Below are 72,089 nucleotides of genomic sequence, written 5' to 3' on the forward strand. Positions count from 1 at the left end.
GAAAGGCGGGGCGGGGGAGGAGCAGGGTGGGGGATGCTATAAACCGGAGTATGGATAATTGGAGGTAAGTAAACAATTTAATTAATAAAAAAAAATTCGTAGCGCGCCCTGCATCGCAAAATGCGATGCAGCCCGCGCTACGAAATTCTATAGTTTGGGATGCCAGGATTACTCTTCATTATTAATTAATATATATATACAGTCAAGGGAATGCCCTAAAATGTAATCTTTTTAAGATCCACCTTGGCATCATGAGTGATGTCAAAGCAGCGATCAACTGAGATCTTCATTCCTTTAGAATACTTTTTGTCAGCTCTCTTCTTTTCCCCCGATTCACCCATTAATTCCCTTCTTCCTTACCCTCCCCCTTTCCTCTTTCTACCTTGCCTCAAATTTCTCTTCCCTCCTTAACTGAAAACATTTGTTCTAGAAGTGTTTTGTTTTGTACACATATATTTTTTTATTCGGATTATTTAGTTTGGGAGACAGGATTAATTAGCCCAGTGCTTAGGTTTCAGATCACCAGTAACCCAACCGGTGTTGTGTCCATATGGAAATGAAATTTACATGATCTGGGAAAAAGAACTCCTCCTTTGAAAGCGATCAGTCCACTCTATTTAATGGACGAATCTGTATTCCACTTTGTTGGTTCCAAAGTGTGGTTGTAATATCGTTCATCCAAAGGGTATTTTATAACTGACACAACCAGCACGTGTTTCCCAACACTGTCGCTTCTTCAGGGGGTGTTTAATAAAAACACCACAGATCTTTAAACATATCATCATTATGTAAAGTGAATCGTCACAAAAAAAAGACAATCTCCTATTTAAAATAACTAAAGTTGGGCTTCCCATTGGTGAGTCCATGATCTGAAACTACCACCAGTCAATATGCATATTATCATTAGGTGAGATAAACAACCCCAACAATCACAGGAGCATATTATCAAGCACGGCGTTAACATTATCGCCGCTTTAGCGGCAGAAAACTGCAGCTAAAGCGGCGATAATGGGCTTGATAATACGCCATAGAGAATTCCCACAGAAGCCCATGTTCACAACATAACTTGGGCTTCTATGGGAATTCACAAGGGCGTATTATAAAGCCCATTATCGTCGCCTTAGTGGCAGTTTTCTGCCGCTAAAGCAGCGATAATGTTAATGCTGTTTCTTGATAATATGCCACACAGTCCCTTTCACAACCAACGATAATTAGTATCTACAATAGAAAATCTAGAATGGGAAAAGGTTAAACACGAATTGCCAAAAGGTTGGTGGCCAAAGCAGACCTATTGGCTTTGCCATTGCTTGTTGGAGTTGATAACCTTTTTTTCCAATTCCTAAAATGGTTTTAGAAATAGATAAGAAATCACTATTTGGAAAGGTATCCCTTCCAAATAGGGATTCCCATCCATTAATATCTATGGTTTAGGAGCTAAATACAGTTTAAACCATTGAAAAGTTACTGCCCCCTGGTATAGATGGTAACCGCTTTGCAAAATAGAAAGGGTCCACTTTGGTCCCCTTTCACTTTCTGAATGTTATAAAACGTGTGGGAGTAGGCAGCGGTGTACAGGACCACTGTCAACTCTCAAACATTTTTTTAAAACTTTTTTTCAATCTAGGTCCCATTTATTTTCTTTAAGGAACAGGGCTACTTTAAAAAAATCGTTTTTTGAAAATCAGCCACAATCATAGACATGGTAGCTTGTTGAACCCTGCAGGCTACCATCCCCGTGATTGGTGTCCTTTGGATTACGTGACAATTTGCAAATTACATATTAAATATTAATGAGGTAGTTTGGATTTTCACTCAATCTGTATGTTTTTTATGAATAAAACTAGTGGTACGTAAGTAGGTTCATAAAAATATTTAATTGTTGCAAATTGCAACTAGTGGTTTTTTTACAGTAAACTTTACATCTGGCTCAAGTTGTTGAGCATTAATGCAAATTATGAATTTATAGGAGCTCTGCGACTTCTATTGGATGATGTTTATGTTTAAGTAGTATTTTATTTGTTGATTAATTAAAATCGTTACAAACAAAGATAGATAAAAGCAACCAACATAAACAATCATGTACTAAGCACAAAGTTATTATCATCTTAAAATGATTATCTAAAAATGCATTAATACAGTCAATTCCATAATAATATTAAAATGTTTACACAGTGATTAAAATACAGGTATTAACTAAAGTACAATATATTAGCAGCAATCACTATTATAGCAGCATTTAACTAAAGTGACAGGAGTTAGCAGTAGGAAATTCAAGTATAAATACATTCTTTTGCTGTTTTCCATTTGCAAACTATAATAAAGTGCAGTGTGCGTAACTATAGTAAATTATACTAATAGACCCTTCAACTGGCATACATTTTGATTCAAACAATTCTTAAAATAAGTTTCTTTAACCGCTTCCGTGCGGCGCCGATTCCGCCCCTGTGCTGGACATTCAAGAACAGGGTGCGGTCGTGACGGAACCGTTCCGTCATCAGCACAGCTCAGCCATGACTGATGACGGAACGGTTCCGTCACAAGCATCGAAGGGGTTAAGTATTTTATATCACGAAAAATGATTATTTACTTGTTCTTCGTCTTTGAGTTTCTTCTCAGCAATAATGATGAACTTAACAAAGTGATAAACAAGTTTTATATTCGCCCCACTCAAACAGGTAATAATCGCTTGCCTGCATGTTGTAATTCCTAATTCGTTAAAAATTGGTTTTAGGATCAACTTCCGAGCCTCTGCCAAAGCTGGGCATAAGGTTACTATGTGTGTTAATATTTCCTCCCTTTGACTACAAAGCCTGCAAATGCTCGATGACCATTGATTTTCCCATTTTGGTATAACATCCTTTGTCAGATATCTTCCCAGCCTTAAATACATAAATTTATTCTTAAGCCTAGGTTTTAAATGATAAAACAAGTAAGATTGAGGTGACAGCCTACCGAAAGAGTTAGCAACTGTCCAGAAATGACTTATTTTCCTTAATTCCTCCTTGTCCGCTATAGTCGTTAATAATGCGGCCATTTGATTCATTTCTTTTTTTAAAACTATCCTGCTCCTCATTTCATCAGTCAAATTAGAGCAGTCAAAGTTATTTATGCATTCATTAAAATACAGCTGCCAATTTTTTTAATATTCCCCTTCTGAGATTTCAAGTCAGCATAACTTTGCCAATGATCCTTCCTCCGAACGCACTAATGTTAAAAGAGTCTTCAAGAATGTAGATGGACGCACCAGAGATTGGTTTTTCAAACCAAATTCCAGTCTTATGTTTGCTCGACTAATATATTTGGGGATTTTAAAAACAGTTTTATATATTCTAATTTCTATATCGTCGAGCACTTTCGCGTCTTTGCCCCTAAAGATAATTGAGAAATATTCCAAAGATGGCATTAATTTTGCTCGCATCACCTTTATCAGATGGTCATAGTTGGGGCATAATAGTTTGTCTCTTAATTTTCTAAAAGCAAATGCAAGTGAGCAACCCCTGGCTTCAAGATTGTTAAAAGGTTGTCTAGAAATCAGACCGTCGTCAAACGTGATTCCAAGGTATTTGTATAATTTCACATTTTCAATCACCGTACCGTTAATATTCCACGCTTTACTCCTAGGCTTCCCTTTTCCCATAGTCATTATCTTTGTCTTTTTTATATTAATTGTCAGACCATTTTGTGTAACATAACCGTTAAAAGAGTTAATTAACCTTTTTAATCCTATTTCTATTTGGCTCATTAAAATCGTTTCATCTGCATATTGCATATATTTGATTTCCTGACCATGAATAAAAGGCGAATGCAAATTTATATTTTTAAAATGGGCTGGTAAATCAGCCATAAAAAGATTAAAAAGGCAAGGAGCCAAAACACAGCCTTGTTTTAGTCCCACATTCGTAGCTAAACGTTGGGTCATATGTTTACCATCGCCTATTTTGATTTGCACCCAGGTGTTGGAGTATAACAATATAATCATTTTTAATAGAGACTCTGAAATACCCCGATTCCGTAGCTTCCCCCAAAGAATATTTCGTGGCACAGAATCAAAAGCGGCTTTTAAGTCAATAAAACAAACATATAATCTTTGCTTCCTAGTTTTGGCTCTCTCACCTAATAACGTTAATAAAATCAAATTAGTATGGGTTGATTCGCCCCTTCTAAACCCAGTTTGAAATTTAGCAATCAGCTCCTCCTGTGAGGCCCAAGTCTCTAACTCATCCAGCAAGCAACTAGCAAATATTATTGCCTCTACATCAGTGAGAGTAATTAAACGGTAATTAGCCGGATTATCCTGCGGGCAACTTTTCTAAATCGGCTGTATGATACTCCCGTGCCAAGATAACGGAAGAAAACCTGATTTAAGAATTTCATTAAATAAAAGCATTAATAACTCCGGCCAATTACTCAATTCAGCCTTAAATATAGCATTCGGGGTAGCCTGTTATTGTTCCTGTGAAGTAATCTTATTTCTTTATTAAGTTTTCTTTTTTGATATACTAGGTGGAAAGAGTACCATCCTGGTCTCCTGGGATTTAGTGTTATACCCTTACAGGACTCGTCTCTAGCAAATTTAGCTACTAATTTATCACACAGATGGGACCAAAGCTCAACCATAGACTGCCCTTCAGCATAAGCAGAATGCGTATCCTGAATTAAACAGCCAAGAAAGCCCAAGATTTTATCCTCAGTTTTTCCATTCCATGTTAACCTTTTAAGATTAAAGGAGTTGGAGCTTTTATCAGAGTCCTAGTTTCTGGCAGATACTCCGGATCAATGCCAATGATAATGACTTGTGGATTGTGATCGCTTTCGATCCTTGGGACAATCTCGTAATTTTTTACTAAATTATATCATTTCTCAGACAGTATAGTATAGTCTATTACAGAAGAACAGTCAGCTTTGATAAATGTAGGAATATTATCCGAATCCTGCAAAATCTTTAGGTTATATTTTTTTAACTCATTTTCTGTCCATTTAGCTAACCGTTTTAAGTCAAGAGTCTGCCTAATAAAAGGAACAAAGTGCATATTAAAATCACATGAAATAATAAATACTGAATCCAAATGCTCATAATATAAAGCTTTTACCATTCCCCATAGCAGGATTATTTGAGAGGATCTAACTTTCTTTTTACAACTTAAATACACATTAAATATGATAATTGAATGACTGGCTATTAGTTTGACACACTGGAGCCATTTTACATGGAGGTCAATTTCAAAGTGAGATGCTTTAAGATTTGTAGAAATATATATAGAAAGACCACCACATGGTCGACCTGAATTGGCTTCATGTGTTGCATTATTACAGTATTCAATATAGCCGATAAAGGGTTCATTAGACGTCGACCAGGTTTCCTGCAACATTATTATACTGGAAGCTTTCAGGAAATCCATTACCCCTTGATCTTTAATTAGCAATTTTAAGCCATTGACGTTCCAGGAACAAAGAGTCAGAGGATTTGAACAGCATCAATCCTTCTTTTCAAGATTTTGCTTAGTTAATATTCCTGGGAGCCAACTCCAATCGTCTTGTAACTCTGGGACTTTCTTCAATGCTTCACAGGTTCGCAAACCAGACTGGCTACTCCTTATCTTGATGCCGTATGCTATGTTTAATTCCTTTGATGCGCCTGATGCATTTTTTAAAACTCTAACCTGTTCTATTCTGGCTGTTTTTCTATCATCTCGTTTTTGACTAGCCATACATATTTTATTATCATCACTTTTTTGCTGCATTATATCAAGGGGCTCGTTTGAAATCAACACCATTGGATAACAAGATGCTTGTGTTAGCCAAACTTTAATACCCCATTTCTCAAATACGCTAACATTCGCCATTATTTTGTCAGCAATGTTCCTGTTTAGCCAAGTTGTAATTGTTATCTCCTTATCGGGGTATTCATCTTCTTTCTTAAATTCCATTACATCCAGATCCGTAGTTACCACATCTTTAAGATCTGTAATAACACGTAGTAATTTCAAGATATTACCACGGTTTAAAATATCGTGCGGGCCTCTAGATATATATTGGGGGCTGAAGGCTACTTTCCTTGTTTCGGGCGACAGATTTAAATACTCAATATTCTCTTTCTCCATAGTAACAGGGGGGCATGTATTTTCCATAACTGGCGACCCATCTCTTTCCATCAGCAAATTCCCTTCTTCGCCTTCCTTAATTAATCGCTCTTGTGTCCCTAAATGGGCCCCCTGAATGGTTCTATTATCACCTTGCTGGTCAGTGTGATTTGCTAGTATCTGATTAACAATGTTGTTTTGAGCTCCTTGGTCGACCACTAGTTCATTACTTGATATCCAACTTAATTCAATCCCTAGTTCATTACTCAAGCTTGTTAAATGACTGTTAGACTTAGCTGGATTCTTAATTTGCCCAGATTGCAAATTATGGACTTCTGCCCTTACACTTATCATTTGATCGGATACTTTTTCATTTGTTATTATTGGCACTTCCCCTATGGGGACAGAACCGGATGTGCCCTCTACCTCCCCTGGTTTTTTTGTACAACACTCCAATAATTGGTTTACATTTACTATTAGTCCTGATTTCTTATTGGGGCCAAAGATCGAAAAGTATGAATTTATTTCAGATCCCTTTACTTTCAATGAATTAGGATCTACACTCACTTCTTTACTAAGAGTTTGTAGTTCATATGCTTTTTTATTGTGAGTATTACTTAACCTTTTCCTAGCCCTTTTTGATAGATTTGTCATTTTTGGTGAAACCCTTATTTCTTTGCTTTGTTTCGAACATGCCTTTTCCAAATTACTTGAGTTATTGATTCCACCAGAAACATCACTGCTCCCCCTTCTATTGCCAAGCTATCTTCTAAAGAATTTAAATGAGGGACTTCAGTGTGAGCTTGTGTATTGCTTGCATCTTTTACAGATTGAGGTTTTATATCATCACTCCGTCTGCCTAAAATATTAGATGGTGCAGTCATTTCATCCCTACCTTGCCCATTTCTACCCGACAACGATTTTACTTCTTGCACCATGGAACTTACTACTGAAGGCAGATCCGAGATCTTATCAATCAACTGTGCACAGGTGCAGGTTATATATGAAGTATCCTTATCCGCTTGAACTTTCATAATGAGATTGGTTAGATGCAAGAGTTGTGTGTCAATACCCGCCACATGGGTTGCTAGAGTGTTTAATATATCCACCTGAACATCCAATTTGTCTGAGTGGAAATTTAACTCATTAGTGATTGAGCCCCTGGTATGTATTAGACAATCCCATAAACCCTGCTCTGTGCTAACCTCACTCTTTTTTTGGTTGACCTCAGCTTTAGATGATGACGGTATATTCTCTTTAAGGTCTGAGCTGCATTGATGGTTTGTACTAAAAGTCTTCTCAGAGCTACCAACATCTTGATCGAACAATGATTTATTAGTAGTGAGGCTATTAAAGCTATTCTCCATTAATATACTTGATTGATCCAGATTAATCAGGCTAACATTACCATCTTTAATTGAACAACTATTTGAGACAGGCTGTAAGTCCTCTGTAACTAGAATTGATTCGCTGGATCCATCTTTGAAAGCTGGAATTCCAACTTCAACTCCATCTCCAGCTTCAGCTGCTTGTACATACGTATTATCAAACACACTATCATATTTATTTTCATTCAATGCCTTCAGCGGAGACAAATCACTCCCTACATCCAGCCCCTCAAAACCCAACTCTTGACTGGCAATTTGAGAATCGTTAGCCGGCCGAGGCCCCCCCTGCGCTGTAGAGTCACAGAGGTGAATTTGCGCCTGAGCTTGTAACCGCCCTGCTACAATTAAGGGATGGAATGAGGGTGCGAGTGAGGGTGTCAGCGCTTTATCTGTCACAACCTCTTCAACTAAAATCTTCCTGTCCTGCTTAACCGATACAACATCCACTTTTACAGGCAGCTTAGTTTGGGTCAGATCATTAGCAGGGCAACTTTCTTTTTCTTTTTTACACACTGGGGAGGACAGAGAGAAGACAATATGCACTCACTAAACCCCCCGCTAGGTTCGTCCCTCTCAGAGAACTTTCTTTTATGATTTTCTTTGTGAATATCTTTATCTGACTGTATTTGATGGTACTTAAAGAAGTAGTTCTTTATAGACGACTGCTCCACACATGGAGACTTCATATGAACATAGTCTTTACTTAGAAAGGTGGATAAAGCCCTTTCCTCAGCTGGGATAAACAGACTTCCCTCTGAACAGGCGCTTCTTCCGTTAATTACCACGTCTCCCTCCTGTTCTCTATTTCCCTTATCCCAGCTAGGTCCGGCTGGGTCTTTTCCAATCTCTTTTCCAATCTCTACCATCACTTCTGATTTCACCTCAATCGACTGAATTCGTTTAGATTTTTGCGGGGCTCCACGCTGGAGACCAGACCTCATCATGAAATGCACAAGATCACTCAAGGACCACTCTGTTCAGCACCACCTCTTCTCTTTTGAGATCTTTTGAGTTTGTGAGCTTGCGTAGGGTTTTGCAGTTCTCTTGCGTACTCTCACTAACAACCTGGTGATTCCTAGTTTCTGTAAGCGCAACACCTCAACACCTCCACTCTATTCCCACTCCGCCTCCCAAGCCTGTCTGCCCCCTTTGGGTTGGAGCAGCAGCCGTCAGGGAGGAACAGCGTGGTTGTTGCGTATGTGGCGACTACTCACTCTGGCGTTGAAAAGCGCTTGTTTTTTTTCTTTTTTTAAAAATTATGCTAGGAATTTAATGGAGTTTAATGGAGTTCTAACCCAATGGTGTGAGCCTGTTTAACACACTGCTGACAGATTTCTTGGCTTGTATATCGATATTGATGTATCAATTGGCTCGGCTACTGTCGGCTACTGTCTTGCTCCTGCTGCTAAGGATGACCAAGGCACCCGTGGTGCGGGTTGTTGTTCCTGATTCAATTAATTCTTACTCCGGTGTCACTTACTGCAATGCACTGCCCTACTGGTGAAGTGCCGGTTAAATGTCAGTGTTGTGGGGGGATAGCGGGGATGGCGGTGTTCACTTTCCGATTCTCAGTCAGTATACACTATGCACCATGCCTACCTCAAACTTCCTCCAGCCTCCTACCCCCTCCTGCACTGCCAGTGATGCGGGTGGGGAGGGTGGGGTGACAGATCCAATCCAAAGGCACACCTCTCCTGATACCCCCCTGATGCCAATGCCTACAGACGCGTGCCCCTCCCGAGGCACCGTATCCGGCCCCAGCAACGCACAGCAGAGCACAGACCTGTTTGGCGTGGCGTAGCTCGGCTGATAAAAGGCAGAAAGGTGCTTAGTAGATGAAGCAGGCGGGGAAAATTTGCACACTACCGCTGCGTTTGAGGGCTAGATGTTCATCCGCTATCCGTCAGCTTGCAGGGGTTTCCGTGGGCCCCGTGGACTTCCGTAGGCTTCGAAGGGGCTTCAAGGGGCCTCCTCAGGGGCAGCACAGATTCGGCACGGATTCGGCAGATTCGGCAGCGCTCACACCTGCCAGCCGTGCTGCACCTTGATCCTTGCTCTTGTCTCGTGGTTTTGCAGGGGTTTCCAGAGGTAGTGGCGGTGGTGGAGGCGGTGGCGGTGTTGTAGGCTCAGCGCCAGAAGCGGCGCACACACCTGCTCTCGCCTACCTGCCTGCCTGCTGCAGCCCGCTACAGCCTGCTCTTACCCCCAGCTCACCGTGTCACCGTATCGCCGTGTCGGGCAAGCAGTTGGGCCAGCAGACGCAGTGAGAGCGGCGGCAGCGGCAACCTGCTGCAACCTGCTGCTGCCCGCTATTTCGTGCCCCTCGTGCTTGGCGCTGCGTGCTCCGTGGCTCCTTAGGCTCCTTAACGGAGGCAGTTGCAGGGGACGGGAGCGGCAGTCTCCGTGTCCGTCATGATGCGGTGAAGATGGCGTTTCTGGCGTTTCTGGCGTTTCTGGCGTTCAAACGCAACTCGCGGGCCCCCTCCAGTGGTCACTGTGCGACAAGATACGAGTGCTCCAAAAAATTGGATGAATAGCCATCCTAATAATTTTAGTTGAAAAAGGTATTTTTCAAGACAGTTGCTTTAAGTATTGGTGTTTGGAGGTTGAGTGGACTAATATATCCATTGCAGAAAACAGTATTTGACCTTTGGTCACAGGTTCTAATCCCAATTGGTCCATGCAATCTTCCATCTTTGTTATGTTAACTTTATGTTAGCTTGCCAGGTTCATGAAAACTGAGATTAGGTTCTCAAGAACAACAACAACATTTGTTGTACTACAAGATTAAACTTATGCAAGTTCATTGTCTTCCAGTTTGTCAATGCACAGAAGAACATCCTCAGGCTCTCAGCAGAATACGTTTAATCTTCTTCGGAACTGGGTAGGTTGTCATCAGGATACATGATGAAGGCAAAAGATTATTCTAGATCTTCTCAGCGAACAAATCAAAGCAAGGTCCCGTTGTGTAAAAAACGACAAAAAATGATTGAAACCCCCCATTTAGACGCAAACCAAAAAGTGGTCCATTGTTTTAAAATTATATTTACCTCTCTTAGAAGTTGAGCACTTAATGGTTTGTAAATGGGTTATTCCTAGACAAGTGCTTAATTTGTGACAATCATTTCAAGTGGTGTGGTAGCCACCACAGCTCATTTTCTGGGATCAGGACCTTGATGCAGATATACAAGCCCCTAATGACACTTTTGCACCACTGTAGCGTCACGATTGTGATGCAGCAGCAGCGTAAACAATGCCGCCAATTTCCAAAGTGAAGCATCTAGGGAAATGCGTCATGCTGTAAAGCGTCACATTGTACCTGCGCCAGATATAATGTAAGCAGAATGGGCGTTCCCACATAGGAAAGCCACGTAGGAGTGATGCAGTGAAATCTACAAGATTTCACTGCGCCACTTCTAGGATGCCACTGCGTCAAAACCATACGCCTGCTTGAAGCAGACATAGGGAGTGATGCAGTACAATAAGTTTAGGCCTCAACATGCATTGCTGGAGTTCCTTCATGCTTGCGACACGACTCCAGCAATGTATAACTTTTGGGCCAATAGATGTGTCAGAATTTCTGGCGCATCTGTCAATCCTAGTACCACGATGCGCTGGTGCATCCATGGTGGCACAAGGGTATTGCTGGCGCAAGGAAACTGACGCATCTCTACAGATGCGGCAGTTTCTTGCAAATCTGCCCCTTAGTTTTCATGATCAAACTTTGAGCAAGAGAAAGGCCGAAAGAGAAGAGCGAAAAGGGAAAAAGAAATATAGAAAGCAGTGACATAAGGGAGAAAGCAAGGATGACAACCAGCAAAAGTGAGACAAAAAGCTAGGCAGTAGGGTGATGTGGGTTGAATCAAAACAAGGTACCTCTGGCATTCAGCAACCTCGGCGTCTGTCAAACCATGCATTTAGCAGTGTCTTTGGCAGGCTCTTAGGAAAAAGAAGGCACCCCTGCACTTATTTCTTAATTTACAAATTAACCACGCTGTGGAGCTTCATAAACATTTAGTTATTTATTGTTACAGATTTATATAGCGCAAACTCGACCCGAAGGTATTGGAGCGCTTTACGTGAGCACCAGTGACGTTACACAAGGACACATTCATTAAGTGATTTGCCCAGGATCACAGGATGTTCAGCGTCCCTGCGGAGACTCAAACCCAGTTCCGAGGCCGGCAGCTCTAGCCGTAAGGCCATATGGTCGGGTACTCCCTATGGCCCCTCTCAATACTTTAAAAGACCCCTGGCACAAGGTTAGTCCCGCCCCGGTCTTCCCTCGCTTTGCCCCAGGGATTGGACAACCAGACTAAGAATCTGAAATTTATTTGGATTAGGGGGGAGTGACCCCCCCCGGCCGTATTTATTAACAGTACAAACAAATATTTCAAACCATTTGTTACAGAAAAAATTAAAACGCAGAAAGTACAGTTTACATTGATAGACACATGTTGTTGAAAGAGCTAACCTTAACACATGCTAATACAGAAGGCACTCCTACCATAAATCTAACAATGGACGATAAGACTTTCTGCGTGTCCCTTTGAGCCTGACGGCAAAGTCAACGTCTGGCAAGCTTCTCTCCCCTCCCTCCTTCAGTCCTAAGGGTACTGCCACTAATACTCCTGGAGCAAGGTTGCGCAGGGGGTCCAGCTTATCGGACGGATCTTTTTCCCACGGGCCCCCCCTACGCCCGGTCCTTGAACTCCATAAAAGGGGTGCAGACTGCTGCGCATGCATGTACGGGGGTGGCCCCAGGCCCACTAGGAAGATTACTCCCCCGGCCCCCATACCCCGACAGCCTACTTACCGGCTGTCACTACCCCCGGAGTTACATGGTACTGACCGCTAAGACCGCAGACTATGCTTACCAGTGTTGACCTTACCGCCACAGGCCAGCATAGTTGACCGACTATCTGGCCCCCCTCCCGCAACTAGGAAGGTCCTGAACTCTGTCTCAACTCCCCAAGCCAGGCTATGATGTCATCCATAAATGCATGATTCCCTTTCTGCGAAAGATGCACCCCGTCCTGAAGAAAAAACTGTTCTCCCTTGATGTATCTGTGTGATATTGTTCTTAACCTAGGGGTCCTAAACAACTTGTCAAATTTGTTGTTGAGCCGCTTTACCGCTCTGACTGATTCGCCACCCCGCCACTGGAACCTCGGTATCATGTGCGACCACGCTATTATGGACTGAGGACACTGCTTCGCTAGCCACCCCACTTCCTTGAGTAACTCTTCAATCAATTGCCTCCTACCTATTCTAGCCAAATCATTGCCCCCCAAGTGCAGGATCCAGATAGCAGGTGGTCCCGAGCTTGCGCATAAAGCATGGTTCACCAGTTCTCTGAATTGACCCACGCACAAACCCCCCTTTCCAAAAAATGACATTTTTGACCCTAGTCTTGCCACCTTATCTTTGATGGATCCTGTGAAGAAAGACTTCAGACGTCGAACATACGAATGTCCTATCACCCAGATTTCTGGGTTCTTCTGGTGCGAAGAGTAAACTTGCGTCACCTCTTTGATTGCTTCGCCGAGGATGGCCACCGGTTGTAAAGACGCATGTTTCCCTCCTGAGTCACAGGATGAAGAAACTGCAAGTAACATAGAAGAGAGAAAATAGGGGTGTCAATGCAGTGCCATGGTGGCCTGTCATGCAAGTACACAACGCAACATACAGTGCGAAACAAAACTGCCCCACTGCTTGAGTCACAAGAATAGGGTATGTGGCGGTGCGCCTAATTGAAAGTTGCTACCCTGATCCTACAGTAAGTGCAGCCGCACATATCTTTTATAGCAGTTGGACGTCCACCTGTCGATCTTCTTAACACGCTCCTGTCCCAGGCCTTTTGCTGTTGCCTCTGAGGCTGCACCTATCCTGAAGGAGTGTGTCCCAAAATTGGCGGGATCCAAACCTGCCTCCTCAAGTGCTTAAATCATCACTCTCCTGAACTGGAAAACTGTGAGGGGGTCTTATCCCTGTGTATGAATAGCGGTCCGTCTAACATTGGCGCCCTTTGGGCCATGAACGCCTCTAACCTGGTGACTGGGCAGCATGCCGTGTTCCCTGCCCTGTGCAAGACTACCGAGTCCCCCCTACCCTCCTGATCGGTTTTGGATTTTGGTATGGAAATCAAAACAGCATCTTCTACCAATTTGACGTGCCCCGCTTGGATCCTTCCCAGCCAATCCCACTTATTCCTTGCGACTAGCTCACCTACCCTGAAAGCTCCGTAGAATGCTAAGCAAAAAGCTGCCTGAAACAGGACTGCCTCGCTAAGTGTAGTACAGACCCGTGGTAAAGCCATTACCAACTTTCCTAGTATGTCCAGGCCCACTGGTCTCCTTACATCAGGTTCCGCCCTCCGCAGGCGTTGCCACCCTTTCAAGACCTGCTGTACCACAAAGCGTTTCGTGGGGTCACCCTCTCCGCGCAACTTCGCAAAATAAGCAATTGCTGCAATGTGTCTCTTTGCGGCTGCTACTGTGCGTCCCTGCTCCCACATGAAAGCAAGATACGCTACCACTGAGTCATGATCTAGCCATTTGGCGCCCCACTGATCCCCCAGGAAAAGGCAAAATTCACCAAACGCCCCTTCGTATGCGCTCCTTGTCTAGGTGCTAGGCCTGCAGCCACGAGGTGCGGTACTCTGGGGCACCAAGTTGCCAGAGTCGATCTGGGAAAGGTGTCGGGTGGGGCGCTGCCTCTGGGATGTGTGCCCTGTAAGCCTGCATTTTAAAACGAGACAATGCGTCAGCTGCATGATTCAGAACCCCTGGGACGTGTTTTGCTCGGAAGATAACATTTAACCTCATGCACTGCAACACTATTTCCTTCAGTAGGCGTAGCAACATTCCACATTTCGCTGACTGACTGTTTATGCATTCTACCACTCCCATGTTGTCAGACCAAAATATGACCGACTGGTCTCTCAATGCGTCCGCCCAAACAACCAACGCTACCAGGATCGGGAAGAGTTCTAGGAAAGTGATGTTACTGGTGAGCCCCGAATGTTTCCACCAAATCGGCCAATGTTCTGCTACCCACTCGTGCCCTAGAGTGGCTCCAAACCCCTCGCTGCCTGCCGCGTCTGTCATAAGACCCAGTTCGGGGCTGGACATGGGCGGGCTAGGCCACACCACTTTGCCATTAAAATCCTGCAGGAAAGACTTCCATATCTGCATGTCCTGCCTGACCTCTTTGGTTAACCTAGTGTGGTGGTGTTTCTCTTTGAGACCAGACATGGCGTGAGCAATAGTACGAGAGAACGGACGCGCCATGGGAATGATGCGTAAAGCAAAATTCAGCTGGCCCACCACTTGCTGCAATTGGTGTAGCGTGACCTTCTCTCTGCCAAAGCAGCACACCAAGGCGCGTCCAAACTCCTTAACCTTGGCACGTGGCAACCTGGACACCCCCTCCACAGAGTCTAACTCGATCCCGAGAAATTCAATGAGGGTTGTTGGGCCCACCGTTTTATCGGGTGCCAATGGGACGCCAAAATCCTGCATGAGATCGCAAAATTGCTGCAAGGCTGACCTGCATTCCCCTGAGCCTGGTGCCCCAGGAAAAGAAAATCATCCAGGTAATGGAGGACCCATTGATGTCCGGACTTGTCCCTGAATGACCATTCTAAGAAGGAACTGAATTTTTCAAAATAGGCGCAGGACACTGAGCATCCCATTGGCATGCACTTGTCCACATAGTACTTGCCCTCAAACTGAAATCCTAGAAGTTGACAATCAGCGGGGTGAACCGGGAGCAAGCGAAAAGCGGACTCAGTGTCAGACTTTGCAAGTAGGGCCCCCTTACCTAAGGTTCTCAACATGGCCACTGCCTGATCAAAGGACGCGTACTTGACACTACATAGTGCATCAGCAATGGCATCATTCACAGAGCTGCCCCTAGGTGCGGATAAGTTGTGGATCAATCTGAATTCGCCCGGCGCCTTTTTTGGTACCACCCCTAGGGGTGATCACATAAAACCTGCCATCGGGACGTCCTCAAAAGGCCCAGCCACCCTTCCGAGGTTCAACTCCTTGAGAATTTTTGCCCTTGCTACACTCATGTTGGATCTAACAGAGACTTGGTTCTTACAATGAATGAATGAATGAATGAATGTGGGTTTTATAAAGCTCGTAGTAACCCGGAAGCATCCCAGCGCTAAAACCAAAACAGCAGAGTCTGAGGGGGGGGGGGGGGGGGGAGCGGGAAGAAGGGGGGTTTAGGGGAAGAGAAGTGTTTTCAGGAGTTTCCGGAAACGGAGATGACAAGGTTCGCTCCTGAGTTTGAGGGGAAGGGCGTTCCACAGTGTGGCTGTGTTGACCGCAAATCGACGACCTCCTGTACGTGCCTTTTTTACTCTGGGCACTGTGAGAAGATGTTCATGGTCTGAGCGGAGGGGTCTGTTCGCTTTGAAGGGTGCGACTACGTTTCTGAGGCTGGGGGGGCCTTTGTCCTGAAGAAGTTTGTGTGCCATACAAAGGGACTTAAACTTTATCCTCTCTCTAATGGGGAGCCAGTGCAGCAGTTTTAGCGCAGGTTTGGCAGAAGTTCTGGCCGGGGTGTCCGTGAGGAGCTGAGCTGCGGCGTTCTGAATTTGTTGCAGTTTGTTGAGGGTAGATTCCGGTGCTCCAAGGAAGATGGCGTTGCTGTGATCCAATCTAGACAGGATCAGTCCTTGAATGAGCAACTTACGGGAGGATTGAGGGAGGAGGGGCAGGACTTTCCGGGCTGATCTGAGGAGGCCAAAGCAGGTTCCAGCTGTTTTTTTGGCTTGTGTTTTAAAGGATAAGTCCTTTTCCATCCATACTCCTAAACTTTTGATCTCCCCTTTAGGAGAGGGAGGCTCTCCCAGGCAGGTGGGCCAGATGTTAGGGGGAGGGTGGATCCTTTATGTCCAAGTAACATGATCTCTGTCTTGGATCCGTTAAGTTTTAGGGATGATTCGCCCATCCAAGTGAAGATTTTTGATAGGCAGGTGTGGAGAGTGGGCAGTCCTTGGTTAGGTTGGGAAAGGGAGATGACCAGTTGGGTGTCGTCAGCATAGCTCACGATTTTAACTCAGAACGGGGCGACCACCTCCTCCAGTGGGGACATGTAAACATTGAATAGGGTAGAGCTGAGGGAAGAGCCCTGAGGTACTCCACACTGGAGGGGAATCGTCGCTGATCGGGTGTTATTCTCCCAGACCTGGAAGGTGCGATTGCTAAGAAATGACGTGAGCAATGCAAGAGCAGTTCCCACCACCCCTATGTCGGTAAGTCGCTGTATGAGGACTTGGTGGTTGACAGTGTCGAAGGCCGCACTGAGGTCCAGGAGGATCACTGCCACTGATCCTCCTGAGTCCAGAATGCATCTGGCCTCCTCGACCACTTCCAGGAGGGCGGTGTCTGTGCCCTGACCTGGACGGAAACCAGTCTGCTACTTCCGGAGGAGGTTGTTGGACTCCAAGAATTGGGAGAGTTTTTTGTTGACTAGTTTTTCCGTGACCTTGCTGATTCCGGGGAGAAGGGAGATTGGCCTGTAATTGGCCAGGTCCAAGGGGTCTAGGAGTGGCTTCTTTAGAAGGGCTTTAACGATAGCTCCCTTCCAACTGGGGGGTACCGTTCCCTGAAGCAGAGAGGAGTTAATGAGGTCAGTGACGGGTGCAGCAATTATGGATGCAACCATCTTGAGGATGCGCATGGGAGCCGGGTCGCTCGGAGAACCGCTTTTTATAACGGCCAGCATTTTGAGAACTTCATCTCCTGTTACGGGACCAAAAGTATCCAAGTAGATAGCTGGTTTGGCCAGCTGGGTATTCAAGTCTGTTCTTAGGTTGGCTTGGCAATTAGTGTCAGCTCTTAGGTTGACTTGGGGCAAAGTGGCAAGGATATTTTGAATTTTTTCGTCAAAATATTTCGCCAATTTGTTGCATTTGTCCTCGGAGGTGTCAGGAGCTGGGGGAGGGTCAGGCACTTTGAGCAGTTCTTTCATAATGAGGAAGGTTTCTCTAGAGGAGTTGGAGGATTTTATAATTCTTTCATTAAAGGGCTGTTTTGTAAGTTCTCATGGCGATGCGATATTCGTCTCTTCTGGATTTTATTCCGTCTTTCCTCCAGGAGCGCTCCAGTTTTTTGCATATTTTTCGAAGTAGTCTTAGCTCGGGTGTGTACCAAGGGGCGGGATTGATCCTCTTTTCCATTTTCGGGGTGTATATTTTTGGAAGAATGGAATCAAGTGAGCGAGTGAGCCAGTTTTCGAATTGCGTATCTGCAGTTATTGGGTCAAGTGCGGGGGGGATAGGACTGTTTAAGGATGGAGGACCACTCTTCAATCGGAAGTTTGGACCAAATTCTATCCCTAACTCGCGTCTTGAGGGGTTGAGGAGGCGGGGCACTGATTTGCCAGGATAGTGGGACCAAGAAGTGGTCTGTCCACGGGAGTGGGAGAGGGGGAGTAGTCCTCAGCTCGTGGATGTTGGTGAAAATAGGGTCAAGTAGGTGCCCTTTGTTGTGTGTCGCCTCTGAGTTGATTAATTTCAAATCGTATGAAGTGAGGTCGAGGACAAGATCGGACGCTGCAAAGTCCTGGGGGTCCCCGAAGTGGCGATTAAGATCTCCCAGGATCATGAAGTTCGGGGTAGAGGCTGCCAGTGTCGTAACGGTTTCTATGAGGGCACTGGAGAGCCGAGTCGGGACTCCGGGTGGGCGGTATACAAGTAGGTCGGAGAGGGAGACTGTGGGTGAAATTTGTAAAGTGAAGTGGCAGCTCTCACAGTCTTCAATGCCGCCGTTTTTTGCTCTACAGACAAATTTTTGCCTATATATTATGGCGATGCCACCTCCTCTACCGAGGGGTCTGTTCTGGAAGTAAATTAAAAAACCTTGAGGGAGGGCGCTGGCGATGTCGGCTTCCGAGTTGGGTGTTAGCCACGTTTCCGTGAGGAACAGTATGTCTGTCTTGTGATCCTGCATGAGGAGGTTTATCTCTAGGGAATGTTTCGGGAGGGACCTACAGTTCAGAAGGCCCAGATGCAGGGCGTGGTGTCCCATCTTGGAGTGGACTTGACTGCAGGGATCGCAATTAATGAAGGTTTTCTCCCCTTTGTAAATATAGTGACAGTTAACGTTATTAGTGGGTCTGAGGGATAGGTCTCCTTGAGTATAGCTAAGGCGATTACCGGTGGAGTTGGACATGGATTAGGGACCTAGGGCCGGCTGGGCCCGGACGGGCACAGACGGGCTTTCTTTGGTGCGCCTTCGGCGCACTGGCGGCGCGCCCGCAGCGCGCGTCCGGCCAGTGCACATCCTTATGAGGGAGGTGAGGGGGGGCGTGGCCTCGGGCGGTGGGCGTGGCCTCACTTTCCTTGCAGGTGTCGGTAATAGAGTGTCAGGCCCGCGGCAGCGTTCAGGTCGGCTGCGCGGTGACTGCGAGCAACTCGAGGAGGGGGGGTGCTCCAAGGTGCAAGTGCGATGAACAGGTATTTAAAAACAACAAGTTAAACAATGTTTAAAAAGCGATCAAATCCTCCCGGCTTCCGCCTCAGGAGTTCTGTGTGATGACAATATGTCACCCCGCTGTGGCCCTAAGCAGGTATCCTGAAACCCTCCTCAAAACCTTCCCTGATTACCCTCGCCGAAGCAGTGCAGGTGTATCGTTCCAGCCAAGGGATCATCGCGCCAACGTTCACCGGGGTTCTAGCCTTTGTTAGACAGGGTTCACTATTCTTGTTTCTTGCCCCCTCTCTCCCTAGCCTTCTTGCTGCACTTGGACTTGGGGTGGGAGGTGTTACCACAATATCCACAGGCGTGCCTAAACTTACATGTGCCTGCGGCCCTGGAACAGGTACGTTTGTTAAAATCGAAACAAACCCCTTTCTTGCCACCACCCCCTGCTCTTGCCGTAGTACCCCCGCGTTCCCAGCGGGGCTTGCCTTAAAGGGCGGGAAACGGCCTGTGTCTGGGACCGCCACCCTCACGGTATCCTGTGCAGCCACCACCAGGTATTTCAAATGGAGGAACATGTCGGTCTGATCCCACCTCAGAGAAGGATCCTCTGCCTTTGCCCGCCTAAAAGCCTTACAATAATCTTTCCACCCGTCACCTCCTTTCTCTGCATGAGCGAGGGTGATCCTGTTCTGGTAAATTGCCATCTCTGACCCTACTTCCGGGTAGCGCTCTAGCATTACCGATATGTATGTGGAGAAACCCTGTATCCAATTTGCCAAATTCTCTTCCACCCTGTACTTCAATAGAATGGTAGACCATTCTCTAGGGTGAGTCCATTCCTTGTTTTTTCTAGCTTCTTCCCTATCTGCTTCATCAATTAAAAGGAAAAACATGTTCACGTATTCTCCGCTCCATATTTTCTCCTTCATCTCTTTAGACAGATGCCGACCCAAACGCTCTCTTTCAGAGCGCATTTCCCCTACTCCCAGAGGTGAGATATGCTTAATACCTGCTGGTGCTGCTGCATCAGCTTTCTTTGGTGGCTCCGTCTCCTTCCCGCAGTTGCTTGTTCCCGGCAAACTACTTTTACGGGAGCCTGGCACCTGTTCCCGCGACCCCACGGTTGCCTCATCTGGGATTGGGCCAGTCGCCACCTGCCGTGGGCTCCCTGCCGGTAATGCCGGCCCCTCCTTTGGTTTTGCAACTCCGAGTTCTGAGAGCAACTTTCTTGCTTGCTCCATTGCGTGACTCCCACCAGCTGACGCCCCCGCGGCATGTGACCAGTTTCCTATTGAATCCAGCCATGGCAGAACCGCCGCCAAACTGGCTGTCATATCGGGCTGCCCAGGTATTTCTATGACCGCTCCTACCGCATTATCATGGGTCCCTGTCGCGTCCAACTGTACCTCGTGTGCCCCTGTACCCCCCTCTCCCACAGGGGGCTCAGGTTCTGGCGCTGCCACCGGACTAACGAGATCCCTTGAGCCCTCCCCTCTCTTTTTTCCACCCTGGGTGGTCCTCTTTCGCTTCGGAGGAGGGGGGAGTAATTTCTTGGGGGCATGATAGGCCGCTTAGGCCTTCCCCCCACTACTGCGTCCGGGCCCTCCACCTTGTCCTGCAGTCTATTGAGAGTCTGACCCATGGCTTGTACTTGCTGAACCAATGCTTCCAGCATGACCTCCGTGTGGGAACGCTTCTCCGGCCGCCGTGCCTTAGGGGCCATGGCGATAACGCGCCCTTCCTACGTGTGACCGCCCGAGGGAACCTACACCCCGTGATAGTTCCCTACCAGGAGACCGTGACCCTTCTTACCGTATGTTGTAGCGACACCAGCCAACCTGTGCAGTCACGCAACCAGAGCCAAGACTTACTGGCTAACCCAGTAAGCTCAGGCGAGCCGCCCGCTCTAGCCTTCTATGGCTCCCAGAAGCGATGTACTGCTGGTCAGCTGATGCCGCTTCTTCTTCCTCCAATGCTCGCCAAACCGACTGTCACCCCACCACCGTGTGACGTCCTCCTGTTATGCGAGCTGATACTGTGATAAAATTGAAGAAATGCGATTTTCGCCGCGCTGCGCCTGCTAAGAACTGCTCACTGAGCTCCCCTAGGTGCAGCTCCCCCGCTTCAACTTAATCCTTCCCAAAACTGGGAGTGTAACACAGAAGCCCCGCCAATGAGGTCCCAAATGCTTATCCCCGCTGGTAGCTAAAAAAAACCTAGGGCTCCAGCCTTCACTATGCCAGTCCACTCTGGTCCTGTTCCCAACCCACTGATTGCAGGCTTAAAAAACGTTATAAACTGTGACACTTAGCCAATAGTGACTCTAACTATTGTCTCAAAAAACCCTGCCTCAGGTGGTGAAATGGGCCAAGGAGAAACGACCCCACAAAGAGTTCACCGTGGTGCCCAAGAGCGCGCTGCCGGACAGGCCCCCTTTTCGCCTCCCTCCTTTAAAAATAACCAAACAAGGGCGCCTGCCTCCTTTAAATAGCACCGCCCACCGAGCCCCGCTGCAAATGCCCCCCGGAGTCAAACGCGCTGCGGCTCTCTGCCCCGCGATGCTCCGATCGAGCCCCAGCTGCCAATGCCCCCCGTTACCCCACCGGCCTCCCGACAGTCCATCCGGCCGCCGGAGTGGAAAAGGTTCTGCAGCTCCTCTGTCCCGCGATGCTCCGGTTCCTCGCACGCCGCGTCACCGCTCCCGATGCCGAACCTATAAAAAGAAAAGCAAACGATTACTCGGACATGGAGCGCGCGCGCGCAGATGCTAACAGGGAGGCAGCCACGAAACAAAGAGGCTGTCTCCCTCGCAGGCTCCCCCCTTTAAGGGTAGGCGAGCCAGGGGTACTTCCGGGGAGATCCCTTGAACCGAAAGCATTGAAATGCTTCCGGTTCGCTGGTGTGGTGCGGGGGCGCGATTGGCTACGAAAAAGGAGAGGGGGGCTCGAGGGCAGCGTCACTGATGACGCGTTTCGTCACCTCCTCCCCCCCTGTGACTCGGGGCTAGGGGGACTGCCATAATGACGGCCCGTCCCATTCTGGCCCTGGCTCCTGCAACATCCTCTCCCCACATTGTGGTGCAAAGGAGGATCCTGGCGAAATAAGGATGGTTTCAACATCTCACAGTTTTCAAAGCACAAAGAGCACACCAAAACAGGAAGGCTAACACTAGAGCAGATGTGTCTCGTGAGGGAAAGTTCAGCGCTAATCTGGCTCGAATAAAACGTTCTCAATCTGTTTACCGTTCATTTGGCGTTCATCTCGTGAAATAATATCGTTTTTGTATCCTTCTCCAGACTATTACTGACGTGTTCACAGAGTATTATATAAAACGCATGTCCTCATTAAGTCCATTGCTTTTATTAGGAATTAATATTTCGTACGCTGCTACTTTAGAAATGGTGTGGTGAATATTCCACTGCGCTGTAACTTGGGTGGCGTTCTGAGCTTGCATCACACAGAAAAGGGAAGTTACAGGGGGTAGATTTACTAAAATGCAGGCAGTGCTGTATGAAAATCAGCTGCACTGTACGAACCAGTAATTTAGCTCTACTCATACTTACCACTTGTAGTGCAGGGATAAGGACGTCACTGACGCAAATGCTAATAAGGTGGCCAGCGTATGCAAAACAGGAGCAATCAGGGTCGGACTGGCTGTAGCGGGCACCGGGCAATCCCCCGGTGTGCATTGCAGAACGGGTGGGGGCTGTTTTTGTTACAGGGCCGTTTTTGCAGTAAAACCGGCCCTTGCAAAGAGCTCGGCGGCACCCCCAACCCCCGCGGGGGAGGGGCCGGGGGCCGAGCACTTTGCCAGGGCCGGTTTTGGTTCCCAGTCGGGCCCTGGGAGTAATCGTTGCTCAACAGAAGCCAAGGTTATGCTGCAGCGTCCTGTCATCACGTTTGTATTCTAGGTGTAACCTCATGCACAATTACTCATGTGCAATTAGCTTCTCACTGAAAACTGTCCAACGACACATTGTATAACTCAATAGAGACATTAACACCATTTCCTGGCCCCTCCGAATGTTAAAATACTAAGAAATGTCTAGCAATGCTCTAATTAAGGTAGTAACTGTACAAGTGAAAAATATACAGCACTACTAGGGTGTACTAGAAGCAACTTTTCTCATTTAGTAGTTCCTTAACAATATGAACAAACGTGGCCTCACTAGTGGCATGACACTACAGTGGGTCGTCACAAAGGGATGAGGGATCTGGGATTTTCAGTAATCGAGCTACAAAATGTATTTGTACAGCACTAACGCATGCCTGAGCTGTTTTTGTGATATAATCATGATGAGGCAGGTAACTGCACTAACTACTATGTGGCGGCATATTTTGAAGCTGTCTTGAAATGTGTCCCCCGACATTGTGTGTTCAATAAGGTGTTCGTGCTGCTGTTAAATCAGAGTGGAGGTGCTAAAAGTGAAAAGAAAAGGGACTGTGTGTTTTGCTGTTCTCTAGAAACTTGACGGTTGTCATTTTTCTATTGTATACACTCTAGGCTGATCCGTTAATTCCCTCATAGAAAATATAAATTCTGAGATCTTTGTAATCCCTCATCTTCCCTCACCTAATTTGCATTTGTCCGTTCATCCTTTCCAACCTAACTCTTGGTATAACCCCCCATATGTGTCTCTATGGTTTTGTCCTTAGAACGTTGTGCACGTCACAGCTGATTAAAGGAGGGCAGGGAGTGGTGGAATGGAGCTTTGAGAAAGTGTGCTAACAGGGCTTGAGATGGCATAATTGATAGACTAGACTGTGTGGCCTATTCACAAACTCCCCTTTGTAGTACATTTAGTGGTACTACCATAATACAACATATATGGTATCAAATGCTGTTCACAAACCTCGGCAGAGGTGTCTGCGGCCTTGTCTCTAGTCTTTTGTATGCTGAGGCAGTGGCCGCTTGCACAGGTAACACTGTGGGGCAGTGAGGCGGGGCAGGGCAGTGAGGCGGGGTGGGGCAGTGAGGCGGGTGGGGCAGTGGCGGACGGGTGGTAGTGGAGTTTGACATACGACAGGAAAGTTGCGATCGTCGCATTGCTGAGTTGACGATGCGGCGAGCTCGAGCGCAAGGTAAGTTGTTTTATTTACTTTATCGTTCACCTTTCCCTTTGTATGTCAATCTCCTATTACCCCCACCTCACCTCTCCACCCCACAGCATTAACTGTGCGAGCCACCACTGTGTTGAGGCCTTCTCCCTCAGTGCAATGATATCTACGTTTTTGTAGTAAATGTGGGGAAAGAGGGGGGAGTTACTGGAAAATAGGGAATATATACTACAAAATGGGAGGGGTTTAAGGATGGGTAATGAGGGGATAAGGGAGGGACAAAGATCCACCCACAAACAAGTAAGACCATTGCTATTCACAAACTGCACTTCTTAAAGTTGATACTGCCAAAAATGATTCAAACAGTACTAAATATACTCCACCTCAGCCTTGGAGTAAGTCCTGCACCACAGCTTGCCAACAAATTATTCTGCAACACACACTCATAGATAATAATGGATCCAACAAATAACTAAAGAAATATATTGCAAAATATTTTTGGGGGGGCTTTTTGAAGACCCTAACTAGTGAAACTTCGTATGAAATCTCAGTAATATAGTTCTTTTCATCATCCAGTCTTTAGTACAAGGCTAATTTATTAATTTTTACGTTATGTTATGTTATGTTATGTTATATGATATTTATTAAGCGCACTGTCACCGTGAGTTTCCTGGCGCTCCAAGGATCCTAAAACTATAACAGAGGAATTTAATGACAATGGAAAAAGAGCAGGGTTTTTAAAGATTTCCTAAAGGCAAGAAGTTATTTTCTGTTCAAAGTAAATGTTGTTGAATTATGTAGCATGGCTTATAAAACTTTCAAAACATCTGTTAAGGAGTGCATATTGTGAACTCCACCACCAATCTCCAGCTGAAGCACAGTTTAACTCCAACTAATAACAGACAGGATGACCACACAAGAAAAGAAGTCACACCCAGCAAGGCTTTCTGCCATATCTATTTTAGTAAACATGTAGTTGGTTTGCCTTCACTTTGGGGATTGATTATTTGAGGACGACAAGGGAGGGTGTACATGCAAAGGACCAACATCTTTCAGATATCCATGGAAGCTGTTATTGCCAGATAGTGCTTCTTGTCTGGTGTGATTCTTGACCTGGTTGCAGACTAGGAGCTGGAGCTTGATTCACTATCGTCCTCTCCCAGGCTATCCCTGCCTATGTCAACATATTGGCTACACTCAATTTCATGCCAACTGTTCTTTCCAGGCAGGCCAGTCCTGATACTTGCATCAGGTACTGAGGTGTATCAACAGAAGAATGCACTAGTTTATCGCCACACCACAGTCCCTTGGGGCAGGGCCAGCCTGGCCTTAGCGGGCATTGGGAGTTTCCCCTGTGGGCTGGAAGGATTGGAGTCAGTTTTGGACTGGTGGGGGGCGTTTGTTGCTACTGGTCGGCCGATTTTGCAGTAGTGCTGCAATATCGGCCCTCAGTAGCAAAAGCAGTAGTGCTAGGGGCTGATTTATTGAACGAGCGGTGCTTCACACTAGCCCCCACAGGTTCGATTGAGTGGAGCAGCAGTGCTTCACACTAGCCCCCCCCTTTTCTGTCCGGTCCTGTTGCATTGCGAGGGCTGCTTTCTGTTCTCACTCTGGCCCTGACTTGGGGAATGGAATAGGGTGGCAATGGAATTCTGCTCCTTTGGCCATTTTCCTCGCATGCTAGGTGCCATTGACTTGCACCCATGTGGAACTTTAGCCACCTCACCACACAGCACAACCTTTCCACAACAGACACCACGGCACTCCATCAATATGCAAGCTGTCTGTGATGCCAGATTCTGCTTCAGTGATGTGTACGCTGCCTTTCCTGGATTCACACATGGCAGCTACATTTTCTCACAGTCACCAGTTTCATGTTGCTTGTTTTACGGTTACATGGCTACTAGATTAGTAACAACACTTTTTACTGGGGCTACATGTGCATCTGAGGGTGGCATCGCTGACATACTCGATAATCAGTACAACACTGTACACACATGTTACACTCACTATAATCTGTTCTCCATTATCTCTCCTACACCTTGCAGCAGGGTTGGCTGCTGCAATGGTTTTTGTTGTAGAATGGAGTGGAAGGGGATTTCTCGAGAGGCAATATTGTTTTTACTTGGACAATCCATATCAAACAACAACGAAAGAGTGACTATTTAAAAATACACAATGAAAGAAGCACTCATATGTTATTAAAAGGACCCTCACTCACCAACCTGGTTGGTGACATGCTTCATCATTGGGTCCCCACCGGATCAGCCGAATGCCGTTCTCGGAGCAGGACGTGCACTGCTAGGCACCCGGTGAGATCCCGTTTCTTTGGAAAACTTCCAGACGGGCCCCCGGTCTCTGCTCCATGAAGTAATTCCTTTTCTGACTCAAGTTGCCACGGGTCTAAGAACTACCTACATGGTAAAACCGTGGGTTTTTTAAACATATGACCATAGGTTTGGGTACGCCTTAGCGCGCGTATACCGCCATGGTCCCACTTTTCACAAAGGTCCTGATGAATGCTTAGCAGAACTTGCTAATACAAGCAGAAACATGTTCATGTCGACCAATTTTTACATTCCATCGGATCTCCTAGCTCCATTGCTCAGTTAGTATTGATCCGTCACTTGTTTTTATTTAGTACCCAAATCACCTAAAAATAAAGTCTTTCAGGGAGTATTTGGATACTTTTTAACCTGCACTAATTCACTTGCACTACATCACAACCCGCTCCGCTGCAATTGCAGGCGTCATAGCACACCGGAACGGCATTCGGCTGATCCGGTGGGGACCCAATGATGAAGCATGTCACCAACCAGGTTGGTGAGTGAGGGTCCTTTTAATAACATATGAGTGCTTCTTTCATTGTGTATTTTTAAATAGTCACTCTTTCGTTGTTGTTAGATATATTCCCCTGGGGGACTGAGAGTGTCTTTCCCTCACTCTCTTTTTGCTTGGAGCAATCCATATCAAGCCAATCATTTAGCAGGTTAGGACGATGCAGAGTTCAGGAGGCTCCGCTGTTAGAAGCAATGTTCAGCCAATCCTATGACAATGTCATAGACAAAAAAAAAAAAAACACTGTGCAGCTGTTCCACCACGCCATTTCCCCTATCTCACTGAAAAGTCCCCTGCATATTCTTTTTGACAGCAGTTTGAGAGCTCATAATACCCAGAGACTCCCTTTTGGTGAATACTGTGAGAGGAGACAGTAAATGTGTCTTCTCACACTCTAGTCTTGTGGCAATTAAAGCCTGCTTCCCCACCTCCTGCAGGACCCCTTTCTGATGGAAGCCTATTCCTGTATTTGGGGTGTACAGTTGCACCAGGAGCGTTGCCTTCTGGATTCACGATTCTTTGCTAAAATATAAATGTTTTGCAGAATGCATCATGTTGAGAAAGGTATCTTTTTTTCTTCTCACGCTAAACTCTATTCAGCCTGCTGTAAAGAGATGTGTCTTATATTCTGCCATAAAGTGAATATGGAAATATGGGGCATATTAGCAAGAACCTCGTTAAAATTATCGTCGTTTTAGCGGCAGGAAAACTGCTGCTAAAACGGCAATAATGGGCTTGCTAATATGCGTTACAGAATTCTAATAGAAACCCAGGCTAGATGTGCAGGACATCTAACCTGGGCTTCTATTGGAATTCTTTAACGCATATTAGCAAGCCCATTATCGCATTTTAGCGGCAATTTCCTGCCACTAAAACGGCGATAATTTTATCGAGGTTCTTGCTAATATGCCCCTATGTTCTTTTGCTCAAACATAGCAGATTTACACATCTTTTTCTTTTTATAACAGGGTACTTTTGTTTTCGTGGCAGAGGAATGCTGCTTTAAAACCACCTTAGGTGAATCAAAAGCTGGAAAAATGAGCTCCATTCAGATGCTCAATATAATGCTACATTTCCGAACAGTAAATTGTACATGGTGTTAGAAATCCTGCTTTTACTCCTGTTTAAATAATGCTTTTAGGCTATATAATGACCATTCAGCAGCGAGCCTGCCAGGGTCGCATCAGTATGGGCTTTTCATGTACTAATTCACAATGCACTGTCATTTTCTTTCTCCACAATAAAACCCTGTCTTACCACCATTATGTTACCCCCAATTTGTAAATGTCAAACAGTAGAGCTCCTAAAATCCACAGTACTGTATTGGTTAGTTCCAAATATGTCCATCACTTAGTATGCTATAGCAGCAGTTTTAACTTCTGAAACACTCTGGACCTCAGCAATAATGGCAGAGAAGAGTCATGCTAAATGGAGGGTTGAAATGAGATATTGTCAATATAAGAAATATCCTGACAATGAGGTGCCCAAGGAAGCACAAGTAGCAGGTGAATATTCATTAGCACTGTTGTTCGGCTCATTCGATGTAGAGTTCAAGAGGCCAGCCTGTTTGAATGGTGGTTGGTGACCAACAAAAATGGTGGGGTATCATAAATACATTAAATAAAAACATACAAATAAACATAAACATTTAAAAAAAGTTTCACTTACCTTAGTCTGTAGCACGTCCTTAGTGTTCTCCAGTACCGGGCTCCAGACTCTGACCACAAGGTCCCAAAGCTCCCACAGGTCCTTATCCAATCCTGACACTGTTCTCGTGCTGTTAAGCAGCAAGAGCAAAGCGTCTGGATTGGCTGGAGCAGGCTACCTCAGTGCTCCAAAAGTCACAGGAGGCCTGTGCCTGCTTTCCAACCCAGACAGCTGGGTTAGAGCATTTACATTTGAGCACGTTGGTTTGGCTGTAGCAAGGTAGCCGGCCAAACTGACATGCGCAATTCATAATGATTGGGCCACTGGTCATTGCTGCTGATTGGCAGCAATGACGCAAAGGCCCTGCCCTGCCCTCTCCATTTGGCATAAATCTGGAAAATTCTTTTTATTACCATTTTATTTGTCCAGCAGTGTGTGGGGGGAATGGGGCGGCCACTGGCCTGTTCACAGCAAGATGAAAAGAACACCCCCCAGCACTGTTCCATCCCACTATGTCTCCTTTCTCCTTTAAAGGTCCCTGCATTTTTTTGGGGTCTCGCTTAGCGAACGCAGCCCATGCATTGTATCGCCTTGGCAAGACTCTATTGTCGTCACTTTGGAGCATGAAGGGAGACAAACCATGTGCGCCTGGACAGGCAATGTGCGTGCGCATGGCAACGCCTCACACACTCCCATCGCACGCTTTGCAATAGCGCACCCTCCTCGTAGCCTTGTCGAGTGTGCACCAATCGCCGGACGCTGCTTTCTGACGGCGCCCGCTCCTTGCAGGGATCTTGCAGGCTTGTTTTTTTTAGCTTTGTATAGCGCACACTGGACCCGAAGGTGTCAGAGCGTTTATTGTTATGCACAGGGAGATTCAATGTTTTGCCCAGAATCCTAGGTGCTTTTAGCCAAACTTCAAGGAGGCCAGCCTTCCTTCCATCCCTTTGGTGGATGCTCTGCTTTGCAACAGGCTGCTGAAGCCTGCGGTCCTTGTGATAAACAGAGCTTCCTCCCGCCTGTCTGACAGAAGCACCCAGAACAGAGACGTCGGAAGCTGGTCGTGCCTGCTGGGGTTGGATCCGGGCCACGGTACTTCAGTCACCTCTTGGGAAGAGAGCCCTCAGATCTGCGAGTGACAGTGCCCGGACAAGCATGGCTGCTGCCACTGGGAGGTCCTCGCCTTTCCGTCCGTTCCTTCTCTGCTTCATACAGGCCCGCATAACCCTCACCCTAAATCTAGCTGTGGAACATGCCCAGGTATACTCCGGGCGTCAGGGCAGCTGCTTCGGCTTCTACCGTGCCAGCGGCGGGAGGTAAGGTACAATGGGGCCCTCGGCATTACTCAACACCAGGGGAGAGGCCAGTTCAGCAGCCAGGGGTCTAGTTCTTCAGGGTGAATCCTGGATCTTTGCTCGCCCACTATGTTTTTTTTTAGGGTTTGACGGAGTACAGCCTGCCATATTTAGAGAGCTCTGCATGCCTGGCTGATATCTCTGTTCCCTTCAGAGAAGGCACAGTGGCTCTGCTAAAGGCCATGTACATCTCTGCTGGTTAGCTGCCATATTTCATGTGTTCCCTAGCTATTATTTATTTTAACAAACTCTCAAAACGGAGGTTATTTAAAAAAACAATAATCTAATAGCTCCACCAATCTGAGATTTGACACCCTGGCCATTTTCTCTTAGGGTGCGTAGTTTTGTCTGTTTGGGACCACCTGGCTTTTCCCTGTGTCCCTGAATGGGGAAAAAGTAATTAGAATGTTCACCCTTAATAGGGAGCAGTTGGGTCATAGGTCTAGGGGTTCTGCCGAGCCAGCGGGAGCACAGCTGGCAGAAACATGCCACTGTACCTGACTTTATATAAAGCATGTGGAATGTCAGTTTGCAGGATGGCACTTCGCCACACTGTCTGCCACCCCTTAAAGAACCATCTATGTACTTGTCCAGTCACCTCTTTTACCTGACTGAATTTAACCAGCTTCAATGCTACACCCATCCGGCTCCATGCTCTCAAGGGCGATGTGGCGTCAACTCCACCTCGTCCTTTTCCTTGCACGTGCACTGTGGAATTGGACAGCATGGTCACTCATATAGACTCCATTGCACCAAAGCACACAAGTACAGTGGTTTGTACTCTGAAAGCCCCTGCCTGGGACACTGGAGCCAACAGGTGACCCTGTTTATGGATCAGTGTCTCCTGCCAAGGTGTACCTTTTTTTTTTGTAACAGAAGCGTGAAGGTGAAAGGGTAATTGGTGGCAGAGGACTAAGATGAATAGCCGCATAATGGATGATGAGCATAGTAACTGATGCATAAAAAGCAACACTTTTCAGCATAAAAGTGTTGTAGAGCAGAAGCTGGGAGGAGCTGAATACTGATGTCAATTGAAGGTAGTGCTGCTGTTTCAGAGGAAGTTTGAGACACAAGTGGCCTCTGGCTTTATCTGTTCTCCAAAGCAACGAGGGATGTAATTACATCTTGCCTAGCCCTAAACTGCTCACTGGGGAACCTCTACTGCTGACTTCTGTCCTGACCGCATTATGTGATCCTGGGCAAATCCCTCTACCTCTTCGTACTACCATGGCCTGCTCTGCCAGCGCTAGGAGTGATGGTCAGCATGGTGTCCTCAAGTATCAATTACTACATAACTCGCATTTACAAGTCATTTAAAACAAGATTTTGGCACAGACAGGGCAGAGACACTTAATCAAAACAATATTAAATTGACCACCTAGCCCAGCCAGGCCAGTTGTGTTGCTTATTCCTTAGTTAGAATATTTATAAGCAGGCTACTGCCACTGATAGGCTGTAGGATTTGGTGCAGAGTCAGTGGAAAGACGTGCTCTGCCTGGGGATTCGAAGGTCATGTCTCCTCCACCTGTAGATATTCTGCTAATAGACAGTTTAATTGAGGCGTTACTGTCACTCTGAATCCATCTGCTAAACTAAAGTTATCATCGTCAACAACTTGAAATGTAGTGGTCTCGATAACATCAGTGTTTCATGAGCAGATGAATCTACCCTGCCACAGTTTTTTATCCACTGTGGGCCCTTCTTTTCTATTATTTATTCCCTTCCACTTGCCTAGTTTTCTTTCCCCTTCCCATAGTGTTCTTTCCTTAGTATGGGTTCTCTCCTCGTCCTTAGTTTTTTTCCTTCCTTATAGTTTTCTTGCAATTTTGTTGTCATTTCCACTCCTCTGTTTATCTCTCCCTTATGCAAATTATCTTCCTACTTTTATCAATGTCTTCCAGCTACTGCTTATTAAGTTTGGCATTATCCAAAACCTTTTTATTTGTCTTTCTGGCATTAGCCAAAACCTTTTGATTTTACTTAGATAATAGGTGTAATATTTGTATGTATTAGGGCATCCAGTCAGCACTGTTTGTCTACTGGTCTGTTATTACGTCAATCGCATTCTTCTCCTACCCACTGCAGCATGTAGCATGGGGCAGTGGGTCAGCCTACTTCAGCCATTGGCTACCTTCACTGTGAGTGATGGCATTCTACCCTGCCACAGAGCACATCCACAAAGCAAACCCCTTAAGTACCATGGACTACAATGGCATTGTGTGCTTTTTGAAACCCTCAAAAATATTTTTGCTTTTAGTGAATGTGTTTTTTAGATCGACAAGGACAAGCTGCCATAGCTTCCCCAAACTAAGTTTTGTAATAATCATGACAAAACGAAATCAATGACAAAGTCAGAAGGATGGTGATCTACACTAGGCCTATTGGCTTTGCGAATACTTGTTTTGTTGTCCTATTATATAACTATCAACTCCTATTTACGTATTGAATCCTGTTACTTTCCCATCCCCATTTTTTCTTTCCTATGCCTGTTTTCTCTTTCCTATCCCCATTTTCTCTATTCTTCCCTTGTTTTGTTCATGCCTCCGCTGATTTCCCTCTAGCCGATCTTACCCTTTAATTCTCATTTTCTCATTGCTCAGTCTTTCTTTTTTTAGATCGAGCCTGGGCAGCGCATGCGCTGCTGCGAGGAGAGCAGTATTGGAGTGGGGCTTTGAAGCCTCGCCCACTCTCTGCCCATATTTTTAATTGGCTTGTGTCATTGTCCTTTGTTAACGCTGGTTTCTGATTGGTTATTATGCTTGTTTGTCCCACCTTGGTAACGCCTTGTCTGCATTTGTTACCTCCCATAACGATTGGACCTTTTTCTGGTGTTGTTACATGGTCTGCTTTAAAGGTCGGTGAGCATTATTTTATTTAATGTTCTTCCCCTATTCCACCCACTGCCTCACAGCAGCTGCACACTTTCATTCAAATTTTAACTAATGGTGGTCCGCTTTAACTATAACGGCCGCGTTTTTTAACTTATTTATTTTAGTAGCGCAGTCGGCACTTCTCCTCCCTTTTCTGCTCCTTTCCTGCCTCTTTCTGTACCTCTCTTGCCTCTTTGACCACCTGTCCTACCTTTTTCTGCATCCCTCTTGCCTCTTTTGTCCCCTCTGTTGGTTCTTTCTGCACTGCTCTTGCTTCTTTCTGCACCTCATTTGCCTCTTTCTGTACTTCTCTTGCTTCTTTCTACACCTCTCTTGCCTCTTTCTGCTCCTCTCTTGCGTCTATGCATTTCTCCTGCCTGTTTCTGCACTTCCCTTGCCTCTTTCTGTATCTCTCTTACCTCTGTCTACACCTCACTTGCCTCTTTCTGCACCTCACTCTCTGCCTTCTGCACTTCTCTTGCCTCATTCTGGCCTTCTCATGCCTCTTTCTGCACTTCTCTTGCCTCTTTCTACACTTATCTTGCCTCTTTCTATACCTCTCTTCCTTCTTTCTGCACCTCACTTGCCACTCTCTCCTCTTCTCTTGCCTCTTTCTGAAACTCACTTTCTTCTTTCTTTACCTTGCTTGCCTCTTTCTGCACCTAGCTTGCTTCTTTCTGCATCTCTCTTACCTCTTTCTGCACCTCTATTGCCTCTTTCTGCAACTCTATTGCTTCTTTATTTACTTTTCTTGCCTCTTTCTGTACCCTTCTTGGCCCTTTCAGCACCCCTGTTGCTTCTTTTTGCACTTCTCTTCCTTCTTTCTGTACCACTCTTGCCTATTCCTGCACCCCTCTAGAACTCTTTCTGCACCTCTGTTGGCTGTTTATGCACCTTTTTTTAAATTTTATATAGCGCTGGCTAGACCCGGAGTGCTTTACATGAATATCAGATCATAGTTACAGGTTACATCATTACAAAGGTTACACAGTTATTAGAGCATGGCAACATAGTTACTTGTAAGGTTGAGATAAACAATAAGCACAAATACGTGAGGGGAAAAGCAGGCAAGGGGAGAGATTCAGGGGAGGGGGTAGGAGCAGGGGAAGTAGACAGATAATGAAGGCGGGAAAGAGGAGAGGAGGGTGAGAGACAACGCATGGATAGAGGAGGGGAAGAGCGACGGGGACACAAACCGATAGACGAGTCAAAGCAACGTCCAAAGTCTAGTAAGCTGTGATCCCAGGGGAAGTGGTATCACTTCCCTATCTTTGTTGTGAGAGGCTCCCTTTATGCAGTGGACTCTGTCAGAGGGGTCTCTGAGACTCCAAGGCCTACATACTGGATCCTTCCCCAAAAAGGGGAGAGGGAGTACTTTGGCAAGGGGTGCCATACCATACCTCAGCTGTGAGTGGCTCCCTTGGCGCAGTGGACTCACTCAGCGGGTTCGCTGAGACTCCAGAGTATAAATATTGGCTCTTTCCCCAACAAGGGGAGAAGGAGTGCTTAGTCAAAGGGCACAAAGGACAGGGGGTTAGACAGAGTGGCTGGCAAGGGGAGAGATTCAGGGGAGAGGGGATAGGAGCTAGGGAAGTAGACAAAGAGAGAAAGCGTACTAAATGGGAAAATATTTAATTAATGAGTTATTATATAGCACTGGCTAGACCCGAAGGAATCAGAGTGCTTAACATGAGGAACAATAATGTTGCAATTAACATCAGTTAAGTGTTACCTAAGTATCAAGAAAAGCATTTAAAGAACATAGGGTTCAAGGGAAATGGAGCAAGGAGAGGTAAGGAGATAGGGTAAAGGGATAGGAGGAATATATGACGTAGAGACGAGGGGAAAATCTGCCCAAGGTCCGGCTGGGTAGGTGATGGCGGGAGTCCATAACCCACCTCCTCTTTAGCTATCTGGTAGTTCCACCTGGCATCAGCACATAGGTGAGTCGCTGGCGTTTCTCCCACTGTTTCTCGCTGCTTACATTCACTGGCTTTGAACCCCTGTTCCCTCTTTCTGCACCTTTCCTGCCTGTTTCTTCATCTCTCTGGCCTCTTTCTGCATCTATGTTGCTTCTTTCTGTACTTCTTTTGCCTCTTTCTGTACCCCTCTTGCCTCTTTCAGCACCCCTGTTGCTTTTTCTGCACTTCTCTTGCCTCATTCTGTACCTCTTTTGTTTCTTTACACACTTTTCTTGCCTCTTTCTGTATCCCTCTTGCCTCTTTCTGCACCCTTGTTCCCTCTTTCTGTACCCTTCCTTCCTGTTCCTGCACGTCTCTTGACTCTTTCTGTACCTCTGTTGCTTATTTTTGTCCTTCTCTTGCTCTTTCTGCACCCTTAACGCCTCTTTCAGCACCTCTGTTGCTACTTTCTGCACTTTTCTTCCTTCTTTCTGCACCCCTCCAGCCTCTTTTTGTGCCTCTTTGTGCACCTCTCCTACCTCTTTGTGCACCCTTTTTGCCTCTTTCCGCAACTCTGTTAGTTCTTTCTGCTCTTTCTTCTTTCTGTACCTCTCTTGAAAATTTCTGTATCCCTCTTACCTCTTCCTGTACCCCTGTTCCCTCTTTCTTCACCTTTTCTCCCTGGTTCTGCACCTGTTGCCTCTTTCTGCACCTCTCTTGCAAATTTATGTATCCCTCCTAGCCCTTTCTGTGCCCCTCTTGCCTCTTTCAGCACATCTGCTGCTTCTTTCTGTACTTCTCCCCCTTCTTTCTGCACCCCTCCTGCCTCTTTCTATATCTCTCTTGCCTCTGAGTGCACCTCTCCTACCTCTTTCTGTATCCCTCTTGCCTCTTTTTGCACCACTGTTGGTTCTTTCTGCACTGCTCTTGTTTCTTTCTGCACCTCTTTTGCAAATATCTGTATCCTCTTGTCTCTTTCTGCACCCTTGTTCTTTATTTCTGTACCTTTCCTGCCTGTTTCTGTACCTCTCTTGCCTCTTTCTGCACCTCTGTTGCTTCTCTCTGCACTTCTCTTGCTTCTTTCTGCACCCCTCTTGCCTCTTTGAGCACCTCTGTTGCTTCATTTTGCACCCCTCTCGCCTCTTTCTGTACCTCTCTTGCCTCTTTATGCAGCTCCCCTTCCTCTTTCACCACCTCTCTTGCTTTTTTCTGCAGTTCTCTTGCCTCTTTATGCACCTCTTTTGCTTATTTCTGCACTTCTCTTGCCTCTTTCTGTACCCCTCTTGCCGTCTTCTGAACCTCTGTTGATTCTTTCTGCACAGCTCTTGTTTCTTTCTGCACCTCTTTTGCAAATTGTTGTATCCCTCTTGCCTCTTTCTGTACCCCTGTTTCTTCCTTCTACACATTCCCTGCCTTTTCTGGTACCTCTCGTGCTTTTTTCTCTACATCTGTTGCTTCTTTCTATACTTCTCCTGGTCTTTCTGTACCCTTCACGCCTCCTTCAGCACCTCTGTTGCTTCTCTCTGCACTGCTCTTGGTTGTTTCTGCACTGCACTTTCCTATTTCTGCACTTCTCTTACTTCTTTCTACACCTCTGTCGCTTCTTTCAGCAATTCTCTTGTCTCTTTCTACACTTCTCTTTCTTCTTTCAGCAGCCCTCCTGCCTCTTTCTGGACCTCTCTTGCCTCTTTGTGCACTTGTCCTACCTCTTTCTACACCCCTCTTGCCTGTTTTTGCACCTCTGTTGGTTCTTTCTGCACTGCCCTTGCTTCTTTCTGCACTACCCTTGCTTCTTTCTGCATCTCAATTGCCTCTTTCAGCACTTCTCTTGCTTTTTTCTATACCTCTGTTGCTTCTTTCAGCAATTCTCTTGCCTATTTCTGCTCTTCCCTTGTTTGTTTCTGCACCTCTCTTGCGTCTTTCTGCACCTCTGTTGCCTCTTTCTGTACCTCACTTGCTTCTTTCTGTACTCCTCTTGCCTCTTTCTGCATCCCTCTCCCCTCTTTCTGCACCTCTCTTGCTTCTTTCTGTATTTCACTTGCTTCTTTCTGCACCTCTCTTGATATTTTCTGTACCCCTCTTCCCTTTTTCTCCACCTCTCTTGCTTCTTCCTGCACTTCTCTTGTTTCTTTCTGCACCCCTCTTTCTCCTTTCTGTACCCCTTTTGCGACTTTGTGCACCTCTCTTGCCTCTCTCTGTACCTCTTTTGCTTCTTTCTGCACTAATATTGCCTCTTTCTGTACCTCTGTTGGTTCTTTCTGCACTGCTCTTGCTTCTTTCTGTACCTATGACTTAGAGGTAGTTTTAACCCCCCTGCCCTATTATGTACTAGGGCCTTACAGGGGAGGTCATGCCAATCACAGGGGTACCCCAACCCATAGTGTACCCTAGTGTATGTAGGTTTTTCCCTGTAGTCTAAGTGTCTTTCAGCATAGCACTGGCTCAGGGCCTGGTTAGTCAGAGTCAATTACCACCAGTACCAGTCAGAAAAAAGTTGGGGGCACAGGATGACTTTGCAACAAGGCCTCTTTCTGTACCTCTGTTGGTTCTTTCTGCATATCTCTTGCTTCTTTCTGCACCTTTCTTCGTCTTTCTGGACTTCTATTGCCTCTTTCTGAATTTATCTTGCTTCTTTCTGTGCCTTTCTTCCTCTTTTTGCACATCCCTACCTATCTGGCATAGTTAGAAATTAGCATTTAAAAAACCTTAGAAATTCACTGAAAAAACCATATGTTCAGGGTCGTTATAGATAGAAATTAGCATTTAAAAAACCTTTGAAATTTACTGAAAAAAACATAGGTTTCAGGGATGTTATAGTTAGAAATTAGCATTTAAAAAACCTTAGAAATTTACTGGAAAAAACACAGGTTTCAGGGACGTTATAGTTGGACATTTCAGTCGTACAAAACCAGGAAATTCTGGCATTATAGTTAGTTGAGGTAACTTTAACTCACGGCCCGCAATGCACTGCTGATGACGTCACATATTACATCCCTCATGACATGGTCAATGACATCACTCATGACATCACTGATGACATCTCAAATGACATCACTGATGACATCATCCCCGCGATAATCGAATGCACCTCCTTACACTCTAATATAACCTTTGGTACACCCACTCTAAAATACAGACTACCATTTTTGAAACCAAAGACATTCCAATACCAATTACTACATATCCACTCACTGATTCCTAGGCCTACACACACATCTACTCATTCACCCATACAGTCACTCATACATACAGTAACTCATCAATACAGCACTATCATATGCACTCATACACCTATACAGATACTCACACATGGCCACTCACCCATAGAGGTACTCACACACAGTCAGTCATGCAAAGAATCAATCACACTCCTATTTACTCGCCTACACAATTATTCACACACCACCTCACTTATTCATACAGATACTAACACATACTTACTCTCCTATACAATCACTGATGAGCCACTCTCACAATCACTCACTTCAACATATAGTCATTTATATAGTCCAACACTCACATATACTGCCTTTCACATATGTAGTTATTCACACATGTACCACTGAGACATTTAAACACTCACCAACACACCCATACACACACTCACCCATTCATACAGCCCTCCACAGATGTACTCTTGAACCCATACACCCAGTAAATCACCCACTCACAAATATTTGCACAAAGTCACACACCTCCCATCCACCCACACAGATACTCAGACAATCAATCAATAACCCATATAGACACTCATGTAGTTACTCACCAAAACATGCAGCCGCTTACACACCAACTGACTGATACAGACATTCACACAGTTCAGTCACTAACTCATGCATTCAGTAAGACACCTTTCATCACTCACTTATACAGTTGGTCAAGCACCTACTAAATCATCCATACAGACACGTATACACCCACTCATTCTTCAATACACCTTGGCCTATATATATTACCTACTGGTAGTCGCCAGTTGGTAGTTATAGTTAGGACCTATTTTCCTTAGGAAATCCGCAACATTCTATTTGGAATAACTTTGGTGCCGGTTGACGAACCTTTGCGATACTTTCAAAACTTACGGTCAACTCTGGTCCGCTCCTATCCTGAAAGTTTCACGGTGATTCGTCAAGCGGGGCCGAGAAAAAGGGGGTCCCAAAACGCGTTTTCCCCATGCAATTTCCCATAGGACCTTTAGCCACAGCTACAGCCCGAACTGCTGAACGTAATTATGCCAAATTTGGCAAAGAGGTAGTACTCAGTTCAGACTCGTGCCTTTTGCTATGGTATCAATCTGTTCAGTAGTTACTGTGAAAATTACATTTAAAAGCATTTATATAGATATGACCGCGGTGGATCCGTGCACCCTGCACGCATCATGAGCGCACCATGAGCGCTCCCAAAGCGCACCCTTCCAATCACGCACTGAATGCTAATTGGCTGTCAAGTGGTTGTCAACATTCGAAACCAGGAACTGTTGGCAGCTATTTTGTGCCTCAGTAGAAGCGAGGCTGAAGAAGTCAGGAATATGTGTGCAAAACGTAGAAAGGGGGCAGGGTAGAAATACTTTTACCCTCTAGATCTGCTTGGGGGTCCCAGAAGGACCTCCAGGGCCCACAAAATGTTATTTTGTTTTTTTAAAAGACCCAGCTTGTGCGTGTAGAGGGCGCGGACTCTGCCGTAAAAAAGATAAAACTGAGATTTTTTATAATTAGCCCCCGGGGGGCTAAATACCGGGGACAAAATTATGAAATTACCCCCTGGGGCTATAAAGAAAAAGGTGGGAGAGGGGTCCAAGGTCCCCAAAGCAGCGGGGACCACCACCCCCTGGGGCTTTATGTATTGTGGGAGGGGGACTACATGGCCTCCCTCTTGGAGCACTCGAGGGCACCGTCACCCCGGGGCTACAAAAGAAATGGTTGGGGGAAGCTGCAAGGTCTCCAAAGCCCCGGAACCACCACTCCCCGGGGCTTTATGTATTGTGGGAGGGCCGGCTCCTGCAGTGTCCCGGGATGTCCATCCCGCCCTCCCATAGCAAGGAACTCTGTTCTCTCTTTCAAAATCTAAATCAGATTGCTTTTCCACATGGGGAGCTGCATGTTAGTAGCTCCCCATGTGGAAAAGCAATGCCGGCTCCCACACGCGTAGAAGTTGTGCACCAAAGGCGCTGGAGTCGTGCACCCTACAGATTATGAGTGGTGCATCCAGTGCGTGCACATCAGGGGGCCGCACTGAGCGCTGCGCTGGGTGCGCGACTTCTAATTTTACCGTAAAAAAATAACCCCATCAGTAATTTCTAATATCCCAGGGGACCCTATCCCCCGGGTCTTATAAAAAATGTTGGGTACCGTGGGGGGAGCCACAATGCCCCCATGGTCCTGTCGGCTCCCAGGGTCCTTCGGGAGCCGACATTGCTTTTCCACATGGGGAGATGCTAACTTGCTTGTGGAAAAGTAATCTGGTTTGGATTTTGAAAGTGAAAACAGATTTCACTGATCTGTCTTTCAAAATCCAAACCAAGTTTGCTATGGGAGGGCGGGAGCCGCTAGACTCCCGCCCTCTCATAGCAAACAGCAGAGTCCCGGGGGTAGGCACCCCGGGACACTACAGGAGCTGGCCCTGGGGTATGGCGGTCCCGAGGGCCCTCGAGGGCTCCAGGCGGAGGGCCACGCAGCCTGCCTCCCACAATACACAAATCCCCGGGGGTGGTGGTTCCTGGGGCTTGAGGGGGGTCGTTGAGGCCCACACACTTCTACTTTTGCAGGTGGGGCCTTGGAGCCCCCCAACCATTTATTTTATAGCCCCGGGGGGTGGCTCTCACTCTTGCATAGGAAACAGCATTGTTGAGAAAATCTTCCAGTAAGATAACAAAGGATTTTGAAGTCCATTTTCGGCATTTTTGTTGTAGTTTGCAGCCGTTAAAGCGACGACAATTTTAACTACGTCTTTGTAAATATGCCACTAAGTTTTGTAATGTCGACAATCTCCTCTTCCATTTAAATAGGCACAAAGTATTTATTGAAGTTCATTGTGAATCGTGAAGCAACACTGTCTAATTGTGATCGATAAAGAATTGAATGAGTTGTGTACTTGTTTTGCTCTTAATGTGCATAGGGGCAGATTTACAAGTTCATTGCGTTACTATTGCATCACTTTTAAGAAGGGAAAAGTGACGCGAAAGTGGTGCAAGGGGGTTGTAAATCTGGTACACAGTGTTCGGTTTTACTTTGCTTTCCTTTCTGTCATGTAGAGGATCCTGGGTAAATATAAAGGTTTCTGTACAGCCAGTACTTTACAACCCTACCCCCAAATGGCTTACTGCCTGTTACCATAGTAACAGTTCATGGAACACTTAAGTGAGCACAGAGGTTAGAAGTTCACCACACTATGTTGCTAATCGAAACAGTTACTGTGCTGGAGTTTTAAAAGTTTTCCAAAGGTACCGTTAGTCGTAGCTATAGACTCTGGTAAAGAGCTGGTAAAGAGTTAGCCTCAGTATTATACTTCAAGTTATAAATATAATTTCTAATTTTAAATGTTTTCTAACTTTATTATTATCACACTAAATAATAGTGAAATGTTGTCAGAAAAAGAAGACGTATATACTTTTTAAAAATTAACTTTTATTAAAACAATAATAAATAAATGGAAATGTAACTAAAAGATAACAATATAATAAATAACTAGAAACATAACTTTAGAAAAACAATTAAACAAAATGTGATATGGACTCCAATAGAAGTAGGGTAGGTAATCTGCCAAACAAAAATTAAAATAAGTGTTCAAAATTAGATCGATAGGACTAAATGAGGTCAATCATTACAAGTTAAGGTAATACTTGGCAATCATTTTTAATTTGCACGTTTGCAGTGTGCCTGATACATTCCACCTATCTTATAGGCCTGCATTCAAGAGGTGTCTGTACGGAAGTGCCTACTGCATCAGATTTACAGTATGGACCAACAGGTCTTTAAAATGATTCAGAGATGTGACAGAATTAGGTGAGAGATCAAGTCATTATGCAGGACAATATTCTTTAGGGCTTATTTACAAGCCCCTTGCGCCACTTTTGCATTACTTTTCCCATGTTAAAAGTGACGCAAAAGTGGCGCAAAGGGCTTGTAAAAAGCTCTTTTATTTCTAATGCATTGAATCGGAGGCATTGTATATCTATGCCGCTCTGCTTACCTTGTGTAAACACTGTGACCAACAGACTTCACAACTTGAACTTAGCTTTGGTTGTACACGGCAGAGTGCGTAACTCTAAACGAGAAAGAGAAACAATGTGAGAGAGAGTGAGAGAGAGAAAGAGAGAAAAAACGACATTAAAACTGCGGGAGAGAGAAAGTTATAGATGGAGCAGTTAATACTGGAGAAAATACGCGTAGCTCACCTTTTGCCTCTGTTGTGTGTCCAAGCATGTGCTGGTTCATAGTGCACCCTCCAGTTTAGTGATCTGAAAGATAGTATATAGAGTTATTAATAGCATAGTACATACAACTGCACACTCAGGATAATGTATTTCATCAACTTCCATTGTAAGGAGGTGTCTGAGCACTGTTTTTCTTTCAAAGTAGTATATCCCATGCACTCCCACTGCATAGCGGTGAGTTCTCAATATTGCGTACCTAGACTGTTGTACTCATTGACTCACAGAGTTCAGAGGTGAGTGTTTTTCAAGGGGAGTCAGAGGCAGATTTACAAGCTCCTTGCGCCACTTTTCCCATGTTAGAAGTGAAACAAAAGTGGCGCAAAGGGCTTGTAGATCTGCCCCTCAGACTGTTGTAACCTATCCTCACTGTTCGGAGCCAATTTTACATTCCTGCGCAGTGAAGCTGCTGCACACTACCCACTATCTCCTTTCACAGATGACTTGTCGTTGTTTCGGACCAAGCTTATTTGCTCACCTTGTGCCATTGGCGTGATTCAAAGAGGGTGCACCACGCGTCGAAGCAGCCTTCTCAGATGTTGTTACGATGTCAACGCATCATCGCAGAATCCACGAACGTAGAGCTTTGTAGCTGTTTTGGGGGGATGACGCCAATTTGTGAAACACAACCTGTAAGATAAAAAGGAAGGTAACATTGTGTGTCATTTCTTTATCAAAGGAGAGAGGAAATGAGAGAGTGACTGAAAAGAATATTCGGAGCTCACCTTTCTGTCACCGGTGTGTTTTTCACCACGTGCCGGGACAGAATGCACCCTAAAGCTCTACATATAAAAGATAGTAAAAGAAAGATGTTATGATTGGTATTAGTTACTGTCTTAATCTGGAGTTGAAAACATCGCCCTTTCACATACCTTCCCTCTCGCATTTAAAATCAACTATTTGTATAGTTTATATTCTGGACGTTTGACCGATTATAAAAACGTTCCTGCTATTGGAAAAAAATATATATATACATGCAATAAGATACGGTTTATAAAACTGTGTACGCCTAGATCGCTGCGTCGCTTTTTTGTATCCAGTCTGCTGCACCCCGTCGGCTCCCTCCAAAGCGCACCTAGGCCTCATTTCTCACATTTTTGTGGACAGGACTCCTTCTACATCATGCAGTCCCGCTCTGCCACCAAGAAATCTGACATATGGTGCCGAGTCTTGATATCGGTATGGGTAACGACATACTCGTGCTCCTATCATCATCGCAGGTTTCTCACCCGCTCAGTCCTTCCGATACCACTAACTCAGTGACCAAAAAGGCCACGCACGTAGTGGTGTTCCCTTGTACTCGGTTGTTCGGGCCTACATGAGGCGTTCGAAGCACTAGGACTGACCATCACAGCGCTTGCGATGGGAGCAACTCTAAAATGGTGTAGAGCACGTGCACCTGTCTTTTTTATTGTTAGAGTCACGTGTATAGTGACCCATGTGCTGGATGGGTCTGGTGTGGATGTATACCAGAGTGTGTGTGTGCCGCTCTGACAACTAGACCTGGAACTAAGAAATTACTACAATGGAAATCTGGGCCATATGGCGTTTTTGTTTTTCTTGGAAGCGTAAGCGAAGTGGGCTGGACTGACGTATGGCAGTGCTGCGCGAGGCTCTGAACCATGATTACAGAGATATTTGCGTGGTCCCGCCGTTAGCTATATGAAAAATCAAGTGATTCGGGTGTCCGTTTTGTAGTGCTGACGTCACCCGGGTCTTAAACGCAAATGTGTCATTATGTCTGTAAATTTGCACAACATAGCCAATATGAAAGGTACGGGGTATCACTGACTCTATAATCATTAATAGTTGCACACATAAAAGATGGTGGACATGACGCATTTCTGTGATTATGAATGTTTGTTGTACATTTAGTGGAGTGTTGTAGCTGTAGTAATACAGGGCTGTGAAAGGTTTATGTTGCAGTTTTTGGCACATGAAGGGCAGCTAATATATATACGTATGTGGTCATTCAGGTATACTGAAGAAATTGGGGCTGGAAATCAGTGTTTGAGGTTTGGAATTGCGTCCATATCCTGTTATTGTAGACCAATGACGTAATCTACGCGTTCCTGAAAATGTACTGTAAATACGGTGCTCATGTAAATTGCTGATATAGTTTTGGGTTGATTTTGCGCTATATAAATATGCTAAAAAAAAATGAAATAAAAAAAGGAGGAATAGTCCACACTTACTGTCAGAGGTAAGATGGTTGCATACGCTATTTATAGCACAATATAATGTGGTAGAGGGTAGAAGCAGCATTTTAGAAACATAATAAATACATAGACACAGATAGATAGTTGAAGTGGGTGCGGGCACATGCGCTCAACTCCATTTTATTACGTTGCTGTTGGTAACAAGTAGAATAGCAATCATGATATCATACACAGATATTCAATCATAAACAGTTTATGATTTCTGCTGTACTAAGGTAGGAGCACTATATGTGAAATAATACACAGAAGATTCTATCGTAAAGTGTTCATGAGCTGTGGTACACTGAGGTAGGGGCGGTTTATGTAGAGCCTGCGATGATGCGTGGTTCAAGCAGAACGCACTGGTAAGAATGTCTTTTGGCAACTTAATTTCCCCTTAATAAGACTATGTGGAGATTATTTATGGTGCACTGAGTTAGTGGTACGTCTGGTGCTCAGTGTGTGCTCACCCTGCAAAGATGCGTGGTTCTAGCGGTCTGTACTCAAAGCATTGACTGTTGAATACTAGACTGCATGAACTTTGAGGGAAAAACATAATTACTATCAATGGTTATCAATTGCTCTGTGAACTAGGTCTAGTGATTGCTTCCCATAGCAAATTAAACTATTGCATTTCACGCAGTGCATTGTAACTTTCTCAAAATGGGGACGTATGTCTGGTGGTGATGTTGAAGGTGATGCCAAAGAGGTACTTGGTATTGCCGGTGGTGGAGGTTCATTTAGGCGCAGTCTTCTACATTCTTTGTGAGCTTAGTTCACAGGCTGCAGGGGTTAAAGGTGCTTGTGCATGCTAGCAGTGCCATAGGAGTATTTTTTGTTTGCGCCTTGAATAAATCAAGGCTAAATTCCTTACTGTCTGTGGTGTAGATAGAAAGCTGGATTCAAGTTGTGAATCCTACTGTCTGCAGTGTACATCGAAGCCACTAGTCAGCACAGTTATAGAAGAATCCTTTTTTTCACTTATTTAAACAAAATCTGAATACATACAGTATAATTGTCTCTGCATTAAGTAAATTAAGGCTGAATTCTCTACTGTCTATAGTGTAGATCCAAAGCTGAATTTAAGTTGTAAACCCTGCTGTCCGCAATGTAGATGTTAGGGTGGACTGCATCATCTGCAATCTTGATTGAAATGAAAGATAGAACGTGTATAGAATACATTATTAAAATATGTATGTTTCAGGGACATTTAAAAGGGACAGTATGTCTCACTGTGACATAAAACTGTTCACTCTTCCTTGTGATGATTTATGGTGCACTGAGTTAGTACTATTTTTGGCGCTGAGCTTGTACGTATCCTGCGATAATGCGTAGTGCAGGGAGGCTGCACTGGGAGCAATGTTTTTGCCTAGTGAATTCTGAATAAAGGCTACAGGGAGATGACTTGTGATGTAGTGAGTTAGTGTTACCGAAATAACTCAGCGTGTGCTCACTCTGAGATGATTCGTGGTTCGGGGGGTCGCAGTGGTAATATGTCTCATTGTCTACTGGAATGCGTCATGTACAATCACCATTCTATCTGAATCGTGAGCCCTCACAATGTATATCAAAGGCAGTCATCACTGACATCAAGAAATTCTTTTTGTCGTATCTTTTAACAAAATCTGAGGACATAAAGTACAATTACCTCTACCTTAAAAAAATCAAGACTAAATGTCATGCTGTTCGTATTATAGATTCAAAGTTGAACTAAAGTTGTGAACCCTGCTGTCCACACTGTAGATCGAAGGCAGTAGTCAGCAGAGATATCGACGAAGGATTTTTGTCACTTATTTTAACAAAATCTGAACACATACAGTACAATTGTCTCTGCCTTAAATAAATCAAGGCTAACTTGAATGCTGTCCTTGGTGTAGATGGAGAGCTGAATTCAAGTTGTGAACCCTGCTGTCCACAGTGTAGATCGAAGGCAGTAGTTGACACAGACATCGAGGAATGCTTTTTTGTCACAGTTCACTAAATCTGAGGACACAGTACAATTGTCTCTGCCTTAAATAAATTGAGAATGAATTCAATGTTGTATGTAGTGCTGATGTGCTTCTGGTATCAAGTGGTAAACTCTGTTGATCGCAGTGTACATTTGAAGGCAGTACTCAGTACAGACATTGAGGAATGTTGTTTGCGCATCATTTAACAAAATTGTCTCTGCCTTACATAAATGAAAGCTAACTTGAATGCTGTCCATAGTGTAGATGGAAAGCTGAATTCAAGTTGTGAACCCTGCTGTCGCAGTGTAGATCGAAGGCAGTAGTTGACACAGACATCAAGGAATGCTTTTTTCTCACATACCTTAACAAAATCTGAGGACACAGTACAATTGTCTCTGCCTTAAATCAATCGAGAATAAATTCAATGTTGTATGTAGTGCTGATGCGCTTTTGGTATCAAGTGGTAAACTCTGTGGATCGCAGTGTACATTTGAAGGCAGTACTCAGTACAGACATTGAGGAATGTTTTTTGCGCATCATTTAACAAAATTGTCTCTGCCTTACATAAATGAAAGCTAACTTGAATGCTGTCCGTATTGTAGATGGAAAGCTGAATTGAAGTTGTGAACCCTGATGTGCGCAGTGTAGATCGAAGGCAGTAGTTTACACAGAAATCGAGGAATGCTTTTTTGTCACATTCCTTAACAAAATCTGAGGACACAGTACAATTGTCTCTGCCTTAAATAAATCGAGATTTAATTCAATGTTCTATGTAGTGCTGATGCGCTTCTGGTATCAAGTGGTAAACTCTGTTGATCGCAGTGTACATTTGAAGGCAGTACTCAGTACAGACATTGAAAAAGGTTTTTTGCGCATCGTTTAACAAAATTGTCTCTGCCTTACATAAATGACAGCTAACGTGAATGTTGTCCGTAGTGTAAATGGAAAGCTGAATTAAAGTTGTGAACCCTGCTGTCCCCAGTGTAGATCGATGGCAGTAGGTGACACAGACATCGAGGAATGCTTTTTTGTCACATACCTTAACAAAATCTGAGGACACCGTACAATTGTCTCTGCCTTAAAAAATCGAGAATTAATTCAATGTTAAATGTAGTGCTGATGTGCTTCTGGTATCAAGTGGTAAACTCTGTTGATCGCAGTGTACATTTGAAGGCAGTACTCAGTACAGACATTGAGGAATGTTTTTTGCGCATCATTTAACAAAATTGTCTCTGCCTTACATAAATGAAAGCTAACGTGAATGCTGTCCGTAGTGTAGATGGAAAGCTGAATTCAAGTTGTGATCCCTGCTGTCTGCAGTGTAGATCGAAGGCAGTAGTTGACACACACATTGAGGAATGCTTTTTTGTCACATACCTTAACAAAATCTGAGGACACAGTAAAATTGTCTCTGCTTTAAATAAATCGAGTATGAATTCAATGTTGTATGTAGTGCTGATGCGCTTCTGGTATCAAGTGGTTAACTCTGTTGATCGCAGTGTACATTTGAAGGCAGTACTCAGTACAGACATTGAGGAATGTTTTTTGCGCATCATTTAACAAAATTGTCTCTGTCTAAATGAAAGCTAACTTGAATGCTGTCCGTAGTGTAGATGGAAAGCTGAATTGAAGTTGTGAACCCTGATAGCCGCAGTGTAGATTGAAGGCAGTAGTTGACGCACACATGGAGGAATGCTTTTTGTCACTTATTTAAACAAAATCTGAAGACATATAGTAGAATTGTCTCTGCATTAAATAAATGAAGGCTGAATTTCCTACTGTTCATACTTTAAGAAAATCTAAGGACATAGTACAATTGTCTTTGCTTTAGATAAATCAAGACTGAATTCAATGTTTTCTGTAGTGCTGATGCGCCAGTGGTATCAAGTGGTAAACTCTGTTGATCACACTGTAGATCGAAGGCAGTAGTCAGCACAGATACAGACGAAGAATTTTTATCACTTATTTTAAGAAAGTCTGAGGACATATAGTAGAATTGTCTCTGCCTTACATAAATGAAAAATAACTTCAATGCTGTGTGTAGTGTAGATCCAAAGCTGAATTCAAGTTGTGAACCCTGCTGTCCGCAGTGTAGATTGAAGGCAGTATTCGATACAGACATAAGTCTGTGGTTCTGTGGCCCTGAGTTCGCAATCAGCCTGTATCAAGGAGGCATGTGGTCATAGCGGCAGCCACGTGGCAGGGTGAGGACCTTCGCTGTGGCAGAGTCTTTTCTCTTTGCAGAAGTGAACCACGCCCAAGGCGTAGGCTAAATATTTATAGTCTTACGCTGGAGTTCCATACGTTGGATCAGCCCACTCCACTTTTGCTTCAAGGGGGGGAGACAACATAGCAACATGACCGAGATATTCCCCAGAGTCTGAGATAATATGGTTGCGTCCATTGTGCAGTACACACGTATCAATGGTATATCTACACACGGAAACGTTTTGGGTTTCTATAGTGAGTTGTGTATAGCATTTCACCAGTAGTCTTGGCAATGTGTAAATTATTGTTGATGTGCGAGTTCCTTTCCTTATACATAGTTGGTTGCCATATCTCTGAACATTGAGCTAGTGTGCTGATGAGGGGATATATTATTTTGGGAAGGCCCGTTGTCCTGTTTTGCGCTGCCTCCGAGGTAGTATAGGGGGAGGGGTCAGGAGGGGTAGTTGTAGTGGTGGTGGCGCTGGGTATTGTGATTTTGTTGATTTTGTTGGGTGTCGGAAGTGTTTAATTAGTACCTCTATCACATATTGCACTTTAAATATGGGTGTGAGTTGACTGTAATTCACGCAGTACATAGTCGACGTCGTTATACTAGTTACATTTGATGTTGATTTGTTAGTGGTAAGTGGAACTATTGCCTGTTTTTTTAAGTAGCATTGCAGATTTGGTTTCTTGTTGAACATATGGGGAGTGGTCAACATTATAATTAGGAATTGTCATTTAAAAAACCTTTGAAATTCACTGAAATAACCATAGGTTTCAGGCAGGGTATAGTTAGGAATTATCATTTAAAAAACCTTTGAAATTCCCTGAAAAAACCATAGGTTTCAGGGGTGTTATAGTTAGCTGGACATTTCACTCATACAAAACCGTTATAGTTAGTTGTACTAACTTAACTCTCACGCCCGCAATCCACTGGTGATGATGTCACATATTACATATAAGTGAGCTAGCACTCGAAGACAGGAGTATTTTGAACCTTTTTATTTGATCCTGTCTCTCGGGACACAAGGACAAGAAAAAGAGAGGCGCGTTTTAGCAGCTCAACTGCTTTTCTCAATCTAAAAAGCGCCATTTTGGTGCTCAATTTAAATGTAAAAAAACAAGAGAGAGACAATGCACTTCAACTCTGTAGCTTGCAGTGTTCTATTATTCAAGATTTCAGTCGTGTGTGAACTTTAGACCAATAATGCATCACATTATTACAGTATCTTAGTTTGTTATTGACCTGTATTTAAACCCCTATGTGAAGAATAAAAAACAGTACTAAACCAGTGTTTCTAAGCTTTGTAAATCAGCTGTTAAAATAAAGTTCAACACACACCACATTGACAAAAGTAAAATCCCGACCTGGATTGTCACAAGCTGCCAGGGAAAAAGTCTTATTTTATGAAAGTCTTTGTCAATAAATAAGTGCACTTCATAACGACTGTAATAAACAGCTGTGCTGCAGTTCAGTCACAAACCTGCTGGTCTTAATAAAGTTGAAAAGCTCCTGTGAATTAAAACGTGAATTTTTAACCTCAAATTTAAGGCAATTACTTCAATGTACCTTTTGAAATGCCAAACTTTGAGTCCTTCCCAAATGTAGCAGCACAGTAAAATGTTCCCATGGCTGTGCTTCCATCAAAATCAAATCCGATAACCAGGTGCTCCTGCCTCCACCTCTTGGCATGTGCCTTCACAGTGCCCAATTCCAAACACAGTGTTAATCCTTGAAGTGGCTTCTGTGGCCTTACTGCAAAGGAACGTGGCCCCCGCCAAGGGAGTAATTCCATTCCCAGCGCTGAACCTGCGCTAGCTTTTTCTAGTTCACACCTCCTCCCCTGTCGGTGTTCGTGTTTGGGGGCGCACCAGCTTTTAACATTCCAAACTGGGTTGCGGTATTGTTGGCATGCATCCATATCGCTGGTGGTGGATTTACTTTTGTCAATGTGGTGTGTGGTGGAACTTTGTTTTAACAGCTGATTTACAACGCTTAGAAACACTGGTTTATTACTATTTTGTATTCTTCAAATAGGGGTTTAAATACACGTCAATGACAAACTAAGATGTTGTAATAATATGATGCATTATTCGTCAAAAGTTCACACACAATTGAAATTTTGAATAATAGAACACTGCAAGCTACAGAGATGAAGTGCATTGTCTTTGTCTATTGTTTTGTTACATTTAAAGTGATCACCAAAATGGCTCTTTTTAGATTGAGAAAGGCAGTTGAACTGCCAAAACTTGCCTCTCTTTTTCTTGTCCTTGCGTCCGGAGCGACAATATCAAATAAAAAGGTTTAAGCTGCTCCTGTCTTCGAGTGATAGCTGACTTACTTATAGAGTTTGGGAGGTTTTGTGGAGTAGTAAAGAGTCACCAGCGGTGGGGTCCAACTATGCACCACCAGTGATATGGATGCATGGCAGCAATACTGCAATCCATTTTGGATAGTGTAATGTCCTACGGTGACACATTTTGCAGACTATGACCACGATGGGTGGCAAACTACGGCAGGCCTTTATTAATCCACTGTTCTTCTGATTTGTGACACATAAGAGGCCTGCTTAACAAAGGGGCACAATGAGTGCAGCTGTGCGACAAGAGGGAGGGAATAGTTGTGGGATATATGCAGTTCTATGCAGCATACAATAAATGGTATAGCGGCATAGGGTACAACGATGAGCCATCAGAGGTTGTGAGGAATAGCTAACCACGGACAGCCACCACAGCCACCACACCCTCTTCCTCCCCACATGCCCCAGTGAATAGGAAAAGGCCTTTGACAAAATATTGGTACTTTTCAATAGATTTATGTTACCACAGAATTGAAAACACAAAAACAAGGATATATAGATTAGTACTAGGAATATTGACTTGGATATGTATGTAATTATGTGTAGGCATATTAATGTTTTCTTTTCCTAAGGCCATCAGGCTTGCAGATAATATTTTTTGAGAGACATGGATTGTAGGTAGAATGCACTAGGGTGCATTTTGATGCAGTGCAGTCGCTAGGGACTACAAAGAATGGATAGTGAGTGGTAATTTAAGGCACATTTCAATGTAGATGGACAATATGCATCGAGTAGCTATGCTTAGTATTCTAAAATTTTCAGAATTCAAAGTGTGCAAATTTAGAAATGCCTTTTAGACTGCAGGTGCATACTTTAGGGGTAGCTGCAAATATTTTGTAGTTCGACTATTATGAAGTTTTGATTCCCAAGTGTGTTACTGTGATGGAGATTCTATTGCAGGACCGGAGGCTTCTGATTATGCTTCTCTTTCTATTTATTTGCTACTCACAGCAGCCAATGAAAAACGTTTTATTATGCACATAAACTCCATTTCCCATGATGCATATCTTGTACATCACATCCTGTAAGACCCTATAAGAGCCACCATAACCGGAAACTGAGCCTCTTTCTTTGCTGCTCACGCAGAGTTAAGTGGCTTTTCCTTATCATTTTGATATATGATTATTATGAATAATCGTTAATGAGTTTTAGGGTTAATAAGCCTTCAATGTAGGAGGCGCTGTTTCGCACCCTTTGGATTTCAACATGCTGCGGCCTGATAATTGACAGACTACCGCCGAGAGCCCAGATCTGATTTTGGTGATTGCGCCCGATCGGGCTTTAAATTTGTTAAGCTCCCTCTGGTAGCTGCTACCGCTCTTTCTCCAGCAGCGTCCCTTTGATTCAATGCGCACTCCTCACCCTGACCGCTGACGGCTTCTCTGATCTGCCAGTGCGGCGACAAAGAAGAGCTGACATCGGTCCGACTGGCTACTTTTTGGTAGCTTTAGGGCTACGCACGTCACGTGCGTCCCCTGAGTGTTCCGGAGCTCATTAGAGCCGGGAACTTATACGGAGCTGTGGTGTACTACGCCTGACTCGGCTGTAATAAGCGCCTGGCCCCCTGGAGTACGCACACGCTCCATAGACTGATTATTTTGGCTCTACTTACGTCCTGTGGGCTGAAACTGCGATTATACAGCTTGGCTGAGGAGCTAGGTACCTAGATTTTTGGTGTGCTGTGTGTTGGCTCCCCCCTGTACTCCTCTGTTGACCCTCGTTGTGTTAAGGCTACTTATATTGTTTACAGCAATGGAGGACTGGGTCAGGTATGAAGAGGATGATGTATATCAGGAGGAAGTGCAAATATCTTCCTTGAAGGACAATATTGTTGAGGCTCTGGATGCTTCTGTCGAAGAGTCCGTCAACCGGGCCATAGAGAAGGTGTTCCTGGTACTGTGCAGCAGGCTCTAGCTACTGGTTTGAAACCCACCACTAAGCAGTTGGAAAGGTTTGTCAAACGACATGGTTATTCCACACCAGGTGACCCTCAAAATGGTCAGGCATCCGATGTCCCTAAGGCGAAGTTGTGGCCCCATTCGGGCGCGTTAGCAACACTACCTACTCATGCTACTCCATTCAACATGGGTGATAAGGTCCAACGTCAGGACACTGACACTGACACAGACACAGGTACTACTGGGACTGATAACCCCAACGAGGAAGCCCCTCCCAAGAGGCGGTTACGTAAATCAAAGCACATGGAGCAAGATCCACCTCAAATCGTCCACACACACTTTACCTTCAATCCGGCCGTCATCGTACACCCTAGGTCATCGGATTGGGCACCGGCTCCAGAAGTTGCGGGGTATCTTCACGACAATCTGCACAGAAGCTTCGACAAGGAAGTGCGTATCAGGTTGCATTCAGAGTGCCCTAGGCCAGATATCACGAAAAGGTGGCGGACATGCCGGACATAGACATCAGCCTCCTGACCTTTCTAAAAAGTTCGCTAAAGACCCCAAGAAAGGAATTGATTGTTCCTGGCTAGGGTGCCAGGACAAACTCTTGGATATGGCGGCATCCTTGGCCAAAATCTTAGAGATGGCCCTAGAGGCAAAGGAGTCTGGTACTCCAGCAGATCCCGACATCTTGGCGGGCTGGACCCAAAGGGAACGCCAACGGTGCTATCTCCATGGAGCGATGCAAATCGCTCCTAATGCTCATGGACTCTAATTTGACAGAGCTTGCAGCAGCAGAACCAGGTCCTTTGCCTGAAGGCAATCTCTTTGGTGAACGCTTTGTGAAGGATGTTTCTAAGTATGTGGGTACATTCACGTCCCTTGACAAGGCCCAGCCTGGCATAAAGCAAGTTTTCCAAACTGGCCTTTTTAATCGGGCCAGGTGAGGCAGAGGACTCTCGCTAGGCCGCCAGTACCACCAAGGTCCACAGTGAGGAAACTACGGCCGTGGTCAAGACGAGTGGGACTCCACTCGTGGGGGTACCTTCTACCCAACCAAACAGCGTTTCAACAGAAGACGCTTCAATAGAGGCGGACATCGAGCGGGCTTCCAAGCTCCAGAGTCTGCAGGTAAGAGTCAGGGACACCTTTCCGTTTCCATTGGGGGTCGTACTCAATTCTTTTATCACAATTGGGCTCTAATATCTCAGGATGCTTGGGTACCACAAGCAGTTCAGGGTTTTCACCTAGACTTTTATCAGACTCCTTTTCTGGATATTCCACCCCGACAACTCTCTTTTTCCCAACTAGACTGCGATTTTATAGATGCAGAACTCAACGCATTGCTGCAGAAACACACAATTTCATATTGCGACAAGGGGCCTCGCAGTTTCTGCAGCAATATCTTTTTAGTTCAGAAGAAAGGCGGAGGTCACAGGTTAGTACTGAATCTCAAAGAGTTCAACCATTTCCTGCCCTACAATCACTTCAAGATGGAGGGTATCCATCTCTTAACATCTGCTGAAGGAAGGGGACTTGATAGTCCGGTTGGACCTGAAAGACGCTGATCTGTCGATCCCCATATTTCCTCTTCACTGCCGTTTTCTGCAGTTTCAGTGGCAGAACCGGTGGTTTGAATATTTAGTCCTTCCTTTCGGACTTTCCTGAGCACCGTGGTGCTACACCAAGGTGGAGAAACCGGTGATAGCACACTTACGAGAACAGGGCGTCTCAGCAGTGAGATACATCAACAAGTTGGGAGGAACGAGGTCGTCGTTACTAGCGGAGATTGCGAAAGGCTTTTGGCACTACTGCTTGAGTCAGCAGATTTCAGTTTAGCGGAATATCTTCTGAGGCAATCCAATGTACTAGTGGATTGGAACTCGAAGTACCTCAAAGATTACAGCAACTGGCAGCTCCAACCCCAGATATTCAGTTGGTTGCAAGCAGTGGGGGGGCGTATGCGAGATAGACCTCTTTGCGTCCGGACTGAATCGTCAACAGCAGATTTTTTTCAGTTGGAGACCGGATCTGTTAGCAAAAGCAATGGATGCTTTTTCTAAGGATTGGTCCAAGGGCCTGAATTATCCCTTCCCTCCCTTTATCTTGATTCCGAGGGTACCACACATGTTACCCGGACACGAACAGAGGTAATTATTATAACTCAACTGTGGAAGTCGCAGCCCTGGTTCCCAATACTGTTGGAGTTAAGCTGCAACTTCCCCAGCATGATTCTGTGGTCCTTGAAGATGCTCCAGGGCCCTTATAGGGAGGTACATCCGATGGTAGTGTTGGGTCAGTTGTCCCTGATGGCCTGGAGGCTTTCACGCAACAATGGGAAATGCCAGGCTTTTCGGACAAGGCTGGGGCCTTCATCAACCAAGCCTGGGCTCCTTCCACCAGCAAGCTGTACTCTTCAGCCAGGAAAGGTTGGGTTTGTTGGTGCGTGGAACAACATGTGGATCCCGTGGGATCTGAATTAAACCCATGGTGTGAATTCTTATCAGAGAAAGTATCCAATGGCTTGGTGTATCGTTCTGTTAACAATTTTAGGTCCTCCATTTCTGCTGGTCATTCCCAGGTGGATGGTAAACCTGTAGGCATGCATCCAAATATTTGTAAGCTGTTGAAAGGTATTCACGTCGCAAATCCTTCCAAACCAAAGTATTCTTTGTTGTGGGATGTTTAATTAGTTCCTTTCTTATTTGACAAGTGGCTACATAATAATTTGTTGGCAAGGAAACAACTATCATCAAAACTTGCTATGTTGCTATGTCTCTCTGCCTGCCGACGCTCATCTGACTTCAAGGCTCTGGATATTACAGGTAGAGTATTTACTCGGGAAGGTGTTTCTTTCAATATTACTGCCAGAACTAAAACATTCCCAAGAAGTGTTGATTATCATGCTTTTCCTGCTAATGCAAAGTTATGTGTGGTTCAATGCCTTAGGGCATATGAAGAGGGTACTAGGTCCTTTCGACCTGATGGCTCAATTCAGTTGTTGATTGTGTTACAAAAACCTTATAAGACTGTGTCAGCTGCTACTATAGCCAGATGGTTGAAATCAGTCATGCTAGAAGCTGGTATTGATACTCAGGTTTTTAGGGCACATTCTGTTTGGGGTGCTATGGCATCTAAAACCTTCCTGTTGGGTTCTACCATACAAGATATTATGAAGTCTGCGGACTGGTCTTCTACAACTACAACAGTTAATGTAGATTGTAACTTACAAATATAAGTCGGATCGTCAACATTGGGTCCATAAAATGAGACACAAGCTAGCTCTATACCTCCAAAATCCAACTGTACCACTATCCACCTCCCTGTCTGGTCGGTCTGCACAGATTTGAAAGTGCAAGAGGCCCCCTGCTTAATCAAAATTGCTACTCCTCTACTATTTATTGTTTGCTGAGAGGAACAGTAATATTTTACCCAGGAGATTCTAGAAAATATTATACGACACTCTGCAAAACTTAACTGAGTCTCCTGAATGAGACAAATTTGGGCCGAGGAGAGTTCTAAATATTTCAGTACCAGCTATTGTCTGCTGGGGCATTTTAACCCATTCACGTTCCATGAGATGAAATTAGCCTCACTATTCCTTAGGGGAGTTCCTGCTATCAAATTGTGGACACTAAGTGCGAAACAGACGGACAATTCTTAATTTAGAGATGAGGTATTTTATTTTTATTTTTACCCATTGCTCCCCACCTGGTGCACCCCACCCCTCTCCCAGCCTGTGACCACCTTCCCCATGGGTAATCCTGCCTTCCATTAGGCAGAGCCTATTCGAGCTCTACTCTCTCAGGCATTATAGGAATAAACAATTACTAACTTTTAAATCTTAAGTCTTACTGGCTAGGGGCCCACATAACTTCAACGCCCTCCCTCCCTACCCTCCATCTCCATCTTGATCTTAACAATAAAAGCATCCAACTCCTCAGTCATACAAAGCTGATGCATATGGTTATTGCACATTACACGTAATGACGCAGGAAACCTCAACCGTGCCCTGGCCCCAGTCCATTTAACTCCTCTAACCTCTTACCCAGCTCCCATTGTTTTGTTGCTGCAATATGGGAAATACTGGTGCAAACAAATTACAACTTTGCAACCATCTATACAATAACACAAAATATAACAGAAAACACAGAAAGGTGTGATTCAGGTGAAAAGAAGAAAACTTTTTTTCTTAAAAGAACCCTCACTCACCAACCTCGTTGGTGACATACTTCATCATTGGGTTCCCACTGGGGAGACCGAATGTCCGCCCAGTGTGCTTCAACGCCTGATTTACAGCGGAGCTGGGTTTTTTCGTGATGGTGTGGTGAGGTAGTGCTCAAAGTGTAGTGTAAATGAATTAAAAGAAGACCAACTGTACCCCGTACTGACTTTAACCCCTCTACTGCGCCCGCGATTTTGCAGAAGTGCGGCACTTCCGCAAAAAGGGCGGGCTGCGTCGGCCATTGGGTTAATAAAGGGCCAGCCGGCATCAATAAAAACAAGTGAGACGGACACTTAAAGGTTTGTAAACTTGAAACCCTGTGTCCTAAAATGTGGAGGTCGACATGTTTCTGCTGTTATGTGCCTATTCAGCTCAGCATTCCTCAGGACCAAAGATTATGCTCCGGTGGTGTACGCACTCTAAGGCGCACCCTATCCGCAGGCATTTTCCCTGTGGTGGATGCAGCGTGTGCCACTTGACCACGAGTACCAGGACTTGAGACCTAGAACCAGGGAAACAGTGCAAACAACGTAATCATGCTAATTGCAATTCATGTAACGTTGTGTATCTGATTGTATGCCCCTCTGGATTGAAATATGTGGGGATGACGAAGAGACGAATCAAACTACGCATCTGCAAGCATCGTAGTAATGTCCGATGCCAGAGAAATACCACCAAACTGACGACCCACTTCTTAGAAATGAAGCATACCCCAAACAACATCAGATGGACAATTATTGAACAACTCCATCAGGGTACTGAAAGTGGTCTGTTTGAAAAAGAACAAAGGTGGTGCTACTGTCGGCTCCAGAAATCATTTCTAATCAATACTCACCATTTCCCTGAAACCTTTAAACACACAATTCATGCATCAGTGGGGCCCATAACACTGCACATTTACCCTGTTCACTTACACTTGGCTTCAAGGATTCTGGTGAATCACACTGGAGAAATGCTGTAACATTTGGTGGAGCGTCTAAACCTATTTATCTATTCATTATTTACACCTGCAGATTTAACATTTATCCATGGACTAAATTATTAAGACACACCACCAAAGTGGCAATGGATCTACTAGAATGAAAATTAGGCGTAGGAAGAATCAAAGACCAGCTTTTACTTCTTCATTTTTCTAATCTTTATTCAAAGCAAAACTTTATCATGTCTGACATTTATGCATTAGTAAATCTTTATTCAGTAAAATATTAAACTTTATTTCAAAATGATCATTTTATATGAGCTCAAGAAAAATCGCTTTATTTTAGAAGACAGTTAAAAATTAGCAAAGAACAGATAGTTCCAAATTCATTCTTCTCCTACCATCCCTAACTAACACCCTCATCTTATCCTTCAATCCTGCAAAGCAAACAAGTAAAGGAAAATGTTAAAGTTCTTACATCCAAGAATCAGTCAGCAATCGGGCAGCATCTCCGATGGAAATGGAAAAGGCGACCCCAACTAGACAAAACCAGGGGTGTTTATACCCTAAATCCCTAACTTAATCTATCTAAAATGTAACTACCATCATTTATTACGTCTCTGGTTGGACAAAATCGGGGTGGGTGAACATCTCCTCACCATTACAGCATCATTTTTTCCAACATGTCAGCAAGAAAGAAAGGGTAATTGTTTAAGTTAGTCCGTGGCCTAGACATTTCTGTGTACTTGAAACATCGTGAAACTCTCCCAGGCTCTGAGCATTACATCGTCCAGGGTTGGCACCCATCCTAGGTTCCGGCTACAGCAGCCTTGAACCTCCTTGAGCACATGCAGTTCACTCTGACTTGCAGGTTTCGGCGCGCCTGCGCAGTCAACTCGCTCACAGTTTACCCGACCGTCCATTTTCTAGATAGACCTCAGAAGCCACTTTTGGAACTATCGTGAAAACAAACACAGATTTACATTAGCTAATTAATTAAAACCCATTCTGTTTACCTCCCACCTTACTAATATTTCCCAATTAATTGTTACCTAGCACATAAGCCACATAAATGCGTTTTATACTTACAATTTTTACCACCTTTTAACATAAAACGGGTACAGCAAGTACATTTAATTTGCGTTTATTTACAAATAAGCTGCACGTTAGTTCACAACACGATAACAATACATATTAGTTGGGTTTTATTTGCACCATGCAAGCAAGTTAGTTCTCCCCATGTGTAAAATAAAAATAATGTGTGCACTTTACTCTATGGTTGGTTAATTTCGCAAAACATGCAATCAGTAAATATTAATGTTATGGGACATTAACTTTACGAGGGGTACACAAAATTTGTGTTTGCCACCTCGCTCCATCAATTCCCTCATCTGGTGATTTTATCACAAAATAACCCTCAAAATTTTGGAAAATTTAGCAGAACATGTTTCAACTTCTTTTTGTTAATGTCATCTTATAATTTTGTCTCTTTTTCTTTTGAATTCCTAAAAACCTTTTTCTTTTATTTCTTCTAATTCTATCTCATTCTTTTCTCTCATTCTTGCCAATCGTTCTTCATTCCTTTTCTTCATCAAGTTTCTGAAATCTCTTCTACCTTTGCATATACAGCATAACCTTATAAAGAAAATGCCTATCACTATAACTGTTATTGGGATTAGTATCTTACCTGTAATTGAGCTACCTATTTCTTGAAACCAATGTTTGCTTGCTGAGAAACTTTTCCAGCCTTACAAGGACACCTTCAACCTCCAGTGGTTCAATCTCTTTATGCAAATCTGTAATATTTATAATATATTTTTCAATGTTCTGACTTTTATCTGGAATATAAGTACAACAATTTTGAACTTTCAAAATTCCACAGACTCCTCCCTCTTTTGCAAAAAATTATATCAAGAAAAAGTCGGTTTTGCATAACCATAGCTCTCATAGCAACCATTTCAGTATCTACCATTAGGAATCCTCCTGCTGTATCTGTCGATAATTTATCAATGGTTGTGGACAATTTTCTAATTCTATTTGCATTAAACGAAATTCCCACTGCTGGTATCAGTGCTCCAAATACATCACCTATTATTTCTAACACAGTCTCTCTTCTTTTTCTACTTAGAACTTTACCTATCTCATGCTTTCCATTAGTACCTCTATCTACATGGAAATTTTTAGGAAAGACCAAACCCACATAGCATGTCCCATACCAATGATCAGGCAATCTATATTAAGCTTTATTCCCACATATGAAATAATTTCCAGGGAAAACAGGATCATTTCCTCCATTAAATCCCCAACCCCCTATAATTCTATAGGTGTCTTCACATTGACTCGCACCCATAAAATAATTGTCATACATTGAATTATCGCTTCTGATACAAAATTTTCCCAACATTGGTGCATCTATATTTAATGCCACATTCACATACTTGTCTTCAATATTCTCATCATCAAATGTATAATATTTTGACTTTGCATGTTTCATCTTTTCTTTTCGTTTATAAGCAATTCTCCTTTCGTCAACCATATTTAAAAACGTCTTCTCTTCAATTCTCATTTTACATGTTAAATTATTGTTGAATGCGTACTCATGTGTTAACTCATCTACTTCTAGAAAATATTCTCCCATTACGTCTGCATATTTTCTTTTATTTAGTGTGGCATCAATCTTCAACCTTTGAAATATTTCATCCACATTAGAATATTGATATTCCAGTTTTCCAGTTTTATAAAACAAACTTGATATTACACTACAAGTAACTCCATAAGTAAGAGGAAGGTGGTGATAGGTCACCCCTTCTGACACTGATGCTGGCAAATTTACACAAACATAACAGTCATCAACATTCATAGTTTTGAAATACTCAATCAATAATTTTGAAAAAGTATTTTGGGTGTAGTCACTAATAGACCTATCTTGATGCAACTCTGGCTTATACACATGAACCTCATGCACTTTCTCTTTATCAATTTGCTTACTTGAACTCAAATTTGGTTTTAACTTTGTTAAATTAGTTTGGAAAGGAATCACAATAGCTAAAGTTATCCATAGTATAGTCAATAACCCCATACATATTGAACAACACCTGCACCATTTTCGAAAAATAGAACATTTTGTCTTATGGTTGCTCATTGCCATTTTCTAACACTTTTTTCTTCGACCTTATGTCACCTATAATTTTTCACACCACACAGCACTCTAATCAATTTTTCTTCGACCTTGTGTCAATTTCTATTCTAAATAATGCTATAATTAGATTTTCTAACAAGTTTTCATCGACCTTGTGTCAACTCCTACCTCTTCTATATTTACAAAAACCGTCTCACAGGACTTCGGACTTTTTACTTTAATATCATATACTTTGAACACCTATCTTTTCTCTTAGATTACTTTTATTTTTTGTACTCATTTTCCCAATTGATTTTGGGTCATACAGATTTTCTTGACTGCTATTTACTTCAACAATTGGTGGAAGAACAATATATGTCCACTCAGGTGACTTGTACCTCTGATTTGGACATCTTACTCTCTTTGGCCTTTGAATAGTTTCTATTTTCTTTCCCAGTGTTTCTTTCTGACTGGTAATTTCGTTCACTTGCTCTTCTTTTTCCTTTGTTGCATTTATTATTTTGAATTTCAATCCTCCAGCCCCTTTAGGCCAATTGTCTCCTTTGCAGACTTTCTTAGTCTTTGGTTCTACAGTGTTATGCTCCACTCTCCAAGCTCTTTTTCGTGTGCTTTTTCTTATTGGAGTCTCATCTGCACTGTCATCAGTTTCACTTTCGGTGTCTTCTACTGCATCATTTATTATGATTTTCACAATGTCTTTATCTTCATCGGTTTTAGTTTTCTCTACTGTCACTCTGTCAGGAACTCTTTCATAACTGGTACTTGGAATCTCATCCTTGTCGTGAGTTACTTCCTTTTCCCCAGTTTCAGGATTTCTGTTCCTACTTTCAGAGTTTTCAGTTTGCGTTTCAGTTTTCTCCTTTTCAACAGCTCTCCCTTCACTTTCTCTTGCGTCTTTACTGGTGCTTGTCTTTACCGATTCTCGATCTTCAGATTGATCTTCTGAATCTGGTATTTCAACAATCTCCCTTTCACCTTCACCTTCAGAAGCAGAACTGGCTTCTGATACTTCCAGATGTCGACGTTCTTGTCGATCTTCAGTATCTGGATCCTTTTCTGGTTCAGCCTCAGAATCAGAGTCAGTTGTACTTTCACCGTTGTATGGGTATTCAGGTTCAGGCACACAGATGGTGTGACTAGCATGAACCCACCTCTTCAATCCAGCACACTTAACTGCAGTATTGCTGATCAAGATCACTTGACGTGGTCTTTGCCACCTTGGTACCAAACAATTCCTTCTGCGATGAACTTTCACTCTTACCCAGTCCCCAGGGACTAGATCATGAGCTGGAGTTTTCTCTTTGGTATTTGATTCAGTTCCCACCTGGTGGAGCCCAGAAGTTACTACATCAGATACATTTTTGCAGTAATCCAGTATGATGTCATCATTTATAGTTAGCAGCTTATTAACTGCTACATAGGCCTGTCTCATTACCCTGCCCATTAAGATTTCATGTGGGCTTAATCCAGTTTTTCTGTCAGGTATGCTTCTCAGAGTCATCAAAACAAGTGGCAAAGCATCAGGCCACTCCATTCCTGTTGCCAAACACATCTTTGCAATTCTGTGTTTAGTTGTACCATTTACCTGTTCTACTACCCCTGAAGCCTCAGGTTTATATGCACAATGTAGCTTCTGGCGAATGTCCAGAGCTTCACAAATCATCTGCATTAATTCATTTTGGAAATGCGGGCCTCTGTCCGATTCAATTGCGACTGGGAACCCGAAACGTGGTATTATCTCACGCAACAACAGTTTAGCAACAGTTATTCCGTCATTCCTTCTCGTGGGGAAAGCTTCTACCCATCGAGAGAACAAGTAGATTATTACAAGAATGTATCTGAGCCTATTGCATGGAGGTAATTCAACAAAATCCATCTGAACTCTTGTAAATGGGCCACCCTCCCGTCCCATGGTTCCAAAACTTACACCAGTTTTTCTGTTTGGATTAAATTGCTGGCAGACTAAACATCTTTGACACAAACTTTCAGCAATCATTCTGAATTTAGGATTATACCAGGTCTACCTAAAGAGACGGATCATAGCGTCTCTGCCAATATGTGCTTGACCATGGTACATTCAGGCCATATCTGAAATCATGCTAACAGGCATTGCTGGTCTTTCATCTTTGTAAACCCAAATTTCATCTGACTCCCTTTGCCTACAACCTGATTTTAGCCAAATATCTTTTTCCTCTGTTCCTGCCTATTCCTGCATATGCTTCACTTCCTGCCAAGTTTCTACTACAGTGGTTAGCATTAAAGGACTTGGAACATGTTCTTCAGTTTTCTCCCGATTGATTGAAATTTGATTCTTAGCGCAATGCTTTGCAATTGCATCAGAATAACTGTTTCCTCTGGTGATATAATCCTCACCTTTCTTGTGTGCGGAACATTTCACCACAACAAATTTTTCAGGCAGCTGTATCACGTCAATCAATGTCCTTACAAATTCTGCATTCCAAATGGGTGATCCTGCAGAGGTCAAATAGCCTCTTTGGGACCAAAGTTGTCCATAATCATGAACAACTCCATAACCATACTGACTATCTGTCACTATAGTTACTTTCACCTCTTTTCCCAACTCACATGCTCGTATCAAAGCAATCAACTCCGCTATTTGAGCACAATGAATTCCTTTCAGACAAGATGCTTCCAATACTTCTGCCACTGTACAGACAGCATATGCAGCACTTAAAACACCACTCTCGGTTCTCAAGCACGATCCAACATTACAAAATCTGATTCGAGTAAAGGTTCATCTTTAATGTCTGGACGAGGCTTTGTGCAATATTCCAGAACATCCAAACACTTGTGATCAAGCTCACCTTTCACTTCGGCCTCAACTGTATCAGGTAACAGTGTTGATGGGTTAACATTCACGCATCTTGCAATTGTCACATTCTCAGCTCCCAAAATTATATTCTCATAACGTGTCATTCTGCTGTTAGTCATGTACTGGATCTTTGCTCTTGTGAGGAGAATCTCCACTGAATGAGGTACATACACCCTCACAGGAAATCCCATCACAATTCCTTCACTTTGCTCCAGACTTACACTGGTCGCTGCTACTGCTTTCAGACATCCTGGCAAAGCCTTTGCAACAGGGTCCAAAACAGCTGAGAAATACGCAATTGGTTTTCTCATTCTTCCATGTCTTTGGACCAACACTGACAAAGCACATCCTTCTAGCTCATTGCAGTACAGTTCAAATTCTTTTTTCATAATCTGGCATTCCCAAAGCTGGTGCTTCACACAATTTAGTTTTTAACTGTTCAAATGCATTCATCTCTGTTTTGGTCAGAACAATAGGGTCACTGATGTCTGCTTTTGTCAGTCTATGCAATGGTTTTGCAATCAATGAAAATCCACTCATCCACTGTCTGCAGTATCCTACCATTCCTAGGAACATTCTTAGCTGTCTTTGCGTTTTAGGTGGCTGCATTCCCTGTATCATTTTAATTCTCTCAATTGTGACTTGTCTGATCCCTTTAGCAATCTTGTGACCTAAATACTGTACTTCTTTCTGGCAAAACTGCAATTTTGATGGAGACACTTTATGTCCCTCCTCTGACAAATGATTCAATAATGCTACTGTGCCAGCTACACAGGCATCCTTTGTTTTTGATGCAATCAAAAGATCATCAATATACTGCACCAACACAGATTCTCCAGGCATGCTCAAATTTTCTAACGATTTCTTCAATAACTGATTGAAAATTGATGGACTCTCAGTGTACCCTTGTGGAATTCTACACCATGCTAGGATACGATTTTGGAAACGAAACGCAAAAATTTGTTGGCTTTCTGGATGCAATGGAACAGTAAAGAACGCATTGCACAAATCAATCACTGTATACCACTCTGCATAATGTGGTATCTGATACAGAATTACTGCTGGATTTGGAACGATCGGACAACATGGGACAACAATTTTATTAACTTTTCTCAAATCCTGCACAATTCTTAAATGTCCCATTTGGCTTTTTCAATCCCATAATTGGTGAATTACAAGGACTGCTCTCAAAATTCCCTGCTCAATCAGTTTATCAATCACTGGAGTAATTCCTTCAATTACCTCGGCAGTCATTTTATACTGAGGTATATTCGGATAACTTGCACCTTCCTTTATAGACACTTTTACCGGATCAACTCCTTTCATCAAACCTATATCTTTTCCAGTGAAATCCCACACACTTTCTTTCACTGCCTCTTTCAGTTCAACAGAAATGTTCTCTTTATCAAAAACAGGAAACAGTTTGTCTTGCTCTGTCTCAATCATGAGCATTGTCAATTTATACAAGCCATCTTCGTCTAGAGTCTGCAATTCTATGCCATCTGGTGAACAGTATATGGCACAGTTCATTTTACACAATATATCTCTGCCTAAGAAATTAACAGGACTGCTGTCTCACACCACAAACCGATGCATATCTTTGTACGTCCCAATCTCTATTTCAACTGGTTTTGTCAAGGGAGTATTTATTTGTCTGTTACACCTACAACCTGGATCGTTTCACCCGAGAGAGGAAGATTTTGAATTTCCACTGATCTAACAGTAGAACGGGTAGCCCCAGTGTCCACTAAAAAAGTTATTTCCACATCATTCACCTTTCCACTCACAAATAGACCTGATTGATATACCTCAAGAGGGACTCCATGCACACACTCTTCTTCCTCCCTCAGGCACCGTCAGAAACTTTCATCCGGCTCACTGCCATTCTCTTCTTGCAACCAATATTGAGGACACTCATTTACTCTTTGGGGTCTTTTTATCTGCTCACCACCGCTGAATCCTGTCTCTGCACTGTATCTCTGCTGATTCCCACTGTATGGCAGTGGCGGTTGCGGCACCTGACTTTGCTGATTTGCTATTTGCTCTTGCTGTGGTGGCTGCTGATTTACCTCAAACTGCACCTGCAGATTCAATGATGTATGTTCCCCATTAACTCTAGGTGGACATTTACACTCTCGTTTCCAATGCCCTATCTGGCCGCAGTTAAAACATGGCAATTTCTTTTTCATTTCATCAATATTTCCCACTAATTTAGGTTTTCCCTTAATCCCACCTTGATTCCCTACATTTTTATTCTCCATCTTTGCTACTTGTTGTACGGCTACTTTTACTTGTGCCCACATGGCTTTTTCCTTCAGCTTCTTCTGTTTTGCATCAATCTCTTCACTGCAATATTTTGCTTGTCTCAGAACCTTATCTACTGAACTCGACTGCCAATCCATCCTGCTATGTCAAATCATGTCTGAAATTTCTGGTCTTAATCCATATACAAATCTGTAAACAAAATGACTCATGTCCTTCTCATTTAACTCCTCATAACCACTGTACTGTTTAAAGACTAACAACAACCGTTCGTAAAATGAATGCACAGTTTCTTTCGGCTCCTGTGTTGTTCAGTCTATTTTTACCCAATCAGTTTCTTTTGGAGGTATTTTGTTTTTCAACCATAGTATCACTTGCTCATATTTCCTCATCATGTCTGGTGAGGGAGCTCCCGTTTTCTCGTCTCTGGGATACTCCTCCCTTGGCCAATCCACAGATATTTTGCATTCTGTCCATAAATCTGTTGGTACCACTATATCAAATAATCCATCTAAATCAATCAACAATACTTTTGACACTTTTACAAATCTGTCCACTTGTCGATACCATTCTACTGGCTTCTCTCTCAGTCTGGGAAAATCATTCGTAAATGATAATATATCCTGTCTGCTCCAGGGCACATGTACATATCCTCCTCCAGGAATTTCTCTCATAGGGAATTCAGTTATTACCTTTTCCTTTTCCCTAATGGGGAAAGCTAAAGTAGACTTATCACTATATTCTTCTTTCTTCTTTGCCCACTTAACTCTCCATTTACCTACATCACCCCATTTGCGCAATAACACAATTAAATCTTTTATCTGAACTTGTCTTCCTGCAGTGTTCATATTTTCAATGTCTCTTTCTACAAAATCGACTCGATAAGATTTCTGCAATTACTTTATTTTTGAAAAGTCTATTCCATATTCACTTGCCACTTCTTCTAATTGATCGTACATTGTCTTTGCTCACCATGTTATGCTTTTACATAAAAACATGAGCTCATCATCCTGATAAGTTTTTAACCTGTCTGTCCCAATTGTTCCAATTATTAATTCCTCCATATCTATTTTTAATTTGGCTACATCCAGCACTTTTATTTCCTGCTCTTTTAATTTTAACGTTTTTATCCATTCACTTAATTCTCTGTCTGATGGACCCATAGGCGTTTGTGTTCAATCTATTTTGTCTGCACTCCTTTCTGGAGTCGCAGAATCAGATTCTGCTACTGTTGGGAATCCGCATGTCAAGTTTTTATTAAAAATTAACTCTGGTGGATTTACACTCATATTCTGCCTTAATTCTGACAAATCAGGATGAGCACTCTCTCTTGCTCTGTGTAGGCTTTGTTGTAACGGAATGGTTAGTCTCGGCTCTCTTATTTTCTGATCATCGAATACTGGTATCACAGGTCCTATCGTTACTGGTAGAGTTACAGCTTCCATATTTTTAGTAAGGGTTTGAATCAATTCATGGGCTGAACGCTCATATTCAGACATACTTGGCTGTTCATTTGCTTGTCTTTCCGGACTTAACATAATTCTGTGTGAATCATTATTTTGTACAGGAGTACCTGTAATTCTAGCTTCTCCTATTGGTGTACTCGGGATATATCTTGTTTCTACTCTTTCAGGAAAATCTTTAAAATGTGATGGTTGTCTTGGTGATTCATTAACTCTTTCTTCTACCATCGGGGCATTTGGGGTAGTCCATAAAGAACTTGGCTGATATGGAGGTGGTCTCCTATTTAATATTTCTTTTAAAACAACATCCTCTGATTCACTTTCACCATAGCTTTGATTTCCCAGTTCTGTATTCTTTTTCTTTTCTGTACTCTTTCGCCCCTCATATTCTTCTACCAATCTGACGGGATACATGCCATTGCACATGCTTCCATCCCTCCATCTTCGCATTCTACTCTCATGTGTTTCTCCCCACAAATCTCTGCCTTTACCTCTCGGTCTAAGATGCCTACTCAACCTTTCGCTCTCCATTTGATGCATCTCATCTTCCCATTCCACCAATGCTTCAAACTGAGTCGGTCTAGGTCTTGGTTCAAGATTCATCATTTTGTCTCTCAAATTTCTCAAAATTGCTACATCAAATGATCCTCCTTCTGGAAAAGCTAATACACCATCATCCTTGTTATAATGTACCCAATTTTCCAACCAAACACACGTATGGTAACCATATTTGCTCAACATATAGGAAGCTGGCGTTTTCGGTGAAGGAAGTACCTTTCCCTCTCTCGTAACTACCTCTTTGTCTTTTACAAACATGTTTTTCAGCTTTTCGAACCATGAAGATTTCTTCCTGTCATCATCATAATAGTAGTATGACATTTTCGATAAACTTTCCTGCTTTCAAAAGATTGCGTACTATTCTGTTGTTGATTCCGTAACACCAACCTATCACAGCGCGGTTCGCACTAATGCACCAGTTAGAACACGATACGTCACTATAGTGCTTAACCAATAGCCTTTGCTGCTTTCTGCGGTGAACCAATCAACTCTAACTCTGCCTTGGTCACGTGGACCAATCCCAGCGCGACACTTTTGACATCACCAGCGCTTTGGCTTCTGCAGTGCCGACTGACCCCTCCTTTACAGGGTTTTTTCAAGAAGCCGTGTTTACAAGATATTTTACAAAATCAGTTAGTAACTTTACACAAAATAAATCCACTAATCTGTTTCGCTAATAAAGTGAAAGTTTTTTCAATCACACAAGTATTCTGTAACCAGAGTAGACGACGCTTATCTCCTCAGAATTTTTAGACTCGCCGATAAAGCAACACTGCTGGCTTTACCCTTCTATCAGGCAATAACGATCTTGCTTCTCTAGGAAAGCACATACAGAGATCTTTTTCACCTCCTTAGAGACAGTCCCAGAGTTTCGCTTGAACGCGTATTGCAATATCATTTACACACGTTCACACGGAAAACCCTATTCATATATACATGAGCTCCGTGTTACCAGTAGGCAGCGCGTCCACTAACCCACCACAGAATTCCTCTATTCTTAGCAAAAGAGAGACGCCACTCCCTTTACTCTTCAATCAAGCTCGGGTTAAGACCTATTACTCTCCCAGCAGTAAGTTTTAATCGGGAAGCACGGAATGATCCCTATACTTGAAGGCTGAAATTTCATAGACTGTCCTCACTATACATGTATCCTTTCACACCTAAGGTCCCTAAACAGTGATATGCGACGATACCACCGCAGCATTTGGCGATAGTCCTTTTTTAAAACAGACTAATTCACTGTGCGACTACCTTGCCACACTTCCTCCACCTGCAGACGGAGGCACTGGCTTCACCCTACTCTATGAAGCCTTTCCAGGACTACATGTAACGTAATACAAACTCAACAGATGTTAGTCATAATTCTGTAACTCTATATAGTACATTACCATAACACTAGCTAATTTCCTTAGCAACCACTACTCTGCTACCAAGTAATAACTGCTACAGCGCGGCTCCAGAAATCATTTCTAATCAATACTCACCATTTCCCTGAAACCTTTAAACACACAATTCATGCATTAGTGGGGCCCATAACACTGCGTATTTACCCTGTTCACTTACACTTAGCTTCAAGGATCCTGGTGAATCACACTGGAGAAATGCTGTAACATTTGGTGGAGCGTCTAAACCTATTTATCTATTCATTATTTACACCTGCAGATTTAACATTTATCCTTGGACTAAATTATTCAGACACACCACCATAGTGGCAATGGATCTACTAGAATGAAAATTAGGCGTAGGAAGAATCAAAGACCAGCTTTTACTTCTTCATTTTTCTAATCTTTATTCAAAGCAAAACTTTATCATGTCTGACATTTATGCATTAGTAAATCTTTATTCAGTAAAATATTAAAATTTATTTCAAAATGATCATTTTATTTGAGCTCAAGAAAAATCGCTTTATTTTAGAAGACAGTTAAAAATTAGCAAAGAACAGATAGATCCAAATTCATTCTTCTCCTAACATCCCTAACTAACACCCTCATCTTATCCTTCAATCCTGCAAAGCAAACAAGTAAAGGAAAACGTTAAAGTTCTTACATCCAAGAATCGGTCAGCAATCGGGCAGCATCTCCGATGGAAATGGAAAAAGCGACCCCAACTAGACAAAAACAGGGGTTTTTATACCCTAAATCCCTAACTTAATCTATCTAAAATGTAACTACCATCATTTATTACGTCTCTGATTGGACAAAATTGGGGTGGGTGAACATCTCCTCACCATTACAGCATCATTTTTTCCAACATGTCAGCATGAAAGAAAGGGTAATTGTTTAAGTTAGTCCGTGGCCTAGACATTTCCGTGTACTTGAAACATCGTGAAACTCTCCCAGGCTCTGAGCATTACATCGTCCAGGGTTGGCACCCATCCTAGGTTCCGGGCTACAGCAGCCTTGAACCTCCTTGAGCACAGGCAGTTCACTCTGACTTGCAGGTTTTGGCGCGCCTGCGCAGTTCAACTCTTGCTCACAGTTTACCCGACCGTCCATTTTCTAGATAGGCCTCAGAAGCCACTTTTGGAACTATCGTGAAAACAAACACAGATTTACATTAGCTAATTAATTAAAACCCATTCTGTTTACCTCCCACCTTACTAATATTTCCCAATTAATTGTTACCTAGCACATAAGCCACATAAATGCGTTTTATACTTACAATTTTTACCACCTTTTAACATAAAACGGGTACAGCAAGCACATTTAAATTGCGTTTATTTACGAATAAGTTGCACATTAGTTCACAACACGATGACAATACATATTAGCTTGGTTTTCCCCATGTGTAAAATAAAAATAATGTGTGTACTTTACTCTATGGTTGGTTAATTTCGCAAAACATGCAATCAGTAAATATTAATGTTATGGGACATTAACTTTACGAGGGGTACAAAAAATGTTGTGTTTGCCACCTCACTCCATCAGTTGATTTACCACTTGTCCAGCCACCAGTTAGGACTCAATGAAGATATTCCTTGTAGAAGGATAACATAAGGCGCAGAGGTAGCATAGATCCCTTTTTGTTTGCTATCTAACAGAATGCAGTATCGTATAATAATTTAACCATTGTTATACGGTCCTTAACCCCTGAAATTAACATCCCATGGGCTTGATTGTGGCTCTGTTTTGAATGTCTCCATTTTTTCTAGTTTTCCACGTGCAAGATTTAATGTGTCTTCGGGATCCCCTGTTTTCACTGCTGCTCACAGAGGCTACCTGTTTATTATTTATAATAAATAACCCTGCGCAGTTGCAATTAATAAAGCTTTGTGCATTTGTCCCTAAAACCATTCCCTTTGGACGACTGTAAAATCATACCTTCCTTAGGAGTAATCTATCTTAATACCCTCTGCCTCTGTACAGTGAGGCATGTTGTTAATAAAGTTTTATACTGAAGAAGTTTTCCCTTTGATCTGATCTATTCGGTATATGTATTCGCCAATACTATGCCCTTCATGGTGAGCGAATATAAGCGCTTTGTTAACTTGTAATTGTTAACTTTATAATAAAGACATGACTTTTTTCCACTTATAAAAGTCTGCTAATAGTATTTTATCAGTACTCCTGAATTCAGGCCCCTTTTACTTTAAGGCCTATGATGTCATGACGTCGTTCCGACAGCAACCACGTGACCGCGGCGTGATGCATTTTACTTCCGCATCTCGCCGGCGTTCCGGGTATTTCGGGCCGCGGATGTGCTAAGAAGTAGGTAGGCTGTGGGGAGTCGCCATCTTGAAAGTAAGTGGCAATCTCAAAATCTGCGGGGATCATGGACCGCATAAGCGCGGTTTGTCGGTTGACTAACGCGCTTGCTCTGTTGTTATCCCTAGGATAAGCACGGCGTAAAGATTACCCCTGCCGTGAGAGCCCATGTAGCAAACTTTACTACTTTTGATAGTGAGTTGTAATTCTTGCCTTATCTTCCTTTTTCAACGTTGTTTTCCACCCTTCCATTTGGGAACAATACTTTTTTCGGGGGCAAGCATTTTCTATTTAATTTCATTTAAAATTGAGTAACCACGAACCATGGCTATACTCGGGTGCATGTAACCGAAATTGGTA

This window comes from Lissotriton helveticus, chromosome 9 (assembly GCF_964261635.1).
Source record: "Lissotriton helveticus chromosome 9, aLisHel1.1, whole genome shotgun sequence".
Classification (NCBI taxonomy): Eukaryota; Metazoa; Chordata; class Amphibia; order Caudata; family Salamandridae; genus Lissotriton; species Lissotriton helveticus.